At 35.7% G+C, this 72089-nt stretch overlaps 3 protein-coding genes and 3 long non-coding RNA genes across 6 annotated transcripts; 2 read left to right on the forward strand and 4 right to left on the reverse strand.

The window, feature by feature from the left end:
• Window positions 1-6643: 6643 nt before the first annotated feature.
• Window positions 6644-14205, reverse strand: LOC128371162 (uncharacterized). Its single transcript, XR_008322794.1, has 3 exons — window positions 14181-14205; window positions 13362-13670; window positions 6644-6662 (listed from the first exon to the last, which is right to left on the reverse strand). It is a non-coding gene; the product is annotated as an uncharacterized LOC128371162 (long non-coding RNA).
• A 17308-nt stretch (window positions 14206-31513) lies between these two features.
• LOC128371161 (uncharacterized) lies at window positions 31514-32167 on the reverse strand. The gene is made up of 3 exons (XR_008322793.1): window positions 32156-32167; window positions 31864-31916; window positions 31514-31696 (listed from the first exon to the last, which is right to left on the reverse strand). It is a non-coding gene; the product is annotated as an uncharacterized LOC128371161 (long non-coding RNA).
• Window positions 32168-36729: 4562 nt separating this feature from the next.
• Window positions 36730-38234, reverse strand: LOC128371163 (uncharacterized). Its single transcript, XR_008322795.1, has 4 exons — window positions 38208-38234; window positions 37917-37982; window positions 37357-37653; window positions 36730-36741 (listed from the first exon to the last, which is right to left on the reverse strand). It is a non-coding gene; the product is annotated as an uncharacterized LOC128371163 (long non-coding RNA).
• A 5323-nt stretch (window positions 38235-43557) lies between these two features.
• On the reverse strand, window positions 43558-50964 carry LOC128371812 (sodium-dependent phosphate transport protein 2A-like). Its single transcript, XM_053332189.1, has 13 exons — window positions 50829-50964; window positions 50483-50626; window positions 50257-50368; window positions 49977-50172; window positions 49232-49342; window positions 48867-48918; window positions 48409-48576; window positions 48163-48279; window positions 47735-47859; window positions 47210-47322; window positions 46744-47027; window positions 46096-46295; window positions 43558-43629 (listed from the first exon to the last, which is right to left on the reverse strand). Exons 1-13 carry the CDS (start codon window positions 50962-50964, stop codon window positions 43558-43560), a joined length of 1830 nt encoding a protein of 609 aa, XP_053188164.1.
• Window positions 50965-52541: 1577 nt separating this feature from the next.
• On the forward strand, window positions 52542-58506 carry LOC128371155 (organic cation/carnitine transporter 2-like). The gene is made up of 11 exons (XM_053331396.1): window positions 52542-52748; window positions 53724-53906; window positions 54079-54182; window positions 54492-54646; window positions 54789-54960; window positions 55532-55662; window positions 56134-56209; window positions 57262-57476; window positions 57711-57893; window positions 58043-58178; window positions 58437-58506. Exons 1-11 carry the CDS (start codon window positions 52542-52544, stop codon window positions 58504-58506), a joined length of 1632 nt encoding a protein of 543 aa, XP_053187371.1.
• A 2203-nt stretch (window positions 58507-60709) lies between these two features.
• LOC128371813 (organic cation/carnitine transporter 2-like) lies at window positions 60710-69576 on the forward strand. Its single transcript, XM_053332190.1, has 11 exons — window positions 60710-60916; window positions 61919-62101; window positions 64344-64447; window positions 65143-65297; window positions 65450-65621; window positions 66205-66331; window positions 67318-67412; window positions 68031-68245; window positions 68694-68876; window positions 68990-69125; window positions 69513-69576. Exons 1-11 carry the CDS (start codon window positions 60710-60712, stop codon window positions 69574-69576), a joined length of 1641 nt encoding a protein of 546 aa, XP_053188165.1.
• Window positions 69577-72089: the final 2513 nt, after the last annotated feature.

A 72089-nucleotide genomic window follows, 5' to 3' on the forward strand; every position in this document is an offset into this window, starting at 1 on the left:
TACATTTTGTCTTCATTTTCTGTCAAGTTTTTGTTTTTGTAGTTTATACTAAAAAGACATTATGTTAAAACAATAAAGATACTATGTTTGCAATATTTCATCATTTTAGACCTTTTTTCTGCAACTTTTAATTCAAGTAACTGATTCAAAAGATAAAAATCACTCACCACTTTTACAATGTGTTGTCTTCTTTGAAGCCCGTTTACTGATCTGTGAACTTTCCGCTATCACGGGTGGGTTTGTTTCTGGTTTTGTCGTGAGAAGAATATTGAGGAAGTAGTTTCTTGCTCTACGTGAAGTACTTTTGAATCACACTGCTTCTTATCTGTTTTGAGTTTTAAAGTTACTGAGCTTGTTTCAGTATTAAGACCAAGACTGCTGAAGGGGAAACAATTGGACCATTGCAGTTTTTGGTATAGGAAGTGGGTATTTTCTGCTATCCTTAGTTCACATGTCTGACTGACTGAGTTTTACATTATTTAAATGTTGTCGTAATTAATAAATGACAGAACTTGGAAACGCTATGCTCAGATGATATTTGAGATGTTACACTCTGCTGAGGAAATCATCATTTAAGTCAGCTGCAACCATATTTTGAAGCTGTGCAAGGTTGAGACATTTTGCATTTCTATAAAGGACACTACAAAGTGATGAACACTTCCTGCCTCTCAACATAGTGTTTATTGGTGTTTATTTTTAGAATGTGTCTTGGTCATGCTCTGCCTTTAGTAAACCATAAAAGGAAATAACATAATATTTGACGTGATAATCGAATGTGTGAAGGGTTCGTTAGAAACCACAGCTGTTTTTCCCATGCTTTAGCTTCAGCCACAGCATCAGACGAGTGTCAAGATTGCAGAGAAAGAGAAACATGTGGTCATGTTGTGGAAGCGTAGTTGCTTATAAGAATAGAGGTAGGACATATGAGTGTGCCAGGAGGCACGTAGACTGAGACAACTAAGAAGGAAACTAATCTGCATAGCAAATACCAATATGCTGTAAACAAATGCACCTCAGCGACATAATTGTTTATTGTAATTAATTGACAACCCTAGTGTAAACACATTTTTATCTTGTCTCATGTCCATGTGTGTAATGTCTATTTTATGTTTTTCTCTATGATTTTAATGTTTACAATGTTTACTGATGTACAATTCTGCAGTTTTTCACTTCACCTTTGCTGTGAGCACATATACACAAGCTTGATAAGAGTAAAAGAGTTAGAGTTAAAAAATGCACAGGTACCCTCTGATACTGTACACAGCCCAGATGAACTGAAACAGTATGAGACTCCATCACTAGGGGGTGTAACAGCTGGGAGTTGGAGACATCTGTACATTGCTTTGAGTCTGTACTTTTGTCTCCTTATATGTGTGTACATTTTTTGTATTGATTGTTATTATCCTCTTTTATATTATTAATGACTGCAACACTGGGACATTATGCAGTACTCTTCTCAACTCTATTCTACTCTACTGAAAGAACAGTATACTGTATGTCCTCTAGATGTCACAAGCAAAACTCTACTTGCTTTTGTTAGAAACATTAACAGATCAAAAATACTAAAATGTTATGTTTATTTGAAAGAAACACATGTAAAATACAAAAGACAAAACAATATACACAATGCCACACAATGACAAAGTTGGAGTCAGTAAATAAAATAATATAAAAGCATGGTTTTGTTTGAGAAGCAGATGCATGTGGATAAAACATCTCCACAATCAAACAGAAAATCAAATATCAAAATTATTCTTGTTTCCTTTAGAAACAGTCTATAGTGTAATATACTGAAGATATAGTAACAGGTATCCTAATCACAACAGGTTAAAATGTAATTAACTTTTTCTCCCAAAAGTCAATGATTCCCCATCATTATTTCATGTTAAAGGTTAGACATGATTATGGTTAAGGTTTAGGCCTGGGCCGGCGATTGAGTTATTGTACAGTAGGAAAAAAAGAAATTCCTATTTGGATGTGAGGCAGGGTTATATTTTCCTTGTATTCTTCATCACCCTGACCTCTGAGTAGACAATTTCATTGTCCGGATTATCTGGAGAAAGTAAAAACACATGAAATATAATTGAGAGAGATCATCTTTTGTTTTTGTGAATGGCTTTATTGTGGAATGCATTTCAGTCTTAAATCAGTCCATACTCTATCACATTGTGATGGATTACCCTTTGCAAGAAAAGTCTTTGGAGGTTAATTTTCATAGTGCATTTAAATAATAATACAACAACAGCTACCTCAAATGCAGAAACATTTTTTAAAAATATATACAACTATGGTAACCTACCTGTGAAATAGTACAGTAGCATAATTATGGTCAGGAATAGTTTGTAAGATATGCATGGATAAAGATTAAGGGTTGATTTTCACTTACCCTCATCAACAGTTATGGTTGTTGTTTTCTTCTGTAGATGTTTTAGTCCAACACTCAGAGCCACATGGAGAAGCAGAGTCACAACACTAGCTATCACAGCCACAGTCACAACAGGGACGTAAGAAACACAATCTAGAAAACAAAAATCTAACCAAAATTGATATCATGATGGAACTGGCGTGTCAATTTCAAAGCTACACATATCTTTCCCCAAATATCGTTCTTCGTATCTTACATCAGGTGTTCAGTGGATGTGTATTCATTATTAAATCAAAAATAATTACATAATCAAAAGAGAGTTTGAGATGGTTACTTCCTGCCCACATCATATGTGATTTGCAGTATCAGATAAAAATCTGACACCACGAATTTAAAATAAAAGTAGTATAGTTATATTAGTAAACTAAAACAAATATGATTTAAAAAGAATAATAATTTAGTGATTCATTTATTTAAATTGTTAGTGTAAAAAAGAAAGACAAACACTACCTTTGCAGCTTTTCAGGTGGATGATCTTTTCATCTCTGCTGACATTGTTCCAAACACGACACATCAAGTTTCCTGTCAGCTGACCAAATAAGCTGATGCTCACATTCGAAACGTTGGCTTTGTCTTGTTTGTCCCAGTTTCTCTGGGACTGGTTGTGGGTTCTGGTCTGCATCAGTAAGTGACCGTCCAAACTCAAAATGAACTGGACTTCATCTCCCTCAGAGGAGCAGCTGACCTCCATTTGTTCTGGTGACAAACACGTCTGAGACACAGCTGGCTCTGACACAGAAGCTGGAAGACAAAACACATTCACTGTATACACCATGTATAAAACCTAGTCCAATGTAAAAGTGACGAATATCAAATCTGTGAATTATGGAGCTGTTATCTTTTCCAATTTCTGTTTTGATTGTAGAAAAAAACTTTTGAGGCCTAAAATAATTAATTAGATTTTTTGCAGAGACAACAGGATTAGGGTTATTAGTCTGTTCTCAATGCATGTTTTCAGGCTATTTGTGCAAAATTCCTGACTAAATTGCAACATTGTGTCCTAACAGCAAGTGGGCATCCATCATGTCACCTTGCGTAACACTGGATGCTCTCTGTCCACACCAATCCATTAAATATTCACTTCTGTTAAGTCATGTAAACAAACCACATGTCTATGATCAGACTGGAGATGTAACCACACAAAGATAGGTGATTACTTGCCAATTTTATTTTGCACTTTTTAAATGGAAAATTACATATTTTGTATTGTGATATTTATATGTTTCTTTACTGGAAATAACATACAGTATTGCTATGTGGCAATCTCCAATCCAACCAGCTGCAGCCTTATATTGCTTTTTAGTGTAGTGAAATGAGGAGTTATTGTATTAAATGAATCAGCTGTTCCTCGTCCATGACTTACTTACAACTTAAGCAACAGGAGGTAAATAGAATCAGGAGATCTGACAAAAATTCAGCTAAAGGCGGTATACTGCATCGCACTGTCCAGTGTGATGTTGCTTGTGGCTAGAATGTACATTTAAAGTGATTTTGTCTCTGATTAGACCTCTCACAATAATAACATCATCGACATATCCTCTGATACATGCTCTGCCTTTAGAAAACCATAAAAGGAAATAACATAATATTTGACGTGATAATCGAATGTGTGAAGGGTTCGTTAGAAACCACAGCTGTTTTTCCCATGCTTTAGCTTCAGCCACATCATCAGACGAGTGTCAAGGTTGCAGAGAAAGAGAAACATGTGGTCATGTTGTGGAAGCGTATTTGCTAATAAGAATAGAGGTAGCACATATGAGTGTGCCAGGAGGCACGTAGACTGAGACAACTGAGACAGAGACTAATCTGCATAGCAAATATAAATGTGCTGTAAACAAATGCACCTCAGCAACACAATTGTTTTAGTAAACTTGTAGGCTAAGCAAACATATTCTTAATGACAATCTGAGTCACACTTATTTTTAGTAATGATGTTTGTAAACTAGGCCTGTCAATGGCATAATTTATTTATTTATTTAATCACACGATTAACGCAGGCACATTGTGTTTGACCCTTGTCACAGCCTGTATTTAGAATAAGTAGCGATACAGCAGTAACGTTTGAGAGAGAGAGAGAACATTTAGAAAAAAGAATTTGCAATTAATCCCGAGTTAACTCATGACAATCATGTGATTAATTGCAAATAAATATTTTAATTAATTGACAGCCCTAGCGTAGACACATTTTTATGTTGTCTCATATCCATGTGTGTAGTGTCTATGTTTTAGTCCAACACTCATGGAGAAGCAGGGTGACAACACTAGCTGTCACAGCCACAGTCACAACAGGGACGTAAGAAACACAATCTAGAAAACAAAAATCTAACCAAAATTGATGGAACTGGCGTGTCAATTTCAAAGCTACACATATCTTTCCCCAAATATCGTTCTTCGTATCTTACATCAGGTGTTCAGTGGATGTGTATTCATTATTAAATCAAAAATAATTATATAATCAAAAGAGAGTTTGAGATGGTTACTTCCTGCCTACATGATATGTGATTTGCAGTATCAGATAAAAATCTGACACTGCAAATTAAAATAAAAGTAGTATAGTTATATTAGCAAACTAAAACAAATATGATTTAAAAAGAATAATAATTTCGTGATTCATTTATTTTTACAATAAAAAGATAAACACTACCTTTGCAGCTTTTCAGGTGGATGATCTTTTCATCTCTGCTGACATTGTTCCAAATACAACACGTCAAGTTTCCTGTCAGCTGACCAAATAAGCTGATGCTCACATTTGAAACGTCGGCTTTGTTTTGTTTATTCCCAGTTTCTCTGGGACTGGTTGTGGGTTCTGGTCTGCATCAGTAAGTGATCGTCCAAACTCAAAATGAACTGGACTTCATCTCCCTCAGAGGAGCAGCTGACCTCTGCAGCTTAGACTGTCAATGTTCAGATTTACCTTAAAGTTTTTGTGATCAAGATGTCATGCTTATGGTACAGTTTTCATTGCCAAAGTACTAATCAGTTACTAATTAAGAACCACAGTGATGAAACAAAGATTGTCTTCTGTCTTTAACCACTTGTGTTGAAACCTTAAGATAGCATTGTCTTCCTCTCTTTGTGCTTGACCTTGATTTGGTTTAGATGGTGAAACACAGACAGGAAACAACCGAGTGTGTGACTACATGTTTATTTAAAAGATATATTTTACAAATATCAGACACAATCACAAAGCAAATCACTGAAAGTAAAAACACATGGAAATGAAATGCAGGAAAGCTTTACAAACTGCAAATGCAAATGAAAAATAACAAGAAAAAAGGTATTCAGTTTACGAGGAGAGCTGCTGAACAAAAAAAACATTAAAACACATTACTGCACTCCTTTAACATAATTAATTTAATATGAAGTAAATTAATTAAGATTAAAGATTAAGGCATGTCTTTCACTTACTCTCATTAACAGTCACAGAGTTTTGTGTTTTACGTAGATATTTTAGACAAACACACAGAGCCATAAGGAGGAGGAGAGTGGCAACGCTACTTTTCAAAGCTATGGTCAGAACAGGGCAGCCAGGAGCAAAGTCTAGAAAACAAAAATCAAACCAAATTAGATACTGTGATGGCATTGATGTGTCAATTTCAAAGCTATCAATAATCAAATATTTCTTGTACACTTTTATCTTACATCAAGTTCAATGGATGTGTAATTATCATTCTTATAATCAAAATGGTTATATAATCAAAAGAGCGTTTGAGACTTCCAATCCACAAGACTAGTGATTTGCAGTATCAGTTAGTGAAAAATGGATAGCATAGTTATACTAGTCAAGAAAATGTGATTAAAAAATAAATAAATTGAATTGAATAATGTATTTAATTGTTTGGAGTAAAAAAAGTGAAATAGTGAAGAGCTGATGAGCTGATATTAACAAAAAACACTGTACCTTTGCAGCTTTTCAGGTGAATGCATCTTTTCAGGTGAATAACCTTTTCATCTCTGCTGACATTGTTCCAAACACGACATGTCAAGTTTCCTATCAGCTGACCATATAAGCTGATGCTCACATTCGAAAAGTGGGTAATGTCTTGTTTGTCTGTAGTCAAGGATTGTGTCCCCACTGTCCAGTTTCTCTGGGACTGGATGTGGTTTCTGGTCTGCATCAGTAAGTGATCGTCCAAACTCAAAATGAACTGGACTTCATCTCCCTCAGAGGAGCAGCTGACCTCCATTTGTTCTGGTGACAAACACGTCTGAGACACAGCTGGCTCTGACACAGGAGCTGGAAGACAGCACAGTGTCACACAGTCATACATACAGTAAACACAGTAAAATGCAATAACATTTAGTTATATTACACTTCTTTACTTTTTGCACAGTTATCAATAAACTTACAATTCACCAAGTATAATGCCTAAATATTTGAAACAAAAACTAAATAAGTAAAAAGGGAATGCATAATTACAAGTTGTAAACTTAAAGTTCAGTGCATTAAAAAGCTAATTGTATTCATAATACTGTTACATGGTAGATTACAGAATATGAATTAAGTGGCAACATTTTCTAATGTCTTTGTTTGTTTCATTAAATGTAACATTTATATTATAGCCAAATTACAAGCTATGATTATATATTATACTACTTACTTATAAGAAAGTGCTGTTCTAAAATAATTTTAATATTTTACTATTTCATCTTAATTTTGATAGAAAATATACAGTTTGTAAACCTTAGACTCACAATGCCATGAGCAATGTTTGACACTTAAATGAAATAATAAAAATGTCCCTTCGTAATCATTTGTTTAACTTTTAAATTCATTTTCAAGTATTGTGCATTACTGACCATGGTTTATATTTTATAAAAGTACTTAAATAAATTCTACTTCAAAAAAATCTTACCTTGTATTTCTAGATGCATCAGGATTTTGTGTGTTAATTCACCAGGATCATTAAACAGTTCCCAGTGGTAATCTCCAGAGTGTTTCTTCATTATATTATCTAGCCTGAGTTTTCCATCAATGATGGATGCACTGAGACCTTGGTTTCCCTTTTCTACAGTTACCTTATTACCTACTATGTTTAAAACGTTATTCTTATCTTTTTTCAATGTTATCGTTGTTGCAGTAGTGGGCAGATGAATAATCAACGGCTTCCCAGGTGTTGCAATACACTGCTGAGCTTGAGTTGTTACAGATACATTACATTCCATCAAACCTAATCGAGACAAACAAATATACAGTCAATAAATGTACACTGTAACTATTCAGTTGCAACATATTTTCTCTCTCTCTCTCTCTCTCTATCTCTCTATCTCTCTCTCTCTCTCTCTCTCTCTCTGACATGAGTCTTTGAGCGAGGAAGAGAGACATACACACACACACATTAACAAATACTTGACGGTAGTTTGAGTCATGTTGACATGTTTTAGTGACACAAAACGTGACAATATGTAGACTTTATTTTCAATTACTTACAATATCGCATCAGTAAATCTTCAATGATTTTGTTCAATTAAATACAAAATAACTGTAAAGTGTACCTTTTGCTGTTGGTATCAGGGCTGTGAGGATCATGTAGGTGAAAATCATTTTTCTGTTGTAACACAAACATTTTCATTAAACCATGGTTCTTCTCATGTCGGTGTATCCAACAAATTGGAAATTGCTCAGTTTCGTATGTTACATTTTGTCTTCATTTTCTGTCAAGTTTTTGTTTTCGTAGTTTATACTAAAAAGACGCTTATAGAAACATTATGTTTGAACAATATAGATACTATGTTTGCAATATTTCACCATTTTAGACCTTTTTTCTGCAACTTTAATTCAAGTAACTGATTCAAAAGATAAAAATCACTCACCACTTTTACAATGTGTTGTCTTCTTTGAAGCCCGTTTACTGATCTGTGAACTTTCCGCTGTCAGCAGGTGGGTTTGTTTCTGGTTTTGTTGTGAGGAGAATATTGAGGAAGTAGTTTCTTGCTCTACGTGAAGTACTTTTGAATCACACTGCTTCTTATCTGTTTTGAGTTTTAAAGTTACTGAGCTTGTTTTACTAAGACCAAGACTGCTGAAGGGGAAACAATTGGACCATTGCAGTTTTTGGTATAGGAAGTGGGTATTTTCTGCTATCCTTAGTTCACATGTCTGACTGACTGAGTTTTACAATATTTAAATGCTGTCATAATTAATAAATGACAGAGCTTGGAAACACCATGCTCAGATGATATTTGAGATGTTACAGTCTGCTGAGGAAATCATCATTTAAGTCAGCTGCAACCATATTTTGAAGCTGTGCAAGGTTGAGACATTTTGCATTTCTATAAAGGACACTACAAAGTGATGAACACTTCCTGCCTCTCAACATAGTGTTTATTGGTGTTTATTTTTAGAATGTGTCTTGGTCATGCTCTGCCTTTAGTAAACCATAAAAGGAAATAACATAATATTTGACGTGATAATCGAATGTGTGAAGGGTTCGTTAGAAACCACAGCTGTTTTTCCCATGCTTTAGCTTCAGCCACAGCATCAGACGAGTGTCAAGACTGCAGAGAAAGAGAAACATGTGGTCATGTTGTGGAAGCGTATTTGCTTATAATAATAGAGGTAGGACATATGAGTGTGCCAGGAGGCACGTAGACTGAGACAACTGAGACAGAAACTAATCTGCATAGCAAATACCAATATGCTGTAAACAAATGCACCTCAGCAACATAATTGTTTATTGTAATTCATTGACAACCCTAGTGTAAACACATTTTTATCTTGTCTCATGTCCATGTGTGTAATGTCTATTTTATGTTTTTCTCTATGATTTTAATGTTTACTGATGTACAATTCTGCAGTTTTTCACTTCACCTCTCCTGTGAGTACATATACACAAGCTTGATAAGAGTAAAAGAGTTAGAGTTAAAAATGCACACTGTACACAGCCCAGATGGAATGAAACAGTATGAGAACCCATCACTAGGGGGTGTAACAGCTGGGAGTTGGAGACATCTGTACATTGCTTTGAGTCTGTACCTTTGTCTCCTTATATGTGCGTACATTTTTTGTATTGATTGTTGTTTAAATTGATTGTTATTATCCTTTTATATTATTAATGACTGCAACACTGGGACATTATACAGTACTCTTCTCAACTCTATTCTACTCTACTGCTAGTGTGTGAAAGAACAGTATACATCCTCTAGATGTCAACTATGAGCAACACATTGTTAAATTTCTGACCATTTACGAAATACAAGCAAAACTCCACATGCTTTTGATAGAAACATTAACAGATCAAAAATACTGAAATATTATATGTTTATTTGAAAGAAACACATGTAAAATACAAAAGACAAAACAATATACACAATGCCACACAATAACAAAGTTGGAGTCAGTAAATAAAATAATATAAAAGCATGGTTTTGTTTGAGAAGCAGATGCATGTGGATAAAACATCTCCACAATTAAACAGTAAATCAAAATCAAAATTATTCTTGTTTCCTTTAGAGACAGTCTATAGTGTAATATACTGAAGATATAGTAACAGGTATCCTAATCACAACAGGTTAAAATGTAATTAACTTTTTCTCCCAAAAGTCAATGATTCCCCATCATTATTTCATGTTAAAGGTTAGACATGATTATGGTTAAGGTTTAGGCCTGGGCCGGCGATTGAGTTATTGTAGGGAAAAAAGAAAATTGTGTTTGGATGTGAGGCAGGTTATGTTTTCCTTGTATTCTTCATCACCCTGACCTCTGAGTAGACAATTTCATTGTCAGGATTATCTGGAAAAAGTAAAAACACACAAAATATAATTGAGAGAGATCATCTTTTGTTTTTGTGAATGGCTTTATTGTGGAATGCATTTCAGTCTTAAATCAGTCCATACTCTATCACAGTGTTAGTGGTAGACTGTAACACTGATCAAATAAGATTTAATGATCATTGTGATGGATTACCCCTTTCATAGTGCATTTAAATAATTATATAACAACAGCTACCTCAAATGCAGAAAAATACTTTAAAAATATATACAACTATGGTAACCTACCTGTGAAATAGTACAGTAGCATAATTATGGTCAGGAATAGTTTGTAAGATATGCATGGATAAAGATTAAAGGTTGATTTTCACTTACCCTCATCAACAGTTATGGTTGTTGTTTTCTTCTGTAGATGTTTTAGTCCAACACTCAGAGCCACATGGAGAAGCAGGGTGACAGCACTAGCTATCACAGCCACAGTCACAACAGGGAAGCAAGAAACACAATCTAGAAAACAAAAATCTAACCAAAATTGATATCATGATGGAACTGGCCGTGTCAACTTCAAAGCTACACATATCTTTCCCCAAATATCGTTCTTCGTATCTTACATCAGGTGTTCAGTGGATGTGTATTCATTATTAAATCAAAAATAATTACATAATCAAAAGAGAGTTTGAGATGGTTACTTCCTGCCTACATGATATGTGATTTGCAGTATCAGATAAAAATCTGACAGCACAAATTAAAAATAAAAGTAGTATAGTTATATTAGTAAACTAAAACAAATATGATTTAAAAAGAATAATAATTTCGTGATTAATTTATTTTTACAATAAAAAAGACAAACACTACCTTTGCAGCTTTTCAGGTGGATGATCTTTTCATCTCTGCTGACATTGTTCCAAGCATGACACGTCAATTTTCCTGTCAGCTGACCAAATAAGCTGATGCTCACATTCGAAACGTTGGCTTTGTCTTGTTTGTCCCAGTTTCTCTGGGACTGGTTCTGGGTTCTGGTCTGCATCAGTAAGTGACCGTCCAATCTCAAAATGAAGTGGACTTCATCTCCCTCAGAGGAGCAGCTGACCTCCATCTGTTCTGGTGACAAACACGTCTGAGACACAGCTGGCTCTGACACAGAAGCTGGAAGACAAAACACATTCACTGTATACACCATGTATAAAACCTAGTCCAATGTAAAAGTGACGAATATCAAATCTGTGAATTATGGAGCCATTATCTTTTCCAATATCTATTTTGATTGTAGAAAAAAAACCTTTTGAGGCCTAAAATAATTTATTTGTTTTTTTGTAGAGACAACAGGATTATGATTATTAGACCGTTCTCAATGCATGTTTTCAGGCTATTTGTGCAAAATTCCTGACTAAATTGCAACATTGTGTCCTAACAGCAAGTGGGCATCCATCATGTCACATTGCGTAACACTGGATGCTCTCTGTCCACACCGATCCATTAAATATTCACTTCTGTTAAGTCATGTAAACAAACCACACGTCTATCAGCTGTGCACTCAAGATCAGACTGGAGGTGTAACCACACAAAGATAGGTGATTACTTGCCAATTTTATTTTGTACTTTTTAAATGGAAAATTACATATTTTGTATTGTGATATTTAGATGTTTCTTTACTGGAAATAACATACAGTATTGCCAACAGCAACTTAACCAGAAACATCCAGCTATGTGGCAATCTCCAATTCAACCAGCTGCAGCCTTATATTGCTTTTTAGTGTAGTGAAATGAGGAGTTATTGTATTAAATGAATCAGCTGTTCCTCGTCCGCAACTTTCTTTCAACTTAAGCAACAGGAGGTAAATAGAATCAGGAGACCTGACAAAAATTCAGCTAAAGGCGGTACACTGCATCCCACTGTGCAGTGTGATGTTGCTTGTGGCTAGAATGTACATTTAAAGTGATTTTGTCTCTGATTAGACCTCTCACAATAATTACATCATCGACTTATCCTCTGATAAATGGACATGACCTTGTTCATTTCTTTGACTACAATATTACAACACTTTGCATTAGCAGTTAAGAGGCTATTCATGTCACATTGGTTCAGCAAGTTGTTACCACCATTCCTCAATGTGCACGTGCTGAGTGGAGACTGCAGAAGCAAGTAGTGCCGCTTAAAGAAATTAACCCCAGCCCATAATGGTGGTCTGTATTTTTACAGAAGTGTAGCACCCACTCTCCAATCCCATTCCCCGTCCCCCTTGCATTTTTATGCTATTACAATATCATTATATTAGTGGTATAAAATGGCCTTCAAATGACAATAATATATTCTTTATCATCACCGTTATTTCTGAGACAATATATCGTCCAACAAAAGTAGTTAGGACAGGCCTATCTCTGATGTTTGCTTGTGTCTCATTCAGTGAGGACACTGTGTAAAGGAAAACAGAGAACATGGAATGAAAGTTTGAGAATATGGATCAAACATGTTGACATCTCATTTGATAGCGTCAAGATGTCAAATTAACTTGTCATGCTGGACATAAAGCAAATTCATAAAAAAGTATATTCTGACTGTTTCTTCTTATGACGAATGGTTTTCATTTTAACAAGATCCTTTTCACTTTACATTAGATTAGATAATCTTATTTCATTTCGCAAGAAATATTTCTTGTTATAAGAACATACCACTTTATCTTGTCATCTCAAAACGTTCTGGCTACAACTCAGCACCAGTCTGTGCAGTGTTCTCTACCAGATCACAGATATTATCTAACAAGAACAGACATCTCCTTCCCTTCTGACACCACACAAGCCCAGATAACCTCAGCTGAGCAGCCTCTCTCTCTCAGCAGCACCAAAGCCCAGTATCCCCTCTGTTTATCAGCAGAAGACCAGACTATCCACCACCACCTGTTCACCTGAACTGGAGACCAAACTCTGCTTAAGCTGTTTAACAACTATAGTTTCATATATAGTAATCATACATATTTATTACTCTCAAGATGCAAGTATGATTATCTGATTGTTATGACATAAAGAAAAAGTTTCTTGCTGCTGTACAGTCAAATATATATATATATATTTGTTTTATTGATTAACACAAATATTTAATAAGCACCTTTTATTGACTTAGTTTAAAATGTCTGATTTTTTTCCTTGTAGATATACCAATAGATTTTTTTGTCATGTACAACTGATTAAGAACAAACTTTTAGTTTCATATTAAATTTTGTTCTCCTACCTCGTATTTCTAGACGCACCTTCACTTCTTTCAGTAAAGTACCATTTATTGCAAATTCTTCCATCTCGTAAACCCCAGAGTGCCTTTTTGTTGCATTATTGATTTTGAATGTCTGATTGGTGAAGACTCCAGACTCATTGTAAGTCACTCTCTTATTTGTATCTCTTTTGAAAATGAGATATTTGTCATCCTTAGTGACCTTAATCTCTGTATTTGCTGTATTTGGAATATTAAAAATCAGCGGCTGCCCCACTGCTCCAAAACACTGGCGAGCTCCAGTCGGTTCAGACAAATTGCATTCCATAAACCCTAAAAGAAAAGAAAGACAATAACATTTTCAATGTACGATACTAATAACAAATAACATAATTTGTAGTAATGTGTGTATTGCAATTTATTTCGGTTGTAAAGGAAATAATAGACGGCAGTGTCAAATTCTTTATGTATTAATACATTTTCATGAGCTATTGAGCTATTACTATCCATTCAAAGCCCTAGATTTACTCCAGATAGAACATTAAATCCTGTTTTTATTGAATTGACACATTTTTACACTGAAGTGTACCTTTTGCCAGAGCTGTTGATGCAGCAGATGTGATGATCATGTAGATGTAGATGGAAATCATTGTTTTCAATGCTGTCACACAAAAATTAGATGTCATGTTAAATGTTAAATGTGATTTATATTTAAAACACATTGAAGGTAAAACATGTATAACCTCCCAGATAATATACTTCTACAAACTACAAAATGATGAAAATAGTAATGCTTCACATCATTTCAGCATGTGTACATTCAAAGTCAAATATTTCACTCACCACTTTCACAATAGTGTGATGTCTTCTTCATGGCTCTTAAAGACTGAAGTGAATTTGTCACTGACTGTGGTTTATGCACTTCTTGTCTTTTTGCTGCTATAAAGGTTCAAGGAAGCGGTTTTTGTTTTGTCAACCACAACCTGTCAGTGAACATTATACCAAGGTTTACTGTTTACTGCAGACATACATATGGGTTCTCAATCTTGACACAACGCCCATGCAAGATTTTTTATTTTATTTCAATATATTTATTTTAAGATTACCATGTTTTGCACATGGATGGCTTAATTCATGTGACACAGTTTCTAAATGTAATAACAACTTGTTAGTATTTTGAAGAAAATGTAAGTATGCATTATCAGCTGCAATAAAACATATTCTGCAGCCCAAATAATTATGCATAATAACCTGCATGTCTATTGTATTTATATCTACAGAGGGGTATAATTAAGAATTCATGAACAGACACTTCTTTAAAATTAATCATATAATAACTATTTTACTTTCTGTTCCAGTCCATAATGTTAAAAATATATTTATTTTTTCCTAAATACACAGTATTTGCATGAAGCCTGTTGGTCATAAGGGTTAGGGTTAGGGTACACAATATTATTATTGCTATAGGAGCTGACAACATGTCTATGCAAAAGAAATAGGTTCATAGGTATGTACTTTGTGATTTTAGAGAGAATTTTAATGACCAGGGCTGTCAGTCGATTAAAACATTTAATCTTGATTAATCACGATTGTCATGAGTTAACTTTTGATCAATCGCAAATTAATCACACATTTTTTATTATTTTTCTAAACACACACACACTCTCTCTCTCTCTCTCTCTCTCTCTCTCTCTCTCTCTCTCTCTCTCTCTCTCTCTCTCTCTCTCTCTTTCTCTCACTCTCTCACACACACACACACACACACTCTCTCTCTCTCACACACACTCACACACAAAAAAGAATGTAATAAGAGCAAGATACACACAGTCTGTCTCTCTCCTCCTCACACACACGCACACACACACGCTTGTACATGCTTACACACACACCTTTGGCGAGGGGGAGGACGTCTCTATGTATCAACTGTATGTTTGGTGTTTGAGACTCTGCTTGTTATTCAAAACGTTACTGCTGCATCGCTTTCTTAAAACTACACACACTGGGACAAAGGTCAACGGTCAAAACACTGTTAAAATTAATTTGCATAAATGCGTTATAACTTTGACAGCCCTAGTAGAATCATCCTGTTGATTTCAAATTAAAGGGAATTTCTTCCCAGTAACTATAAGAATAACAGTACAGTGCAGTAATTGTTTAGTTATATGGTGAACAATTACTCTACAGTGTGTAAAGATCTTGTATCTTCTAAATTCAGGAATTAACAAGATTTACTTTTTTTTAATTCAAGTATTGCAGAACGTATTAAATTATTCACAAGATTATTAAAAACAATTTTGTTTTCTTCTGTAATACAGGGCGCCAAGTGAAGCTTTAGAATATATCCAGTCAGTTTTCAAAGCATTTAGAAAAACAGCTGTTAATACCAGTGTATCCTCTTATGAAACTGCAGAAGTCTTTACACTGAGGTGTAAGTTCTGAGTTTAGTTGCAGGCACAGCTGTACAAAAAGCCTCATTTTGTGACATCCTGTATCTTTGTCAAACAGGCACCATTAAACTTATTTTGCTCATTAAAGGACACAGCATATCAACATATTTCTTTACAGTTATTTCAATGCAGAATATTTACTCACAAAAGATGGGCACAGGAGCTATCTGAAGATGAGAGGTGTTAACACATCAGCAAAATCAAGAAATAAATACTTCCTGTCTCCTGTTCCCAAGCTTAGAAACCCATACACTACACATTACTAACAGATATCTGCGTCACTACGCTTTCTCACATGCAGCACAGAATATGCAGAATCAAACCATGATTGACAGTAAAAAAGCCTCAGGGTTTTTTTCTTTCTTTCTCATTATCTCAGCCACGGTGCTTCATCTCACAGACTAAAGAGAAACTCACCTCTTCTCTGCTATAACTTCTGGTTTCAAATAGTTTGTGTTCAGTCTTTCAAATAATTTGTGATTACCTGTTTTTGTGTGGACTGAACTTACAATAAAGTAGACTGATTGTCAAGATTAAATAAAAGGTATAGGTTTATAGGTATATACTTTTTTTTTGTGACCAAAAATATGGCTATGACATGCGTAACAAAATAAATAATTATCTTACTGACTTAAATACCAAAGTCATTCATGTTATAGGGAAAAATGCTACCCAATTCTAATGAAAATAATTATTGTACAATAATAGTTTAGTTAAAACTGAAGAACATTGAGGTTTGAGGTGTGAATTTCACTTTCAGCTGCATGCACAACTGCAAAAAAAGCCTCCAGGTGTGACATCCTGTACCTTTTTTCAAACAGGCACTTATTTACTAAATATATTGCATACATTACTAACTTTTAGTTATTCTTGAGCTCATAGTATCTGTTTCTTTGAAAAAGCATTAAAGGAAATAGTGTATCATCACATTTCTGATGTCTTTTACATTTTTTTAAATGCAGAATATTTAATGATAAAGGCAAGAGCACAGGAGCGGCCTGAAGATGAGAGGCGCCAACACATCAGCAAAATGAAGAAATAAACTCCTCCTGCCTCTCAATGTTCTGTAGCCCAACATAGAAAACCAGTTTCAAAGTTTACACTTCACGTTACTAGCAAATATCTGCATCACTAAATGTTCTCATGCACAGCACAGATAATACAGAATTAAACCATGTGTGAGAATCACAATTTAAAAAGTCACTTTGTCATTATCTCAGCCATGGTGCTTCACCTCACAGACTAAAGAGAAACTCACCTGTTCTCTGCTTTAAGTTCTGGTTTCAAATAGTTTGTTTAGTCTTTCTAAGAAGCTGTGAAAGATAGTTCTACTGAACTTACAATGAAGCAGACTCATTTATTGTCAAGTTTAGAATATTACTGGCTCATCTAAATTGGTAAAGATCATCATCTGCTAAAACAGATAAATATTGCACCAGATATTTCTACTCATGAACTACATCCAAAAGTACTGTATTTCCTCAAATTTAAGTCAGTCATCAATTAAAAGCCAGGTCACTGATAATGGCCAGGGGGGAACAAATAAAGGCCAATGAAGAAACAAAGGTGGATAAACTCATGTTGCCTATATTATATTCTTTTTTTTTTTTTTGTACAATATAATCACACTATTTTCAACATGGTGTTGTGCTGGATTACTCATCTGAAGTATTATTGTCCTTTTTAGTCACTGTGTGTGAGTGTGTGTTGATATCTCAGCCATCTGTGTTTTGTAGTAACATACAAGTGCCACAAGATGGCAGCAGATAATTTGTAGTGGCATATGATACTTGTGTAAGTGACTGAATTTTTGACAACATAGTAGAGATTTGACTTGAGTGCCATGGCACTCAGACAGAAACTTGATCTTGTGTACTAAACGAGAAATGAGAAAATATAGTTATCAGTTAGAAATAAAGGCCTTTCTGTAATATAAGTCTGTTTCCAATAAAGGCCTAGTAGGCTCTACATTGGAGGATATTTTACATTTTGAGGAGCTGTGATACATTTTTTTAATTTTATTAGTTAAAGAGAAGCCACATTAACAGTCGGTCTACTGTTAAATAAAGGAGTCCATGCCAACAAAATCTTTAAAAAAATAAAAATAAAAAAAATAAAAATATAGTAGTTCTTTGTAATTCAGGTAAAATTTCATTTTTACCTTAAAGTATGTGTAATCAAGAGGTCATGCATATGATACACTTTTCATTAAGAACCAAAGTGATGAAACCAAGGAAGCCAAGTGTGTGACTACATATTTATTTAAAAGATGTATTTTACAAATATCAGACACAATCACAAAGCAAATCACTGAAAGTAAAAACACATGGAAATGAAATGCAAGAAAGCTTTACAAACTGCAAATTCAAATGAAAAATAACAAGAATAAAGGTATTCAGTTTATGGGGAGAGCTGCCGAACAAAAAAAACATTAACACACATTACTGCACTTCTTCAACATAATTTAATTTAATATGAAGTTTTTGAATTGTAAATTATTATAAGATAATTATACATTATTAAAGATTAAGGCATGTCTTTCACTTACCCTCATTAACAGTCACAGGGTTTGTGTTTTACGTAGATATTTTAGACAAACACACAGAGCCATAAGGAGGAGGAGAGTGGCAACGCTACTTTTCAAAGCTACGGTCAGAACAGGGCAGCCAGGAGCAAAGTCTAGAAAACAAAAATCAAACCAAATTAGATACTGTGATGGTACTGATGTGTCAATTTCAAAGCTATCAATAATCAAATATTTCTTGTACACTTTTATCTTACATCAAGTTCAATGGATGTGTAATTATCATTTTTATAATCAAAATAGTTATATGATCAAAAGAGAGTTTGAGACTTCCAATCCACAAGACAAGGAATAAAAAAGTGAAATAGTAGTGAAGAGCTGATATTCAGAAAACACAGTACCTTTGCAGCTTTTTAGCTGAATGCAGCTTTTCAGGAGAATGATCTTTTCATCTCTGCTAACACTGTTCCAAACACGACACGTCAAGTTTCCTGTCAGCTGACCAAATAAGCTGATGCTCACATTCAAAAAGTGGGTAATGTCTTGTTTGTCTGTAATCAAGGATTGTGTCCCCACTGTCCAGTTTCTCTGGGACTGGTTGTGGCTTCTGGTCTTGATCAGTAAGTAACCATCCAAACTCAAAATGAACTGGACTTCATCTCCCTCAGAGGAGCAGTTGACCTCCATTTGTTCTGGTGATAAACACGTCTGAGACACAGCTGGCTCTGACACAGGAGCTGGAAGACAGCACAGTATCACACAGTCAAACATACAGCATGTACAGTACCAAAAGCAAAGTACAATCCAACTCTGAACACTATCACATATTGTGTCTTCGAAGGTGCACAGAGAAGGGAATGTAGTCTAAATAGGTGAAGGCTCCAGCAACACAGTTTTCCTGTCTATATAGTGTTCAGTATATATATACTGAACACTCAGCACGGGCTCCCCTCAGGGCTATGTGCTGAGCCCCTTCCTGTATGGTTTATACACACACGACTGTGTCCCCTCTCACCACTAAAACATCATTGTTAAGTTTGACACTACAGTGGTGGGTCTCATCTCCGACAGCAACAAGACAGCGTACAGGGACAGAGAAGAGGTCCAGAGGCCACCAGCAAAACCAAGGAGATGGTGATGGACTGGAGGAGGAAGAGAGTAGACCCCACCCCACTACAGATAGACAGCGTCTGTGTGGAGAGAGTCTCCTCATTCAGGTTTCTTGGTGTGCATGTGGCTGACGACCTAACATGGTACACCAACACTTCAGCGGTGGTTGACAAGGCTCAGCAGAGCACTTTTTAAGACTACTGAAAAAATGCCTGGTCTGGTGCAGACTTTCTATCGCTCCACAATAGAAAGCGTGCTGACTTACTGCATCATGGTGTGGTATGCCACCTGCACAGCCAAAGACAGAAAAGCCCTGCAGAGGGTCATAAAGTCGGCACAAAAAAATCATTGGCTGCCCCCTGCTCTCCCTGGAGGATATTGCAGACTCTTGCTCCTGATCCTGTCTGACCCATCTCACCCCCTTGTAAACCATCGCACAACCAATGCAACTAACAGTATCCATCTACCTCAATGTAACATATGCAATTAGTGCAACATGTGCAATAGACTTTGTGTGTGTGTTAATATTGTGTAGTTTTTACTAACAATATTTTTTGAACTTTTTATTGCACAACAGGAAGAGAATCCTGAACCAATTTCGTTGTGACACTTGTGGTACAATGACAATAAATTCTATTCTATTCTATATTGTCAGCTATAGACAATATATAGACACCTTATGTATAGACATATGCATACTGTATATAGAGCAAGTTCTAAAATTAAGTTAAACTTTTAAAACCTATTAAATACATATACAGGTATGAGTAAAAAAAATCTAAATATATGATTATATAAAAGAACACATACACCATTATATTATGGGGAGTAGACCAAAAATTGGAAACTTCCCGAATTATAATGAAATATAATTTAACTACAAAACCTGAAATATTTTCAACCAAAACTGAATATTATAATCTTAAATAGTAGAGAAACATTATGTCTCTCTGCCAAGATGATAGTGTCTACTTTCCTGTGACCTCAAGGCCCATGCTTGACCCTAAATATGGAAAATTCACTAACAATAAGTCCCATATAATTGACAAGTATAAAAATGTATCTCTTTGCAATCATTTGTTTAGCTTTACAATTAAGTAGTACTGTACATTGGTACTGACCATGGTTAATATTTTATAAAAGTGTTTTTAAAAATTCTACTTAAACAAATCTTACCTTGTATTTCTAGATGCATCAGGATTTTCTCTGATAATTCACCAGCAGTATTAAACAGTTCCCAGTGGTAATCTCCAGAGTGTTTCTTCATTATATTATCCAGCCTGAGTTTTCCATCAATGATGGATGCACTGAGACCTTGGTTTCCCTTATCTAAAGTTACCTTATTACCTACTATGTTTAAAACGTTATTCTTATCTTTTTTCAATGTTATCGTTGTTGCAGTAGTGGGCAGATGAAAAGTCAACGGCTCCCCAAGTGCTGCAATACACTGCTGAGCTTGAGTTGTTTCAGATACATTACATTGCATCAAACCTAATAGGAACAAACAAAACAAAAAGGTCAAACAAAGTCATGTACTGACTGGTATAATATGTTACAATAGTTTTAAATGTTTGAATATTTTATTAAATTTTTAATTATGAAAGCCATAAAGTGTACCTTTTGCTGTTGGCACCAGAGCTGTGAGGATCATGTAGATTAAAATCATTTTTCTGTTGAAACACATATCAAACTTTCTTAGTTTCAATTAAAAAGGTGCTTACATTAACATTGTTCTTTGACAGATACCATGTTTGGAATAATTGCATACTTAAAAGATTGTTTTGGTCATAAGTATTCAATGTATTTTAGAGATTGTAAAAGTCAGGTAAGATGTAATAAAACTTTTCTCCACACTGTAACTCAAGTAACTGGCTCAAAAGTTAAACATTACTCACCACTTTTAAAATGGGCTGTCTTCCTTGTGGCTTGTTTACTGATCTGTGAGCTTTCCACTGTTGACAGGCGGGTTTGTTTCTGGTTTTGCTGTGAGGCTGTTTTTTGCTCTTAGCGGAGTATGTCTGTACCACATTGCCTTTTATACTATTTGCATTCATTGGAGATACTAAGGTTTTTGTAACATTAAGACCAAGTTTCTCAAGTTAAAACCACTGGACCATAGAAGTGTTTGGTAGAGAAAGTGTGTTTGTCTGAATGAGCTCATATTTCTGAACTATCATGCACTGCCTGACCTGTTCCTGTAATTATGTAAATGGCTACACTGGATGACTCTCTGAATGTACTTAACAACATATTATTTGGGATATTATGGCACAGATACTGTTCAATATCTGTTCACAAAGACACAGGTGCAGCAACTTAAATGGAAGACAGGCATTTTCATTGCATTTTTCAATTAAAATTCTGAATTGCATCTTACACCCTTGTGCTGTATGTAACATATTGTGTTAATATCACTCAACTCAACTGCAATCACATCTTAAAAACTATCTATTAAGGAAGCAAAGAGATGAACACTTCTGGCCTCTCAACACACCATCTTGGTCTTTGTTGAAACCGTGTTATTTAACATGCTCAACCTTTAGAGAAATGTGAAGGGAAATAACATCTTTGGTGTGATAATCGTATGTGTGAAGGTCAGCTAGAAACCACAGTTATTTTCCTATCTCTCAGCTTCAGCCACGGCATGAGACCTGTGTCAAGAGCTGCAAAAAAAGACACGTAGTCATGTTGTGGTCAAGTACCTGCTTGTGACACACTGAAGACTAATCTACAAATGACTTGATGCTGAATGCTTTTCTCAAATAATCAAAGTATGCATGTGATATATTCAGCAATAACAATATGTAATATAAAAATGGACAGGTTTAAAACTCTCACAGGAGAGACTCATTTCACCTCTACTGTGAGCACAGAGTGCATATAAATAATAAAAACAGCATCGATATTTGTAACTTAACTAAAAAAATATCTTAGTGTGGAAATGAATTGCTGTTGCATGAAATGTACATGGCAACAAAAATTGGAAATGTCTATTTTTGATCATTTAAGCAGCACAGGAGCATGTGGACTGTAACTGTAGGATGAGACTGTAATATGACGTAGCATCTGGAAGTAGACAGTTTGTCCACCAGTCCAGTATCTGAATAGCCACACTGAAATTCACAAAAAAGTTATTACAGATTCAAAGTATTGTTGTGATTGTGTGCCATTACTTTTATGTTGTCACATGTTTGGATCTTTGGCTCCATCTTGTGGTAAAAATGATCCGTACATTGCTTGGATCCTGCACTATACTATGTGTGTGTGCACTTTTTGCATTGATTGTTGTTTCAATTGATTGTTATAGTTATTATTTTTATTATTATTATGATTGACTGCAACACTGAGATATTATACAGTACTCTATTCTACTCTTTTTATTCTACTGGTATTCTACTCTGCTAGTGTCTGCAACAACAGTATACGTCCTACAGATGTCACTGATGAGCAACATGTTTTGTCATTAAAATACTATTTATTAATCACATTCAAATCTCCACTTACTTTTATTACTGGCACAGAAACTGTTAGTAATAGTTTAGTGTGTTTGATGATTAGTTTGAAATCATTACAGACATCAAATTAAAAGTGTTAAATTGTTATCAAATCAACCACTTTAAAAATGTACACAATACAACACAATTATGAATCAAAAACAGTCAGGTGTGTCTTACAAAAGCAAGGTTATGTCTGAAAATCAAATACATGGATACTAAAAAAGTAAAAATAGTCTATAATGCAATATAGATATGGTAACAATTATCCTAATCTCAACAGGTTAAAATTTATTTCACTTTTTCCCCCAAAAATTAAATGGTTCTTGATCATTATTTCATGTTAAGATCAGGCATGAGGTTTCCAACAAGGTCATGGTTCAGGTTTAGGCCTGAACCATGTTCTGACGTGAGGTGAGTCCAGTTGTCCTTGTATTCTGCATCACCCTAACATCCGAGTAGATAATTTCACTGTCAGAATTACCTGGAAAAAAGTAAAAAAACATATTAAAAAGTATTAGAGAGAGAGAGATAGTCTTCTTTAGTTTTTATTAATTATATTATTGTTGTTTGAAAATGCATTTGATTATTTTCAAATCAGTCCATACTCTTTATCCTAATGCTTGTGGTAGATTATAACATTAATCAAATTAGATTTAATGATCATCATGATGGATTCGTTTTTGCAAGTCAATTTTCATGGTGCATTTATATGGACATACCACAACAGCTAACTCAAATGCAGAAAAAAACTTTCAAAAATATGTAAAACTAACTAGGTAACCTACATGTAAAATACTACAGTGGCAATGTGATATTCAGGAATGTCAAGTAGACTTTGGAAAATATAATTTGATAAACATTAAAGCATGTCTTTCACTTACCCTCATCAACAGTCATGGGTGTTGTTTTCTTGTGTAGATATTTTAGTCCAACACAAAGAGCCACATGGAGAAGCAGAGTCACAACACTGGTTATCACAAGCACAGTCACGACAGGAAAGCAAGAACCACAATCTAGAAAACAAATATAAACCAAATTAGATATCATGATGGCCCTGATGTGTCAATTTCAAAGCTACCAATATGCTTCACAAATACATATTGTCCATTTTTATCTTACATCAGGTGTTCAGTGGATATGTCATTATTATTAAACAATTAAAAAAATCCATACTGGTTACTTCCAACCTACATGATTGATTTTCAATACCAGATAGTGAAACATCTTAAAAAGCATAGTTGTACTTGTAAAGAAAACTTGATTTTAAGATTAATTTAATTGATAAATGTATTTGATATTTTTGGAATAAAAAGTAAAATTGTAGTGAAGAGCTGATATTTAGAAATCACTGTACCTTTGCATCTTTTCAGGTGAATGATCTTTTCATCTCTGCTAACATTGTTCCAAACATGACACGTCAAGTTTCCTGTCAGCTGACCAAATAAGCTGATGCTCACAATTGAAATGTTGGCTTTGTCTTGTTTGTCTCTACTCAAGGATTGTGTGCCCACTGTCCAGTTTTTCTGGGACTGGTTGTAGGTTCTGGTCTGCATCAGTAAGCGATTGTCCAAACTCAAAATGAACTCAACTTCATCTCCCTCAGATGAGCAGCTGACCTCCATTTGTTCTGGTGACAAACACGTCTGAGACACAGCTGGCTCTGACACAGGAGCTGGAAGACACACACATTTTCTGTATACGCCATGTATAAAACCTAGTCCAATGTCAAACTGACACATCACATCTGTTAATTATGGAGCTGATATATTTTCCCATTTCTATTTTGATTGTTGGCAAAAAGGTTTGAGGACTAGAACAATTTAGTTGCTTTTTTGCAGAGACAACAGGATTAGAGTAATTAGACTGTTCTTAGTGCATGTTTCAGGACTAGTTGTGCACAGTATAACAATTCCTGACTAAAATATAAGGAAAACTGAGAACACTGATGAAATTTTGAGAGTACTGAATTAAACATATTGACTCAAACCCAGTGGAGCACATCAAGTGGGAAACTTGGATGCATGTCATTATATTTTTGTGGTTTCCCTCTCTCACCTCTCTCCTGCACCCACCTGAACTGGAGACCGAACACTGCTTGAGCTGTTTCATTTCCTACAATTATAGTTTTGCATATAGTGATCAAAGACATGTTTGATAGTAATCACTCTAAAGATGTGAGTATAATAACCTGTGAGTATCTCAGACAAACATGGATAATATCTTGTTATGATATGATATGGATCGTGTTAAGATCTTTGCTTTTTTTCCTTTTAAATATACAATAGATATTTTGTCACGTACAATTGGTAAAGAACACACATTTTTTTCTCCTACCGTTTATTTCTAGATCCACCTTCACTACTTTCAGTAATGTACCATTCAATCCAAGTTCTTCCATCTGGTAAACTCCAGAGTGCCATTTTGTTGCATTACTGATTTTGAATGTTTGATTGGTGAAGTCTCCAGACTCATAAGTCACGGTCTTATTTTTATCTCTTTTGAAAATGTGATATTTGTCATCCTTCGTGACATTAATCTCTGTATTTGCTGGAATATTAAAAATCAGCGGCTGTCCCACTGCTCCAAAACACTGGTGAGCTCCAGTCGGTTCAGACAAATTGCATTCCATAAACCCTAAAAGAAAAGAAAGACAATACAATTCTCAATGTAAGGTAATGATAACAAATAACATCATTTGTAGTAATTTGTCTGTAGCAATTTATTTTGGGTGTAAAGGAAATAATAGATGACTGCGTCAACATTTTAATACATTTCCATGTGCGATTGAGCTATTACTATCCATTCAAAGCCCTAGATTTACTCCACATAGAACATTAAATCATGTTTTATTAAATTAACATATTTTTTCACTGAAGTGTACCTTTTGCCAGAGCTGTTGATGCAGCAGATGTGATGATCATGTAGATGGAAATCATTGTTTTCAATGCTGTCACACAAAAATCAGATGTCATGTTAAATGTTAAATGTGATTTATATTTAAATTGTATTTATATACATTATTTACTAAATTCAAGGTCAGTTGTTGGTTTGAAGGTAAGAAGTCCATTCTAATAAAGATTCAGCCTGAACAATATGATTAGCATGTCTGGATTATCCCTTTTCATAATCAGCAGTTTTAATATAAGTCATACCCTCCCAGATAATTTACTTCTACAAACGAAATTAAATAAACTAAATTATGAAAATATTAATGAAATTATGTTTGAAGTAATTTCAGGATGTGTAAATTCAAAGTCAAATCACTCACCACATTCACAATGGTGCAATGTCTTCTTCCTGACTCTTAAAAACTGAACTGAATGTTCTGACAGCAGGCTGGTTCATGCTCTTCTTGTCTTGTTGCTGCCTCTTTGTATAAGGTTCAAGGAATTGGTTATTGTTTTGTCACCCACAACCTGCAAGTGAACACAATATACAATAATACATACCCAGCCTCTTATTTAAGTAAAGACTGCTGACATAAATATGTTTCTCATGCTTGAAACAATGTTCCGTGCAAGCTTTCAGGTTTGTTTGTTTTTTTTTTACATTTAGTTAAGTATATTTAGTTTAACATTACCATGTCCTGCATGATGTGTTCCACACATTACGTGGATGGCTCCATTCACCTGAGACATTTTCTAAATATAGTTGCAACATGAAAATTTAAGTATGTATAATCAGCTACACTGAAGCAAATTCTGCAGCCCAGGTAATTATAAACCATAACCTGCACATCTAGTGTATATGTGTCTATAGAGGAGCATAAAAAGGGATTCACTAGCACACACATAATGACAAATTATATACTTTTTGTAGTTTTTTCAAGTGAAACTTTAAAATATACTAAGTAAAACAGAGTTTCAAGTCAGTTTTCTGACCATTTAGAAATACAGCTGTCAACACTAGTGTACTGTATCCTCTTATGCCACTGCGGAAGACGTACAGTAGGTCTTTACACTGAGGTGTGAGTTCTGATTTTAGCTGCAGACACAGCTGTACAAAAACCATCCTTTTGTGACATCCTGTACCGTTAAACATATTTTCCACAGCATATCACCACATTTCTAATGTCTTTACAGTTATTTAAATGCAGAATATTTATTCATAAGGGCATGGGCACAGGAGCTGCCAGTGTATGAGAGGTATTTATATATCGGCAGCATGAAGAAATAAACACTTCCTGTCTCTCAATGTTCTGCAGCCAAACTTAGAAACCCAGTTTTTAAGTTTACACTTCACATAACAGATATTTGCATCACTAAACTTTCTCACGTGCAGCACAGACAGTACAGAATTAAACCATGCATGAGACTGACTTTGTGGGGAGTTATCTGCTGTAACTATTGGTCAAAAATAGTTTGTGTTCAGTCTTTATAAGAATTTGTGATAAACTGTTTTTCTGTGAACTGAACTTAAAATAAAGCAGACTCATTGATTGTCAAGTTTAAAGAAAAGGTATAGGTTGATATACTCTGTGATCTTAGAGAATTTGAATGACCAAACAATATGGCTATGACATACGTAACAAAATAAAGAATTATCTTACTGACTTAAATACCAAAGTCATTCATGTTATCGGGAACTTCTTCCCAATTCTAATGAGTGGTGTAAATTTCACGCAGGTATAGCTGCACAAAAAGCTTCCAGGTGTGACATCTTGTACCTTTTTTCAAACAGACACTGTAAAACTTATTTAATAAATATATTGCATAAATTACTTTTACTCAGTTCTACTTATTCTTGAGCACATAATATCAGTTTGTTTATTCTTTTAAATCATTAAAGGGTGCACCGTATCATCACATTTCTGATGTCTTTACAATTATTTAAATGCTTTAAATTTACTGATAGAGGCATGGGCACAGAAACTGCCTGAAGATGAGAGGTGCCAATACATCAGCAGCATGAAGAAATAAACACTTCCTGGCTGCTATGATTATATTAGTGCAATTATAAACTGTTAAGATAGGGTTTTTGTGTCTACTAAACGTAAAATAAAGCAGACTCATTGATTGTCAAGTATACTGACTCATCTAAATCAGTAAATATCATCATCTTCTGAAATAAATAATGCAAAAGATATTTCTCCACATTCTAAACTGCACCTAAAAGTATTGTATTTCCTCAAATTATAGCCAGTGGCCAATTAAAAGTCAGGTCACTGATAATGGCTGATGCCAAATCAAAAAAAGACCAGGAAAAAAAAAGTGGATAAAATCCAGTTGCCTTTTATATTCAATTTAATACATTTTACAATATAATCACGCTATTTTTTAACACTTTCTTGTGCTTGATTACTCATCTCAAGAATTATTGTCCTTTTTATTCACTGTGAGTGTATGCATGTTTATGTCTCAGCCAGCTGTGATTTGTAGTAACGTACAAGTGCCACAAGATGGCAGTAGCTACATACGAAGTAGCACAGGAGACTTGTGTAAGTGATTGAGTTTTTGACAACATATTCTACACTTAACTGTTAACTGAGAATTAACTTCAGTCTGCATTTAAACAGAAATTAGATCTTTGTACCAATTTAGAAATTAGCAAATATACTTATCAATTAGAAATAAAGGCCTCTCGATAAAATAAACAATATGGGTCAAGCTTTTAAAACCCCTGTATATTACAATTCCAATAATGCAATTCAATATCCTCTTTTGAAACACTAGTAAATTCTTACACTACTAATCAAAAGTATTCGAATGAATGGGAAGGTGGGTTTAAACCTTTGACTAGTACTGCACATCATGATGTTGATGATGATGACTAATGATGAAGGTTATGACAGCTAGTTGGAAGACAGAGCTTAGACTGTCAATGTTCAGATCCTATAAGGCAGTAATTATGAATATTTGCATTGTGATTACATTATTAATTGTAATAATGGCTGTTATTGATGCAGCAATAGCAGCTATACTAGTAATGTTTGCTCTAATAGTGGTAGGGTTAATTAATTGCTAATTATATGTGTTGGTTATGTGTGCGTTTATAGACATTTGCGGTTTCTAGTTACCACTCACTTTGCCACTAAAGTATTATTTTATTATTATATTAGTATTATTTACTGTTTTCACATGTAAAGTAATCATCCACACATACTTAAAATATTCAATGCCAATGTTATTATATAATGTCCTTAAAAGTAGAAAGTATTGTGGTTCTTTAAGGTTCTGGTCAAGATGTCATGCATATGGTACATTTTTCATTACCAAAGTACTAATCAGTTACTAATTAAAAACCAAAGTGAGGAAGCAAAGGCTGTCTACTGTAACTATAACCAGCTGTGTGGAAACTTCCTCTCTTTGTGCTTGACCTTGATTTGGTTTAGATGGTGAAACATAGACAGGAAACAACAGAGTGTGTTACTACATATTTATTTGAAAGATATATTTTCCAGTATCAAACACAATTACAAAGCAAATCACTGACAGTAAAAACACTTGGAAATTAAATGCATGAAGGCTTAACAACTCTACAAATTCAAATGAAAAATCACAATATAAAAGTTTACTGGGAGAGCCAGACAGACAGATACTGTACAATTCAGGCTGTTAAATGATGAATGACATTATTATTTTACATTTTGTATGTAACATCTTCGTAGAGAATGTCATCTTTGAAAAGACCTGGAAAAGCAACACAAAAAAAGCATTAACACACCTTACTGCATGTCTGTAAATTCAATAAATTAATTAGTAAATTAGTTGAATGTCAAGTATGGTTTGTAAAATATTCATTAATAAAGATGAAGGCAAGTCTTTCACTTACCCTCATTAACAGTCATGAGTTTTGTGTTTTACGTAGATGTCTTAGACAAACACACAGAGCCATAAGGAGAAGGAGAGTGGCAACGCTAGTTTTCAAAGCTATGGTCACAACAGGGCAGCCAGGAAGATAGTCTAGAAAAAAAATATCAAACCAAATTAGATACTGTGATGGCATTGATGTGTCAAAGCTATCAATAATCAAATATTTCTTGTACACTTTTATCTTACATCAAGTGTTCAATTGATGTGTAATTATCATTCTTATAATCAAAATAAATATATAGTCCGAAGAGTGTGAGATTGTGACTTCCAACCCACAAGACCTAGTGATCTGCAGTGTTAGTTAGTGGAAAGTCATTAGTATAGTTATACTAGTCAAGAAAATGTGATTTAAAAAAAGAATTGAATTGAATAATGTATTTACATTTATTGGAACATGGTACCTTTGCAGCTTTTCAGCTGAATGCAGCTTTTCAGGAGAATGATCTTTTCATCTCTGCTAACACTGTTCCAAACACGACACGTCAAGTTTCCTGTCAGCTGACCAAATAAGCTGATGCTCACATTCAAAAAGTGGGTAATGTCTTGTTTGTCTGTAATCAAGGATTGTGTCCCCACTGTCCAGTTTCTCTGGGACTGGTTGTGGCTTCTGGTCTTGATCAGTAAGTGACCGTCCAAACTCAAAATGAACTCAACTTCATCTCCCTCAGAGGAGCAGCTGACCTCCATTTGTTCTGGTGACAAACACGTCTGAGACACCGCTGGCTCTGACACAGGAGCTGGAAGACAGTATAATGTAACACAGTCACATATATAGTAAACACAGTACCGAATGCAAAGTAAAATCCAACTCTGAAAACTGTCATGTATTGTTTATTTTCAGATTAGGGGTTTCAGGCACAACATCCAAGGTGCACAGAGAAAGGAAATTAGTCCAAAAAGCATAAAGCTCCAGGACCATTTGTTGTATATACTGTAGAACTAACAGCAGTTATTCTATCTATACTGTATATTGTCAGCTATAGACAATAGACACCTTATGTAGACATATTCATACAGTATATACAATAAATTACAAAATGATGTGAAACTTTTAAAACTATTTAACAGATATACAGGAATTACATGGATATGATATTATACAATAGAGATACATTATTTAGTATACAGGGCACTACTACACTATCATAAATTATGGAGGGTAGATCAAATATTATCTCTATAAATAGATCTTTCAGTATAATGAAATAAAATCTAACTGCAACCTCCAAAAACTTAAAAAAAAACTCAAATATTTTAAGTAGGATCTTAAGTAGGGCAGAATGTATTGCAGGTTTATTCTATTACACATCTTTAGTTTTTGCTCAGTTTATCTAATACACTGACCACTACCAAGTATAACACCTAAATATTTGTACCTCTATTAGTACCTCTATGTCTTACAACTTTAATAAAGATATTACATGCATCAATTCAAGTTATATGCTCAAAGTAGAATGTGCTTAAGAGCAAATGGTATTTATAATACTGTTAGATGATACAGTAGTATGAGTCACAGTATGTGAAGTCAGTTACACCTTTTTGTAAATTCTACCTCTTGCTACGAAATGCAACATTTGTATTATAGCAACACACACCCCATGGTTTATATTTTATAAAAATATTGAAATAAATTCTACTTTAAAAAAGATCTTACCTTGTATTTCTAGATGCATCTGGATTTTCTCTGATAATTCACCAAGAGTATTAAACAGTTCCCACTGGTAATCTCCAGAGTGTTTCTTCATTATATTATCCAGCCGGAGTTTTCCATCAATGATGAATGCACTGAGACCTTGGTTTCCCTTATCTAAAGCTACTTTATTATTTACTATGTTTAAAATGTTATTCTTATCTTTTTTCAATGTTATCGTTGTTGCAGTAGTGGGCAGATGAAAAGCCAACGGCTTCCCAAGTGCTGCAATACACTGATGAGTTTGAGTTGTTACAGATACATTACATTCCATCAAACCTACAGGAACAAACAAAACAAAAAAAATAAATCTAACAGTGGTTTCAGTCATGTACTCACTCATATAATATGATACAGTAGTTATTTTTAATTACATAGAATATTGCATCAATAAATGTTTGAATATGTTGTTCAATTCTTAAGTGCAAAATAGCCATAAAGTGTACCTTTTGCTGTTGGCACCAGAGCTGTGAGGATCATGTAGATTAAAATCATTTTTCTGTTGAAACACATATCAAACTTTCTTAGTTTCAATTAAAAAGGTGCTTACATAAACATTGTTCTTGGACAATATAGATACCATGTTTGGAATAATTGCATACTTAAAAGTTTGTTTTGGTCATAAGAATTCAATGTATTTTAGAGATTGTAAAAGTCATGTAAGAAGTAATTAAATTTTACACTTTTTCCTGCACACTGTAACTCAAGTAACTGTCTTAAAAGTTGAAAATCACTCACCACTTTTACAATGGGGTATCTTCTTTGTGGCTTGTTTACTGATCTGTCAGCTTTCTACTGTCAGCAGTCAGGTTTGTTTCTGGTTTTGCTGTGAGGCGAAACAACAGGAAGCAGTTCTTTGCTCTTAGCGGAGTATGTCTGTACCACATTGTCTTTTATCTTATACAGATAATTACAACATATAGCCAAAAAACTTAACTACTTCAAAAGGTCATACCTGATGATGGTAACACTTTTTTCCTGACAATGGAAAATATTAGTGTGTAGTGGTATGAATATAAAGTACACCACTATTATTTATTTTAGTTGCCAGGATGTCCCAATGCATGTCTATACAATAGATGTAAGTCCAGTAATCAAGACACATATCACACTGATTAGTAAATCAGTCAGCTGCCTACAATAAAAGATGCCTTACAGATTTAAAAATGTGTGTAATGTTATACATCTGTTATTTACACATGATAAAACCACTTTTTATTTTTTGTACTGACTGAGTTTTGCATGCGACTATGTTTAAACATTGTCATAATCAATACATGACAGAACACTGTTCTCAGATGACCTTTGAGATGTTACAGTCTGCTGTGGAAAGTGATGCCTTAATAAAATACTTGAAATACATTACTCATTTTGATAGGATCAGCCAGAACATACATATATATTTTTTAAATCTAATTTCTTCAAAGGCAATGTTGCACAGTTGGTGAGAGGGCTCGTGTCAGTCCTGTCACTAACTGTGTGAAATGGAGGCCTTAACCACAGGTTTCCTGTGTGAGATACATGCAGCCCCCAGAAAGCATCCAGAAATTGATCAATCATTTTTAACTTTTGGGTTCCCGAACATTGTACAAAATGCATTATAATGAAGGATGCATTATATTATTTTAATGTTAACACAACAGTTTCATGCTAAATATTTGGTCACAAAGACACAAGTGCAGCAACTTAAATGGAAGACTGCTGTATAAAAACCTACTGCGTTTATATCACTCAACTCAACTGCAAGCACATCTTAAAGCTATTTATGAAGGACACAGCAAAGAGATGAACACTTCCTGCCTCTCAACACGCCCTTTTGGTCTTTGTTTGAAACCATGTTATTTAACATGCTCAACCTTTAGAGAAATGTGAAAGGAAATAACATCTTTGGTGTGATAATGTAATGTGTGAGTGGTCCGACAGAAACCACAGTTATTTTCCTATCTCTCAGCTTCAGCCACGGCATGAGACATGTGTCAAGAGCTGCAGAGAAAGACACGCAGTCATGTTGTGGTCAAGTACCTGCTTGTGAAAATCGACACAGTAAAGACTAAATAATCTATAAATGACTTGATGCTGAATGCTTTTCTCAAATAATCAAAGTATGCCATGTGATATATTCAGCAATAACAATATGTAATATAAAAATGGACAGGCTTAAAACTCTCACAGGAGAGACTCACTTGACCTCTGCTGTGAGCACAGAGTGCATATAAATAATCAAAATTAGTGTTAAGTCACAGCATCATTATTTGCTATGTTTAAACTACACAGGAGCCTGTATGCAGCCCATGTGTACTGTAACTGTAGGATGAGACTATGAGTCCATCAGTCCAAGATCTGAATAGCCACACTGAAATTTCAGTGAAAATTCACTGTATTGTTATGATTTTGTGCCATTACTTTTATGTTGTCACACGTTTGGATCTTTGGCTCCATCTTGTGGTAAAAACGATCCATACATTGCTTGGATTAATTTAATTTGAATTGATTTAAGAATACAAACCATGCATACCATATCATGAAGACATTACAAACAAACAAACACACACACACACACACACACACAAAGAAAACAGCAACATACAACTGACAATTGTGCAAAGTGGCAGGAAAACAGCAGCAGCCATTATACTATATGTGTGCACATTTTTTGCATTGATTGTTGTTTCAAATGATTGTTATATTCTTCTTTTATAAATTATTATGATTGACTGCAACACTGGGACTTAATACAGTACTCTATTCTACTCTATTCTTCTTCTACTGGTATTCTAGTGCTGCAATATCAGTATATGTCCTCCAGATGTCACTCATGAGCTCCATGTTTTGGCATTGACTCCACTTTCACAGAAACGTGATTGGTTTGATAGTTAGTTTGAAACAATTAAATTAGATTAAAGATCTAAAATTGTTATCAATGTGTTTTTTATTTAAAAAATACATGTAAAATATACAAGACAAAGCACTTAAAAATATACACAATGCAACAAAATTATGAATCAAAAACAGTGAATTAATTCATATATAAGCAGGTTATGTTTGATAATCAAATGCATGAATACTAAAAAAAACTCCACATTTAAAATTGGAACTCAAAAAATAATAGAAAATAAACCTCTTTCATGTTAAGATCAGGCATGAGGTTTCCAACAAGGTCATGGTTTGGGTTTAGGCCTGGGCTGGTGACTGAATTCTTGTTTTAAAAGAAAATTGTATTTTATTCTGATATGCAGTGGGTCACGTGGTCCTTGTATTCTCCATCACCCTAACATCTGAGTAGATAATTTCATTGTCAGAATTATCTGGAAAAAAGTTTTTAAAAAACAGATTTTAAATGTATTAGGGAGAGGAAGTCTTATTTTATTTTTGTAAAAGACATTATTGCTGTATGAAAATGCATTGGATTATTTTCAAATCAGTCCATGCTCTCAATCACAATGCTAGTGGTAGCCTGTAACATTAAACTAAGGAGATTTAATGATCAACATGATGGACTATTTTTTGCAAGTCAATGTTCATGGTGCATTTATGTGGACATATCACAACAGCTACCTTCAATGCAGATTTTTTTTTTTTTTTTTTTTTTTCAGAAAATATATGAAACTGTGGTAACCTACATGTAAAATACCACAGTGGCAATGTGATGTCCAGGAATGCTACGCTTTGGAAAATATTATTTGATAAAGATTAAGGCATGTCTTTCACTTACCCTCATTAACAGGCATGGTTGTTGTTGTTTTCTTCTTATGTAGATGTTTTAGTCCAACACACACAACCACATGGAGAAACAGAGTTGCAGCACTAGTTAACACAGCCACAGTCACAACAGGGAAGCAAGAAGTACAACCTAGAAAACAAATGTCAAACCAAATTAGATGTCATGATGGTACTGATGTGTCAATTTCATAGCTACCAAATATAACTTTTCATCCATTTTCATCTTACATCAGGTGTTCGTGGATGTGTAAATTAGGGATGCACAATCCGATATTTATATTGACTTTTATAGCTAGACCGAGGATAATGGGGCCGATCTATTCACTTCAATTTGCAATGCATGCTGTGTCTTGCTTCAGCGGCACGCGCAGAATTTTCAAATATCAATTAATTGTTAAAATGGTGTTGGAAGCAAGCAGACCATTGTTGCATCTAAATTACTGAGTTAAGTTGTGACAACTCTCCACTGCTGTCTGTGTCTCTAGGCTGCACACAGTGAGGGCTCAGCTCCGCCTGCTGAGACAGAGAGGAGAGATGAGAGGAGCAGCTAATGTTAGCTTTAGCATCTGCTGCAGTTATCTGTCATTAATGGTTAGCTGATGCTCTCCTCTGCTCTCATAGAGTCTGTTCACGACAGGAATACTGCTACATTATTCCGCCTCGTTGTTCTGTATAAAAGGCCCGGACACAGAATGGAGGTTACAAAGATGCTCCACCATTAAGCGGCTACAGAGCTAAAGGATGCAGGACGCTGTTGTGTTGGCTGTGGTCGAGCGAGCTAGAAAATGAATGAAGTGAGGGAGCACTGACCAGCTGAAAGCCAGTGAATCAGATCATTAAACATTATTTTCTGATTGTTTCACAGCGGTTACGTTCAGCAGCACAAATAAACTTGTGCTGCTGCAAAGGCACAATGAGATCTTTTTTATGGCTATGATGATTATCTCTATATTAAAGAGCCATATGTACAGAGACAGTGAGCCAGGTGAAAACTAGAGGTGACTAACTCTTTATGTTACTGTAGACTAAGTGCAATAAAGTCTACCAGAGGCTAGAAGAAAGACATGTTGCATTTCTTTTACAAAGTTACAAAATAATGCCATAAGTCTTTTCCACATGGCGAGGTAAACTGTTTATTAATTCAACAATGATATCAGATCGGTATTGGGTATTGGCCAATACGGTTAGGTAACCCTAACCCTATTTTAAAATAAATTTAATTGATAAATGTAATACATTTTTTGGAATAAAAAAGTGAAATAGTAGTGAAGAGCTGATATTTAGAAATGTACCTTTGCAGCTTTTCAGGTGAATAACCTTTTTATCTCTGCTAACATTGTTCCAAACATGACACGTCAAGTTTCCTGTCAGCTGACCAAATAAGCTGATGCTGACATTGGAAACATTGTCTTGTTTGTCTGTAGTCAAGGATTGTGTGCCCACTGTCCAGTTTCTCTGGGAGTGGATGCGGGTTCTGGTCTGCATCAGTAAGTGATCGTCCAAACTCAAAAGTAACTGGACTTCATCTCCCTCAGAGGAGCAGCTGACCTCCATTTGTTCTGGTGACAAACACGTCTGAGACACAGCTGGCTCTGACACAGGAGCTGAAACACAAACACATTCACTGTATACACCATCTATAAAACCTAGTCCAATGTCAAATTGACACATGATCACATCTGTGAATTGTAGAGCAGATATCTTTTCCTATTTCTATTTTGAGACTAGAACAATTTAGTTGCTTTTTTGCAGAGACAACATGATTAGGGTTATTAGACTGTCCTTAGTGCATGTTTGAGGTCTATTTGTGCATAGTTTAACAATTCCTGACAAAAATATAAAAGAAAACTGAGACCTCAGCTGAGCAGCCTCTCTCTCTCCCATCAGCACCAAAGCCCAGTATCCCCTCTGTTTATCAGCAGAATACCAGACTATCCACCACCACCCCTGCATCCACCTGAACTAGAGACAGAACCCTGCATGATAAAAAACATATTTGACAGTAATTACTATAATAAAGATCTCATCAAAATGAGAAATCTTTCTTGCTGCTCTAATAGTCACATATGTATTTGTTTTTTAATAAGAACAAATATTTAATCAGTCCATTAGCCTAGTTTAAAATGTCTTTCCTGTTTTAAATGTACAATAGATTTATTTTTGTTATGTACAGTTGGTAATGAACAAACTTTGTGTTTCACGAAAAACAAATTACATACCTTGTATTTCTAAATGCACCTTCACTTCTTTCAGTTGTATACCATTCAATCCAAATTCTACCATTGTGTAATCCCCAGAGTGCCATTTTGTTGCTTTATTGAGTTTGAATGTTTGTTTGGTGAAGACTACAGACTCATGATGACTAATTATCTGATTATTTCTAATTTTGAACATCTTGTCTTTATCCTTTGTGAAATGAACCTCCCTATTTGTTGTGTTTGGAAGATTAAAAGTCAACGGCTGCCCCACTGCTCCAAAACACTGGTGAGCTCCAGTCGGTTCGGACAAATTGCATTCTATAAACCCTAAAAGAAAAGAAAGACAATACAATTCTCAATGTGAGACACTGATAACAAATAACATTTGTAGTAATTTGTGTGTAGCAATTAATTTTAGAAGGATAAAGGAAATAATAGATAACTGTGCCAACTTTATACAAATCGATATGTCCTGACTGTTCAAAGACCTAGATTTACTCCAGATAGAACATGAAATCATGATTTTATTGCATTATTATCATCATCATCATACTGTTTTCTACAGTAAAAGTGAAGTGTACCTTTTGCCAGAATGGTTGTTGCTGTAGATGTGATGAGCATGCAGATGAAAATCATTGCTTTTAATGCTGTAACACATAAAATCAGTTTTAATTTTAAATGTTAAATTAATTTAAATGATTTATATTTAATCTGTAGTTATATATTGTAAAATTGCTAAATTAAGTGAGTCATTCATTTTGATGCTAAAAAGTTTGTTCCTCTACAAACTATAAGATAAGGAAAAACAGTGATGAAATTCTGCTTGAACTAATCTCAGCATGCTTAGATTAAAAGTCAAATCTTTCACTCACCACATTCACAATGGTGCAATGTCTTCTTCGTGGCTGTTAATGACTGAACTGAATTTTCTACTGACAGTAGGCTGGTTTATGCTCTTCTTGTCTTTTTGATGTCTTGTTGTAGAAGGTTCAAGGAAGTGGTTATTGTTTTGTCACAAACTGCAAGTGAACACAGTCCCATGATTTACTGCTTTTGTTTTCACTTCCTGAACATTGTACATACTCAGCATCTTACTCAAATGAAGACTGCTGACATAAATATGTTTCTCAAACTTCAAATAATGCCCATGCAAGTTTTTGGCTTTTGATATTTATTTAAGTACATTCATGCAATGAACAAATTATGCAGCCAAAATCACATACATCATGACCAATTACATCCTTTTTGTCTCAGTTCATAACTGAGACAAAATTGGAGTTATGCAATCTCATATAAATACTGTGCTATGATTATATTAGTGCAATTATAAACTGTTGAGTTGCACATGCATATTTCAGTCATGTACAGTTGGTGATGCCTAGCAAAAAACAAGTTTTAAAATATATGTCAAAAGTAAACATCATAGAATCATGCAAATGTATAATTTTCATTGTCCCAGTTGTTGCCTTTCACTCTCACTCTTCTTACTCTTATTTAAAATAATTCTGCTTTGTTCTGAAATACACAGAAAGCCAAATGAAACTTTAAAAAATATTCAGTAAATCAGGGTTCCAAGTCACAAGATGGTTTACTTTACTATGAGGCGTGAGTTACCATTTCAGCTGCAGACACAGCTGCACAAAAAGTCTCCAGGTGTGACATCCTGTACCTTTGTCAAACAGGCACTGTAAAAACCAAATTCACTGAATTTTCTCATTTCTAATATCTTTACAATTTTTTTTAAATGCAGAATATTTACTCATAGAGACATAGGCACAGGAGTGACCTGTAGATGAGAGGTGTTAACACATCAGCAAAATGCAGAAATAAACACTTCCTGCCTCTCAATGTTCTGTAGCCCAACATAGAAACCCAGTTTCTAAGTTTACATTTCACGTTACTAACAAATATCTGCGTCACTAAACCTTCTCACGCACAGCACAGATAATACAGAATTAAACTATGTGTGAAACTGACAATTAAGAAAGCCACAGGGTTTTTTCTGTCTTTGTCATTATCTGATATTAAATGTAATACATTTAATATAAAACTCATATTTGATAGAATTTTTCAGTCACTGTGAATGTACAGTATGTGTGTTATGTCAGCCAGCTGTGGTTTGTAGTAGCGTACATGTGCCAGAAGATGGGAGTAGTTACTTTGAAATACCATATGAGACCTCTGTAAGTGACTGAATTTTTCACTCAGACAAAAATTTGATCTTTATACTAAAAGAAAAAAACAAATATACATTATCAATTAGAAATAAAGGCCTCTCTCTATGTTTCCAATGAAAGCCTTGTAGCCTCTTCATTGAAGGACATTCAACATTTTGAGGAGCTGTGACATTTGCGGATACGTTTTTTGATCTTTATTAGTTAAAGAGAAGCAGCAATAACAGTGTATCAAACATTGATTAACAGCAAGACTAATGAGGAAATGTTTTAGCTTACTTTATTCAACATGTATTTCTTTAATTTTCTCATTAAGATGATCATTTTCATAAGACAAACAACAAGAAAAACATCACATCAATGTTAAGGACATTCATCATACACTGAGCCCTATTGTTCTAACTCACCTCTCTCCCCAGTCTGCATCCGAGTAACATTAATGGTGACTGATGTTCCAGTGATGGAGCCTGTGGTGATATGATGAACTAACATCCAGCACTGTATACAAAGATACAACCGCAAATGTGTATACTCTATGCAGTATGAGTCAAGCTTTTACAAACCCTGCATACTACAATTCCCATAATGCAATTCAATATCCTCTTTTGTAATACTTGTAACACTAACTACATACTGTACACTACTTAACGTTTGGACACACTTTCTCATTCAAATTAATGGGAAGGTAGATTCAAATCTTTGACAGGTACATCATGATGTTGATGATGATGACTAATGATGAAGGTTATGATGGTGCCAATCTCCAGCTAGTTGGAAGGCAGAGCTTAGACTGACAATATTCAGATCTTGTAGGGTAGTAATTATAGATATTTGCATTGTGACATTATTATAGTATTATAGTGATGTTTGCTCTAGTAGCAGTAGAGTTTGTAACTGTCTTAATTATATGTGTTGGGTATGTGTGCATTTATAGACATTTGTGGTTTCTAGTTACCACTCACTTTGCCACTAAAGTATGACTTACTGGTTTCACATGTAAAGTAATCATCAACAAAGATTTAACATGTTCAATGCAAATGTTATTTTTTGGCATCTTTAAAAGTAAAAAGTATAGTGGTTCTTTGAGGTTCTGATCAAGATGTCATGCATATGGTACATTTTTCATTACCAAAGTACTAATCAGTTACTAATTAAAAACCAAAGTGAGGAAGCAAAGGCTGTCTACTGTCTATAACCAGTTGTGTGCAAACCTCCCCTCTTTGTGCTTGACCTTGATTTGGTTTAGATGGTGAAACACAGACAGGAAATAACAGAGCGTGTCACGATATGTTTATTTAAAAGATATATTTTCTCGTATCAAACACAATTACAAAGCAAATCACTGAAAGTAAAAAACACTTGGAAATCAAATGCATGAAGGCTTAACAAACAAACTGCAAATGAAAAATCACAATAAAAAAGTACGCAGCTTACTGGGAGAGCTGCCTATTTGTTGCACGTTTTTAAGACAGATGCTGTACAATTCAGGCTGTTAAAGGATGAATGTTTTATACGAAAATTATTTTACATTTTGTATGTACAGTAACAACTTAGTAGAAAATGTCATCTTTGGAAATACCTGGAAAAGTAACAAAAAAAACATTAACACACTTTACAGCACATCTGTAAATGAATTAAAATCAATATAAAGTAAATGAATTGAATTGTAAAATATGCATTAATAAAGATTAAGGCATGTCTTTCACTTACCCTCATTAACAGTCATGGTTTTCGTGTGTTACGTAGATGTCTTAGACAAACACACAGAGCCATAAGGAGGAGCAGGGTGGCAACGCTACTTTTCAAAGCTATGGTCACAACAGGGCAGCCAGGAGCAAAATCTAAAGAAACAAATATCAAACAATCAGCAATATGTTTATCAAATATTTGTTGTCCATTTTTATCTTACATCAGGTGTTCATTGAATGTGGATTATTAAAGAAAATAATTTCATGGTCAGAAGAGAGTTTGAGATTATTATTATTTCCCCACCCACATGACAAATGATTTGCATAAATTAAACAAACAAATAAATCTTAAAAAGAAAAAAGTAGTATAGTTGTAATTGTGAAGAAAATGTGATTTCAAAATGAATTTAACTGTGTTTAATTTTTTAAACAAAAAAATGAAATTATAGTGAAGAGCTGATATTTGAAAGAGACCATGCATCTTTCAAACACTGTACCTTTGCAGCTTTTCAGGTGAATAACCTTTTCATCTCTGCTAACATTGTTCCAAACACGACACGTCAAGTTTCCTGTCAGCTGACCAAATAAGCTGATGATCAAAATGTGGGCTTTGTCTTGTTTGTCTGTAGTCAAGGACTGTGTGCCCACTGTCCAGTTTCTCTGGGACTGGTTGTGGGTTCTGGTCTGCATCAGTAAGTGATCGTCCAAACTCAAAATGAACTGGACTTCATCTCCCTCAGAGGAGCAGCTGACCTCCATTTGTTCTGGTGACAAACACGTCTGAGACACAGCTGGCTCTGACACAGAAGCTGGAAGACAAACACATTCACTGTATACACCATGTATAAAACCTAGTCCAATTTAAAACTGAATCTATGAATTATGGAACTGATTTCTGTTTTGATCGTAGAAATAACAGTTTGAAGTCTAGAACAATTTAGTTGCTTTTATGATAAGAGTTATTAGACAGTTCTCAATCCATGTTTGAGGGCTATTTGTGCAAATCCTGACTAAAGTATAATGGAAATCAGAGACTATGGAATGAAACATATTGACTCAAACCCAATGGTAACCTCTCATTTGATGCCATCCAGATGTTTATTTACTTCAAGTGGAGCACATATGTAGGAAACTGTGATGCATGTCTATATGCTTGTCTCTTGCCTTATGTTTCTTGTCTGTCTCTACTATTCTGTCTAACAAAATAAAAATTAACAAGCTGGATAAAAGAAGAGCATTAAGGCTAATTGATTAAACGTTAAAGAATGTATGACAGTTCACCACAATATGTTTTTTCTCCATGAAGGCAGCATCAATGTGGCACATTGCTGCCACCATGGAGAAAAAACATATTCCACAAGTAACATTTTTTGTTATAAATGTACTGCACTTCTATCGGGCCTTCCTAGTCTTCCAACCACTCAAAGCACTTTTTACAATACAAGCCACATTCACCCATTCACACACACCAATGTGTAAGTAAGATGCTATGTAAGGTGCTGGCACAACCATTGGGAGCAATTTGGAGTTCAATATTTTGCTCCAAGACACTTCGACATATATACTGGAGGAGCCAGGAATCAAAGTGCTGATCTGTGCTCTACCTCATGAGCCACAGCCGCTCCTATACCACTCATCTTGTCATCTCAAAACGTTCTGGCTACAACTCAGCACCAGTCTGTGCAGTGTTTGCTACTAGATCACAGATATTATCTAACGAGAACAGACATCTCCTTCCCTTCTGACACCACACAAGCTCAGATGACCTCAGCTGAGCAGCATCTCTCCCATCAGCATCAAAGCCCAGTATCCCCTCTGTTTATCAGCAGAAGATCTGACTATCCACCACCACCCCTGCACCCATTTGAACTGGAGAACTATCTCAGACTAACATGAATAATATCTTGTTATGACGTGATAAGGATATCGGTAAAATGTGAAAACTTTCTAATTGCTGTACAGTCAAATATATACGGCTTTGTTTTTTATTAAGAGAAAATTAAATAGCAACCTCTACTGTTTATCAGCCTAATTTAAAATGTCTGTTTTTTTCCTGTTTTGGATACACAATGGATTTTTTGTCACATACAAAATGGTAATTGTTTTACATTTTTTTAAACTTACCTTGTATTTCTAGATGCACTTTGACTGTTTTTAGTAATGTACCATTCAATCCAAATTCTTCCATCTGGTAAACCCCAGAGTGCCTTTTTGTTACACTGTTGAGTTTGAATGTTTGATTGGTGAAGTCTCCAGACTCATTGTAAGTCACTCTCTTATTTTTATCTCTTTTGAAAATTTGATATTTGTCATCCTTTGTGACCTTAATCTCTGTATTTGCTGTATTTGGCAGATTAGAATCAGCGGCTGCCCCACTGCTCCAAAACACTGGCGAGCTCCAGTCGGTTCAGACAAATTGCATTCCATAAACCCTAAAAGAAAAGAAAGACAATAGAATTTTCAATGTAAGGTAATGATAACAAATAACATCATTTGTAGTAATGTTGTAAAGGAAATAAATAATAGATGACTATGTCAACATTTTGCTTATCAATACATTGCCCTGTGCTACTGAGCAATCACTAACTATTCAAAGTCCTACACTTACTCTAAATACAACATGAAATCATGATTTTATTGAATTATCATCAGCAGCATCATAATGTTATCTACAGTAAGTGTACACTGAGTGTACCTTTTGCCAGAGCTGTCAATGCTGCAGATGTGATGATCACGTAGATGAAAATCATTGTTTTCAATGCTGTAACACATACAGTAAATCAGATATCATTTCAAATATTTTAAGGGTGAGTTATTAAGTTTGACAGTAAGAATTCCATTTTTATAAACATTCAGCCTGAACAATATCGTCAGCATGTCTGGATTACCGTTTTTCAGACAGTTTCAGAAAAAGCCTATACCCTCCCAGATAATGTACTTCTACAAACTATAATATCTTGAAAAAAGTAATGAAATCCTGCTTCAACTAATTTCAGCTTTCATATAGGTTCAAATTCAAAACTTGAACTCACCGCAGTCAAAATGTTGCAATATCATCCTTGTGGCTGTTTAAGACTGAACTGTAAATTTTCCACTGACAGTGGGCTGCTTTATGCTGTTGTACGATAAGGTCTCAGGAAGTGGCTATTGTTTTGTCATGCACAGCTTCCAAGTGCATACCAAGATTTACTGCTTTTGTTTATACAAACTTAATGAACATCGTATGTAGTCAGCATCTTACTCAAGACTGCTGACAGAGATATGGTTTCTTAAACTTGAAATAATGAAAAATGAAAAATTAACATTATTATGATCTGCATGATATGTTCCAGTCATTATGTGGATACCTGCATTCACCATAGACATTTTCTAAATATAGTTGCAACATGTTACCATTTGGAAGAAGGTATTATTTTATTTTTTTTATTAAGGGGAGTAATTGTTAATTTTATAGTTCGGGTTATTCCCTATAACAAATATACACTCATATAACAATTAATGAAGTAAATAAAGTTACAACAAGCTAATGGGTACAGTCAAATAATAGGTTTTCTGTATATTGTAACTTTGTGGAGAGTGTGTGGTTGTCAGGAGAGAGTTTAAACAGCTGGGCAATGTGGCTGTGACTTTTCCTAAGATTATCAGTCAGTTGTTCTGTGCTGAACGGACTACTGTAAGGTTTTTTTCTTTATGATTTGTGATTGATCGCTAGTTCATTTAGTTAGTTCATGTTGTTGTTGAGGTGAAATTGTGCTAGTTTGATAGTTTATGTAGAACAGAGTGCAAAGTCACAATACCCATTTAGAGATGGCTATTTTATTATTTACTTCATGTTGTTAACACGTTAGGACACAATGTAACAAACATAGCTTATAAATGTGCACCACTAAACCTTTTCACAGATGACACAGGTCATGTGTAAAATTAAACAATGTGTCTACACTGTCTGAGACTAATACTTAAAAACCACAGTGTCTTTCTTTTTTTGTTGCTCCATCCACTGCAGTGCCTGGTTTCGAAACTCTCATATCCCCAAGAGGGACTCAGCTCAGCTCATCTCTGCTGTAAATACAGGCAGTCATAACTATTAAGGTTGTTGCTATTTAGTTTGCATGCACTGGTGAATATTCAAGTTTTAATTTTAGAGTTTTATTCGTTCACATCGGAAATTGTTGCTCATTTTAAGCAACACCCGAAAGAATGTGTTAAAGGCTGCTTAAATTACATTTTCAGATAATCATAATAAGGGCTCGACACAGCAATAAACACATACCCACAAAACAGGCAAACAAATAAAACCGAAGCAAAAAAGACAAGCAGTTTGACACACAATGGTTTATGGTTTCTCCATTTATTTTTTAAAATGCCGTTAGATGAATATAAGATTAAATCTAATTCACAACAAGAACCAGGAGGAAAACTTTTGCATACTACTTCACATCTCACAAGGAAAAAATATATATGCTGTGTCATTGAAAAACATATTACATCAGACCAGAGGGTGTCACCTGTTCCCTTAGTGAGACACAGTTGTAAAAGAAGGAAGTCTCATCTAAGAATCACATGAGAGATATCCCTAGTTACAACACTGACCTTTCACCTTTCACACTATAACATGCTATTTATTACTCAAACTATTCATAACATATTCATGTGCCGATCTTTCTAAATTACACACTAGAAGAGACTTTTATGCTGTTTTGTTTTTTTTGGGGGAGGTTTTCAATGCTTCATATACACTTAGAACCAGCCTGTTACAAATCTCCTTCCTCACCAAATGAGTTTTACAATTCATACAAGACACTTTGTTTTTTCCACTTTGTTTTTAGGTGTGACTACAAGTATGTGCTCTTCTGTTGAGTGCTGTGACTGTTTGCATTTATTTCAATGGACCACACTGCAGACACGTTATTCTCTGTGTTGTCTCTGTTGTTTTGCTTGTTATATTGTAGATCACAACATCCAGGTTTATCCAGTCTTCTGTGTTCCTCCCAGTTCTTATCAATCTCTTGTTCCTTTCCTCCTACTTTTTTCTCAGGGATGACCGCAATGCCTTCCAGTGATGCTACAGGACCATCATTTCCCTTACAACTCCAACCTATGAGCAAAAAACAGAGCAACTCAGCCTCTCAGAAACCAGGAGGAGGTTATTCAGAGCCATTAGCATTAACAGGATGTAAGGTTTTTAAATCTGCCCTGCTTGGACTGTATAATAAGAATAAAATATGGGCCATGACTCTGAGAGGTAACAGGTGGAGATTTGATAGAATAACTAGACAGACAATTATTTATAAAACTTTCCACTGCTGACTGATGTGCCCAGTAGTCTATTAATATATAATCTACACTTCAGAGTATGCATTTGCACTTGTAGTTGACGCTATGTAACATTTTAATATGCACTCTATACCTTTTTCCTTTTTTTATTCCATTCTATCCTGTGGGTTTTACTGAGATATGTGGTGTGCATATACTTTTAAACTGCACCACCAGAGATGAAAAATGTTTAACTTATTTGATTCAAAAGTCTCTCTTAAAATATTTACCTCTCCCTTGTCTGCACCACAGAGTCACCCTGGTGATGAGGTTATCCAGGGGTTGCAGTGAGGTCATCCAAGCAGGCAAGAAGTCCCAATCCTGCAGTCTGATGGGCAAACAATCGGGTCTGCGCACCTGGAGAATGTTTACTGTTGCGACAAATATAATCACCATAATGGCTGGTATGCCAATCCCAGCCATCACCCTCCAGCCAGCCATGGAGAGGGCAAACACCAGGGATGGGAGTAGCAGAAAGCAGACGAGTAGGTAGAGCACAGCAAACCAGCGGTATCTGAGTATATGTAAGTTATGTTAGATTATCATTTCTGTATTTCAATAGGATCATACAGTAACTTTAACAGAACTGTGATATGATGTTAATTATGGTAGAATATTTGGATTTCCTTTGTAGATTCAGCCACTATCTTTGGTTATTCTGTTTCAGTAAAAAATAGGAACTTTTGCTATTCGTACCTGGAAGTGAAGTTACCAAGGGCACAGGCCATACGTATGGGAAGGCGTGTGGCTGGTATTGGAAACCACAACAGGATACCAAGGAGGTTAAAGAAAAAATGACATAGAGCAACCTGAAAGAAAATAGTAGGAGAGGATGAAATATGCCAGCACAGGAGCCAGACAGAGAGAAAACTAGAGAATCATTTTTTGTTATGATGTTTTGGGTGGTTTGTAGGGGGTGACTATGTGGGTGCTATGGTGTTCTGACCTCTTCGTCGTTACTAAATGTAGACGGTTGATTAAGAGTTTATATTCTATTTGGGTTCTGTGTAGTTGTTGTGGTGTTGATAGGTGATTATTGCTATGGTGTGGTTGCTAAGAAGGTAAATGAGACTGTTAACATGGTAAGGTTAGGAGGTTGCTGGAGAGTAGTAAATATTTGCCTTGATGTTTTATTAATTTGCTTACGTGCATATACTGTGTGTGTGTGTGTGTGTGTGTGTGTGTGTGTGTGTGTGTGTGTGTGTGTGTGTGTGTTCATACTTGTGTGGCAGCTGCAAGCTTATCCCCCGGACTAGCCAGTGCTGCCAGTGTGGCTGTTGTTGTGGTTCCAAGATTGGACCCAAGGGTTAAAGGGTAGGCTCTTTCAATACTGATCACACCAATCCCTGAGAATTAATAGCGTGAGACACAACAGATACAATACAGGTACAACAGATAAAAACACATCAGTAATCGATAGATCTGGTGAACAGTTAATATGTTAATGGTTAAATTATTATGCAATTTCAGAAACATTTAGGTAACCAAAATGATATGTCAATGCCAAGTTCACACCAGAGTAACATGTACATGGTAAATTGAAAAATACAGCAAACCTGAAAGTAAACAAATGTATCTCTTCTTCTTAATTATACCCTCAACTCCAAATGTGTGTTGACTAAAATAGTGCGTGTGAGTGTGTTTATTACCTATTAGCGGTGTGATGGCAGAGGTGAAGACAGAACTACTCTGAACCAGAAAGGTCATGCCTGCTCCTACTAATATAGCCAGATAACCTGCCAGCCACGTAAAGGGGAAGGGGAAATCTATAGGAAATGATGAGACAAGCTGTAATCATATACAGTGCATATATACCTGGTTGCCTCAAATACAGATTGATAGAAAGACTATGCATGTCTGATCATAGGAAAAGGGCATTCATATTCCTGTATTACCTGTATTAACAACTGTATTAATAGCACTGGCCACCTGACCCCTCAGCAGGGAGTTGAGCACTTTCACTAGCAGTATCAGACAACTACACAGTACCAACAAGGAGCAAGCCAGAAGGATCAGACCTATGGCCAAGTCTGACAAAGAGCAGTCCACAAAGAGATGCCTACCTGGGCAGAGAGGCAAACACATAAGGGTTTGATACAGAATAAGACGTATAACCTGGTAGTTAAACAAAATGTAACTCCTAGGATGTAAAGGAAAGAAATAATTCTCTACTCTCTGAAAACAATTGACAAACTTTGTAATCAGTGTTTTTTATTTGTAGATTATGTTGATTATTGATGATCGGTGCAGATGGAAATCTAGTGGTTAAAACACTCAAGTAGAGGAGAAAATGTTATTCAGTCAAAGACAATTTAAAACTTTAAATTACAAGAATACTTAAAAACTGGCATACATCTCTGTGTATGTTCTGAAAGGTTGTATGTTGTCCGTGTTGTTTCATTGTCCTGTCAGCAATGATAAACAGAATGCAGACTGAGGCAAAGGGATGGTGGTACAATTTTAAAATTGAACACATTTAGTATGCATCTAATGTACATTCAACGTGTGTGTGTGTGTGTGTGTGTGTGTGTGTGTGTGTGTGTGTGTGTGTGTGTGTGTGTGTGTGTGTGTGTGTGTGTGTGTGTGTGTGTGTGTGTGTGTGTGTGTGTGTGTGTGTGTGTGTGTGTGTGCGCCCGTGTTAATTAACCTAAAAGTCAGACACTATTACTCGAGGGAATAGAACACCAAAAAGAGAAAGAGTGTAACTTGATATCATACCAGTACCATCATGTTAGGGTTAGACAGGGTTTGACACCATTGCTTCACCAGACTCTTGTTCCTCACACTTTCGTCTCCAGTAGCGATGGCTGCAATAACTGACCGATCCAACTACAAAGAGAAATTATCTTATCAGGTGATTATTACAGTGTGAAAATGAGTTAATAGCTCTATCCATTGTTGGCAGAATGCCAGTTCAGTAGCAGAGTATGATCTGACTATAGCATCGTACACCAGTAAAGTGTACACAGTCTGTGTAAAAGGCCCACTTTGCCTGTTTTCAACGCAATTCCTTTAGCTTCTTTCTGCTGTCAAACAGGTTACTTTTTTATCTCATGCCCCTAAGAACCTTTGCATCCTTTTCCCTTGTAGCTGTCTGCTATTAAACTGACGGAAGATAAGTATTCAAAATCTGTTAAATATGTAAGCTTTTAGTGGGTGACCTCTTCTCTCTGTTTTCACTTCGTGGTTGGGAAGTGCAAATTCCATTCTACACCTGTTTTTAATGTAAAACAGAAGATGTAATGTTTGATCAAGTTAACGCTTTTCATAATTGTAAGTTCTTTTAATATATATTTGTAGTATTTATTCTAAAGAGATTCCTCCTCTGTCGATTACTTCTCATGTTCTAGTCTCATCTATTCTGTTCTGATTTCTAGGTCTTTGTCCTTTTTGAATTTACTTTTTCATCTGTGTTTGTTTGTGTCTGAGTCCTTAAAAGACTATTTGCCATACAGTACAGTACCTGGATAATCATGTTTGTGAGTGGATCAGTGAGGACTTTAAGAAGCTCGGGTGCTTCCTCTGCAGTACTGAACTGTAGTGAGTTGACCACGGCCTGTGACAGAAACCTCAACAGACCACTCATAGCTTCCAGGGGAAGAAGCACCAAGACAGACAACCAGTTAAAACAGTCATGGACAGTAGCTCCAGAAAATGCCCTGAAAGAACACAATTTCAGTGTTTTTCTTTTTGTTTAAATGAAAAAGATGCACAGTACAAATATTTCATACATACAGCCTTACCGTTCAAACTCTTCTCTCTCTCCAGCTTGCATCAACGCAACAATAGTATTAGTAACTGATGTCCCAATGTTGGAGCCCATGATGATCGGAATAGCTGATTTAACATCCAGCACTGTACCAGAAGACATAATTTTAAAAATGTGTACATATAAATATGGATTGATTAGTTGAACAGGAGACATGGAGTAATGAATTTGTTGTAGATTTCTTAAAAACATTTACTCACAGCCAGAAGAGACAAGGCTGACTATGATGGAGGTTGAGGTGGAGGAGCTTTGGACCAACACTGTTACTAGTATCCCCACAACCAGCCCTGCCACTGGGTTAGACAAGATGGCATTTTCCTGAAAGATATCTCCTGCTACCCTTCCTGGAAGTGAAGGTCAGACAAAGAGCAACAGGCAAGCAGAAAGCACTGATATCAAAATCAAGTACGAGTAGCTAAAACAGACAATTACGTGTCTATGTATGTGGCCACAGTTTATACTGTATTTAAATGTTAGTATGATTTACTGAGTACTGTCAAAATGAAAGACTGATGAAGATATTGATGATGAATGCTGACTGCTTACCTCCAGCTAGTTGGAAGGCAGAGCTTAAAATGTCAAGGGAACACACAAAGATGTACAGGAACAGAAAGAGGAGTGGGATTTTGCAGAGAGCAGATACCACAGCTTTCACTCGCTGTGCTCTCAGCTGAGTTTCCATGGTCTAATCAGAATAGATAATGATTAGTGCCTTTGGTAGTGATAATGGTAGTGATAGTAATAGAAGTGATAATGTAAGCAGCAATAGTTTGAATAGTAGTACTAGTTATGATAATCATAGTGTTATGTTATTAAATGATTTACACTACCATGATATAACATTTAAAAAAATAACCTTACAGAACATTCACTGTAACCAAAACTGTAACCAAAAACACAAATTAATTGCAAAACAATATTTTCTCACTTCAAGCATGTAGTTGTGCAAATAATACTATTTCAACATACCTTGGTTTTTGGAGAAATGGTGCCTCTGCTTCAGAAAGTGAACGCTAACTTAGACTACATCTGGGATAGTTTTTGTTTTTTTCTTTTCGAGTGAAAAAACAAGAACCAAAAGACCTAATGCGCTATTTTTTTATAAGGTACAGGAAAAAGGAAAAGAGAGACAGGATAAGAGAAGGGAAGATGAGAAAGAGGGGGAAGATAGAAAAGGCATGCAAAGAAAGGGAGGTGCTACTGTGTAGATTAACTATTTGTAGAGCATGGATTACTGAAAGTACTGTATAATATAAAGCCAAGACTCACTCTCTCGTTCTGTCTTTCTTTGTATTTCTCTATGTCTATCTATAAAAATTACCTGTATATTATATGGTCTCATGGTTTCTAATATTTACTTTACTAAAGGCTATATGTTTTTATATTAATCAAGTGCTTATCATCTACACAGAAACCATGTGAAAGCAAAAGGTCGTGTGTGCCTTTTGTCATGGCTGGGGTGCTTCACATATTGGTTCAAATGCAGAAGCAACTAAAGATGAAGAATGGGGAAAAATATAGATCTATTAAAATCACCAAGAAAAAGAATTTGTCATATTTTATTATGATGACAAAAATTGAATGATAAAAGATCTGAAAATTCCTAAATAAAACAAGAAGTTACACTGAAACCCACAACATGGGCAATTTATTCTTTAAATTAATTCATTCTTTAAAGACTCTCTAGCTTGGAGAATCATCCAGGCAAGACTCTCAGCCTGTTTTTCTTATTTACTCTGAAGGAGATGACTCATTGAGAGAAACTTAATCAGGACTCTGTGATAGATAGATAGATATAGGGCTATGAAACATAAGCCCTGTTCCTGAAGCTGAACAGGATCTTGCTGGGGAAAATCATCAAGTGTAGCTAAAGAAAGTTAATCAAGTTAAAAAGAAAAAGAAAATAAATCTTCTTTCTTTCCTGTTAGGATGCAACTCATCTTATTTAAAAATACACTGAACAGAAGACATTGTTTTGATGCAAAAAATCTGGATTTCCTATTTTCTCTTTTAAGGTTACACAATTTTCTTTTTACATATTTCTTTCCTCTTGCTTTTATCTTCACATTTGGATTAGGCTACTGACTACATCTTTTAACAGTTAACTATTTATATAGCAATCAGTAGGTAATAAAACCCTCCTAAGCCTGCTGACAGTGCATAGGGCATAGTCAGCTGCACATGACTGTAGATAAGATACATAACATGAAGACCTTATCGTAGACAGCAGCTATACAGTAGTACAGTAGTTCTCGGAGTATGAAGGATTATGATGAAACCACAGCCTTCCTGGGTCATTGGGGACATTTCCAGCAGGCTGTCTTCTTTCTGCTCTGTGCCAGCACTATCCCCAATGGACTCGGAGTGTTATCCATCGTCTTTGTGGCTGCCATTCCCAGTCACCACTGCACGGTTCCTGAAGTCAACCTGACTCAAGCTTGGCATAATGCCACCATACCAATACAGGTATATAATTGCACAATTGGCAATTTGGAATTTACAAAAACATTGCTTTCTTACATTTGGTTTATTTTGGTCGATCAGAACTAGTTCACACTCATGGGTCAGTCAAAAGAGTTGTTGTTCTAAGGGCATTCATAGTGTTTCAGTTTTTGTTTACATGAAATGGAAATAAGAGAAAGAGAATTTAAAGGGGGCTTGCAGTATAGTCAACTTATAAGTCAGCGGGTATGGTCACATATCAGGATAATTGTTAAGTAGATAAGATTTGATAGATAAAATGTGTGTAATTATGTACGTGTGCCTGAGCAAGTCCACAGTTCTTACTTCTTAATGATAGTTTAACAGCTTTTGACATGTTAATTGTTATTTAAAGATAACATTTTAAGCTCACTTATGACTTAAAAGCTTTGTGAGTTAAGGCTTCTACAGTATATGTTACAATTAGTTAAATTGTCCCCAGTAGGCAGAACAATGACTAGGAACTTTTCAACATGCTTATAACAAGAGTCGAAAGTGAAACAGAGGGTATGGGAGAGCTGACTTGAATCCAACACAGGAGGCTGGTGGTGGCAGAGCTCACCGTCTGGAACAGTAGAGTTGGCAGTCAGGAGGAATATACTAACATAAGAAATATACTATGATGATGAGGTTTTGGCCATAGCACAGTAACCGCAGAGGGAAACAGACGATCTGGCAGTGAGTCAAAATCTGAGCTGGGTAGATATACTGCTGGGAGTTAATTAGTGGGATGGACTTCAGATGTGCAGGTGATTATGATATTTTGGCTGGTGGCCAGACGTTTTCACTATTGTTAATAGTTAATGATTTTATTGTGATTATCATGAAATATTAGCCTAGAGTATAATTCACACTGTAGATCTGCAAAACAGCATTGATAAAGAAGAATGGCCCCATAGAGGGGTAGGTTCACTGAAAAAGAAATGTTAATTATAGTGTTTGTGCCATTGTGACTGTGAGGTGGTGAATGGGAAACAGGAGCGGAGCAAATGCAGCAGATACAGGCTGGATGTGGTCCGAAATCTTTCTGCTCAGGGATTCATTCCTGGTAAGGACATCAACCTCACTGACCTGGAGCAGGAGAGCTGTCTGGATGGATGGAGCTACAGCACTGCCATCTACCAATCCACCATAGTTTCTGAGGTGTGTGTGTGTTTGTGTGTTTGTGCTTTCAGTAGTTGTATTAAAAATCATAACATTAATACATATTCTGTTTTGTCATTGTATTTCACTTTTTTCCAAGATTTTTGAGAATTGTGACTGTTTTGTGCTTTTGTTTTTTCCTAAATATCCCCTTAATGTATGGATATTCCAGTTTGACCTGGTGTGCAGTGAACAGTGGAAGCAGCCGTTCACCTCCACACTTTACTTCATTGGAGTTCTTGTTGGATCCTTCTTCTCAGGACAGCTCTCAGATCGGTACTGAGAACACAAACTTAATGTGCATACCATGAAAAGTGACTTTTACTTATTTAGTTAGTCTTGGGCTGTCCTATCCTCGTGAAGCACGTTGAGCTAAATCATTCTTTGATATTCCACCTTTTTTTTAGTTTTAAATTTTAAATCTGATATACACACAGGACGATAGACATATGTTCTATAGACATACAAAAATAATAGTCATTTTTTAAAGCCAAAATTCCAAAAGCTCTGTTGTTCCAGCTTCTCGCATATAAGGAGTGTTATTTCTCTCTGGATCCAATTTGATTGTTGGTCTTATCAATACAGATTTGGAAGGAAGCCTGTATTTTTCGCAACCATGGCAGTACAGACCATTTTCTCCTTTGTTCAAGTTTTCTCTCCTTCATGGACGGTATTCTCCATCTTCCTCTTCTTCAGTGGTTTGGGACAGATTGCCAACTATATTGCTGCTTTTGTCCTAGGTACATTGAAACACCCCCTGCTGTGATATTTCCTTTACATTTAATTAAGTTGCTCTGAATCATACAGCATAAGAATTATGTTGCATTATCTAACAGATAAACTGTTGTCCTTTCATGTCCCTCACTTTGCATTTCTCTGCAGGTACAGAGATCTTGACGGGCAATGTGCGGGTCCTGTACTCATCCCTGGGTGTGTGCCTGTGTTTTGCCATTGGCTACATGATGCTGCCACTCTTTGCTTACTTTTTAAGGGACTGGAGATCTCTCCTGATGGCTGTCGCTCTGCCTGGACTGCTCTACATCCCCCTCTGGTGGTGGGTTGTACTGATTACATTACATCACAAATAAAGATTGTTCACAATACTCATGGTAGAGTTTCATCTACAGTTTTTTTGAACATGAAAAATAAACCAAAGCAATATTATACATATAAAAGTGTACATACTTCTATACTATACTACCATACTATCGTACTCTACATTTAGGATCTGGCTTTGTCAAATGTTAAACTCACTTGTATATCCCATGAATAATTTACTGGGTTTAACATACAAGAAGTGTTTTTCTGAGTCTGTTCATGGCCTACAAAGGTTTCCTCACAGACTGTATAAAAGCTTAAGCATGTCTGTCTTTAGTAATAACACTAGGATGCAGCAAAATCAGACGTTGTGTCACATAGGAAATGATCAGATTTTGATTATAAAAATATCATATACTTTGTGATCATTATTAATTTCAATATTTGATCATTTACAAACAAGTTATTTTTGGATATGTCTTTACTTATACTATTTGTAGTCATATTGTTTATTGTTTCTTTTTTAAGGCCACTTCTGATATTGCCGCACTGTAACCTGTCTATCTCTGTGTTGATTACTGAGGCAGGCTCATCCCAGAGTCTCCTCGGTGGCTGCTCTCTCAGGGGAAGGTGGAGGAGGCTGAGGCCATATTGAGAAATGCTGCAAAGAAGAACAAAGTTGAGGCTCCACAGGTCATCTTTGAGGAATACCATGTAAGTTAGCTTAAATTTCTTTGCAACATTAGGCTTCAAATCAAGGCTTCAAAGATTTTTTTTAATTATTTATTTCATATTCATGATTAAATAAGCATCAACTGTTCATTTTAATTTTAACACACCTTTTTCAAGACTGCATGGGTGTATCCTAACCCCCAGCCTAACATTTGCCATTGGCCTCAAATGTTGCTAAAATCCTGATTGGCTCAGAGAAAGAATTCGTTGTATTTTCCAACTGAGCCCTGCACACTTTAAACCAGTAGAAGAGCAGAGAAAAATAAAGTTGGACAGAAATCTGTCATGTAAATTAACACTTTTCTAAAATTTGCAGAAAATAGTGTCTTCAATGTACCTATCAATCATATAAGCTAACTGAGAAAGTAAGTTGTCAAGCCATTTAAACAAAACATGGCAAGTTGAGTTAGGTTTTGTGTCTTGCAGGATGATGACAAAAACACACTGTGTAAAAAAGAGAGACACCACAGTGTCTTGGACCTAATAAGGACCAGCAACGTCAGGGCCACAACACTGATTCTCTGCCTGGTGTGGTGAGTAACCAACCTGAGAGCTTATTGCACTTTTACACAAACTATATAATATATTATACAGGATTAAGTACACCATATTCACAAAAGTATGTGGCCATCCAAACTAAGCATATATAACTCTTCACAAGAAGGTTATCCACAACATTTTGAAAGCAGGATGCAGGTTTTCCTCCCATTTAGCTCCACCCTCTAACCCTAACCCTAACCCTAACCCATACGTCAGTGGAGAGAGTAGAGGGGTCCAGGATGTGTTGCGTTTATGTTTAAGGTTTATTTACTGGATCAAGGAGAAGTGAATTAATTATCAGTACATGTTATGTTCTGATGCTCCCTTCAATCCTGAAGCTTCTGTCCTCTGGGGATAGACTTTAAACCACAAAGATAATGCCACAGGTTGAGCCATTCCCAAATATGAGCAGACCCAACACATTTACAGCATACAGAATTTAGTCTACTGGTCTACAGATAAGAACAGTACCTAGACGCAACTCAGGGCCTTTGTCCTCCATCCCACAGGGTTCACCATATCCAACCTCTGACTACAGTTACCTCTACTCTGTTCAGAGAGACAGGAAAACAAATATCTGACCTTGGCTGCTGTAGCAACACTACCAGAATGCCTCCTGTTTTCCTCGAAAGGAGCAGACTCACTGCCTACTACTATCTCAAAGGGGAGACAGTGTCTCACAGTCAAGTTTGATGTGGTCTCGTTATGACTGCAAAGCCTAGTTTGACCCAGTACATGCCACTGATTGATGTAAATGTTGGAAAATTCCCTAACAGTACCCACCAAGTCTCTTTTCAAGTATCTTACTAAGAAGCATGAAGTTAAATAAAACCTATAAATATGTTACATTGTTCATTTATGTATTTGTCCTCCATCAATTTGTCCATCTTTTAACTATAGTTGTCTCCAATTATCATGTATCATATATGCATTTAACTTACATAGTCATGACTCTCAACACCACATGATGGTCAACTACTCTTATACTATTTCTGATTTATGTCCCATCCTCAATATCTCTGCTATCTGTATCTGTCTTGCCTAGGTTCACTCTGAGTACTGGCTATTTTGGCCTGTCTCTGAACACATCACAACTCAGTGCTGACCCCTATATCAGCTGTTTCCTCTCTGCAGCTGTGGAGGTGCCTGCATACCTTTCCAGCTGGCTGGCACTGCGATATTTTTCACGACGACTGTCTGCTAGTTGTACAGTTTTCCTGGGAGGAGTAGCTCTGTACTTCATTCAGCTGGTGCCTGAAAGTAAGTAGTGAGACTGAGATGACAACAGCAAAAGGCAAAGAATAAATATAATAAATACAATTGGAATAAATACCTGTATATAGCTTTGCACGCTTATTATTTAGTTAACTAGTTATTAGTTATTGCACTATTGTAATCATAGCAACCTAAGCAACCACCAGCATCTTTCTTGATACTTTGATACTACCTGAGTTTTCAGGACTTGAGTACATGAGTATTGTCCATCTCCTTCAGCTTTACCAGCGTTGTCTGTTGCACTGGAAATGGTAGGTAAATTTGGCTTTACTTGTGGGACAGCCATGATGTTTGCCTACACAGCAGAGCTTTACCCAACAGTGCTGAGAAACACTGCAACAGGGACATGCACTACATTTTCCAGAGTGGGCAGCTGCACTGCACCTTTTTTGCTACAGCTGAGTGAGTAAACTGGTCTTATGTCTTAACATCTTTTGTTTTAACTTGTCTGTAATATCAGTCCCCCTACATATGCACAGTTAAGATACTCTCACACATGAGAAAGAACTCAAGCTTCTATCCCATCCTAATTTTTTCTCATCCTCCTAAAGGTACATACTTTAAGTATCTGCCTTATATTATTTTGGGGACTCTGGCTATTGCATCTTCCTCTGCCACTCTCTTCCTACCAGAGAGCTATGGACGACCTCTTCCTGAAACTATTGAACAGATGCATAAGAGAGAAAGGTGAGATACTTTTAGGGAATGCAGCTACTACGTCTTTTAGACTAATAATCTTTAAAAAATTAAAATATATACTTGATATGTTTTTTTTATTATTGTTACTAGACCCTTCTGTTACTTAAAGTGTGCACATTTTGTTATTATAGTATACTCATCATCCTTTTTGAGTAGGATAGTTTTTTCCCAATAAATGATTCCCAACTTTTAACAAAATTGCTCCAAACCAAATCTTGTTTTGTTTGTCTTTTTCCCCTATACCAGGATGAAGTGTCCCTGCTTCACTCAAAAAGAAACACCAAAAGCTGTGGTGCTTTACGAAAGTCAACTGTAGCTTTAATACTAAATTAACAAGATTAAATTAAAATGTGTTCTATTAAGACAGAACAGCAAGAAGAATTAGGAACAAAAGTAACAAAAGAAGACACCTGTTCCTTATATTTGAGAATGTGAATGTAATAGAGGATTAAACTCCGAGTGCTGGAGTTGCTGTGGTGAAATTAAGGCAATCTGGTCATATATATATATTTTATTCATGTTAAATTAAATGTTGGTTGGAGCTGTCTATAATAGCACTTTTAAAACAAGTTACATAAAAATAAAATAAAAATCAAACAGTTAACATATTACATATTTAAAAAGATAATAAAACAAATAGTAAAGGTGTAGTAATAAAAAAACAGTAAAAGTAAATAAAAAGCAAGCCCAAAATACAGAATTTTTAAAATGACAATGAATGTGTTGCAGAGAGCCCAGTATTTGTATTTGTATTTGTTGATGCAGCAAAATTATTTGTACATGTATTTGAATAAAAGTGGAAATAGGAATAACTATACCCTTTTTTAATGTATTGAACTTTTCATATTTGGTTATTAAACTGTTGTGTTCTTCAATAAGCTGTTGTTGCAAAGGAGGGTTCCCACACTGAGTCTCAAATCCTGCTCTCCCAGACCTAACAACTGTAACAGCTAAAGGGCTCAGCTCCTCCAGACACACAGACCTGCAGCTATTTATATATGACACAGAAGCACAGCAGAGGAGAGAGACTGATACAGCAATTTAACATCATTAGGTGATGAGTCCTGACTTGCCTGCTTTTTTTTCTTCTTAAAAACAAACATTTTTTAGAATATTTGTGCAAAAAAGTATTCACAAAAACCCATTAATTGTGCTTTCTGAATACTGTGTTTGGATTTGGCTCCAACCCTTTTAGCTTCACTGATCGCCTCTGGCAGGTCATGTCACAACTGAACAGAAAAGGCCCTGTCACCTTTACTTTTAAGGTTTGATGGAGGAATAACCAAGAATAACCTATCAGAGGATGTCACATTGCATTCAGGAGATTAGCTATATATTCTGGAGCTAAACCCCTGCAAGCCTTAAAAGTGATGATTAAAATTTAACTCTAAAACATAATGAGCTGAAGTACATTTAGGTTTTGTTGGATGAGGGATGAGACGATCCAATACAAAATGAATGCATGAATTACTGTTTCTAGGTTCCTGACAGATAAAAATATGTTTTGATAGATTTTTACATGTTTTAATTTTGATAAAAACCTGATTGGACAACATAATTAATATGCTGTTTGAGGTTGGGGTGGTTATCAAACATAATACCAAGGTTTCTGCAAGATCAAGTTGGGAGGAAAATTAATTCTGGGATTCTGAGTCTGGACCTATGATGATAATCTGACTTTAACTGTAGGAAGTTGGACACCATCCAGTTATTGATATCTGCCATGCAAGCATTTAGGTTGTTTAAATGATAGTGTCCTTAGTGTCAAAGGAGAGTAGAATGAGTGTCTCAGTATAGAAATGGTAAGACTATTCAGTATTGATCTGGAGTCAGTGGATCACATAACATGAAAGCTATTGAAAAAAAGATGAGTTATAAAATATTCATGTGTCATCCAGTGCAGTGATACAATTCGATCACATGACATGGGAGCTATTGAAAATAATATATGTAAAATAAATTAATTACTCATTAGCAATCAAAATATGTGTGCTTCATGAGACCAATTCAGTAAAACTTTTAAATCATAATGTTCACTTCTATGGGCAAGTCAGCAGGAAGGTATTAAAAAAGAAAAATGGTTTTGTGTTAAACTGTAATTTATTGATGGCACTTTAGAGGATGAAACTGAGTAAGAAAAAAGCTGAACAAGAGATGCAGCAGCAGCAGCAGCAGCCAATAGGCCTGTTATATATTTGGATGCGTGCCAAATGGATAAATAAAACGAAGAAAAAACTAACTCCTACAATGGGCAATCGACTTTTTTAGCCTGCGCGCAATCCATCCCAAAGTGGTCAAACAGCCTTTTGGCTTGTTTAACTTGCGGAAAAAGACAATACCTGATACGCCTGTAGGGCTGTGGCAGGTAGACCAGCGAGGAGGGAGGCAAGTAGGAGCTTGCAGTCTTTTTTAACTGCGTATGCTGTAGAACAAAAACATGTAAGAGCTTAAAGGGTAGTTTTCTTATGTAACCGCAGACAGGACACAGACGCACAGGTGAGGAAGAGGATTCTTTGACTATGAAAAATTATGCTGACGCCGTTGCCTTTCTGGGACAGTGGGGACGTTTCCAGCAAATGGTCTTCTTCCTGCTCTGTGCTAGTATTATGCCAAATGGATTCGGTGCGTTCACCCTTGTCTTTGTGAATGATATACCAACCCATCACTGCCTGATTCCTGATGTCAACCTTTCCCGAGATTGGCGTAGTGCTATAATCCCCGTACAGGTGAGTGCAGGCTGTTCCATATTTGCATTCAAACCAAATCCGGTTTTGGTCCTTATGCAAAGCCAAAATCCAAATGCATCAGTTGATGTGCCCTGCGCTCCTTGGCAGAGGCTGGGAGGGTCAGACCGACCACATCTTCAACTCTCTTATAAAATGTAAAATTTGGATTAAAAAGCGTCACTTTAATATTCAGATCGTTTCCTTTGAATAACAAAATGTTTTAATGAACCCTTTTTAATTTGCATACATTTCTAATCCGCAATTATAAAAGGCCTCCTAAACGATACTATGCTAGGTGGAAGCCAAATAGTTTAGAACCAATATGAAGCTTATTATTTACACATGACTTCAACTGCTTGTCTATGAGTCAAACACATGCAGTCAAACAAAATATGATCTAAGTATGTAGTATAATTTAAGAAAGTATGTCATCAAGTATGTCTCTCCTTGTTTTAGGTGTGTTGGATCTTGATTGAGTGGCTTTAAGCTGAATGGCCACATTCCAGGACAATAGTTGTATGCATGGCTACTGTCTAAAAACCAGCCTTGCATTTCAGTTTTAACAAACTTTCTCACACAGTGTTGTGCCATTTTAAAATGCAGGGTTAAGTTCACTCACAACAACAACATAACATTTGTGATTGCCATGAAATATGAGCCTATGCCCAACACAACACAGTCACAGACAGTACACCTGAAACTTTGCAAAAGAGTCTTTGTGATATTACTACTGTACAGTTTTGCCTGAATATTTTTTAATACTATATTTCATATTTTGTATGACCTTGCTGTAAGTGATCTCCTCATAGAGGCTCTTCATAGAGTGATATAGCTCATTACAGGAGATAAATGGAAAGGTGCAGGTACTGTAATCAGCACCATATAGTCCAAAGCCCACTGAGGCTTCACAGTTTTAACACATGCACAGAATGGCCCCATAGAGAGATAGGTTCACTGAAAAAGAAATGTTAATTATAGTGTTTGTGCCATTGTGACTGTGAGGTGGTGAATGGGAAACAGGAGCGGAGCAAATGCAGCAGATACAGGCTGGATGTGGTCCGAAATCTTTCTGCTCAGGGATTCATTCCTGGTAAGGACGTCAACCTCACTGACCTGGAGCAGGAGAAATGCGTGGACGGGTGGAACTACAGCACTGCCATCTACCAATCTACCATAGTCTCTGAGGTGAGTGAGAGTTTGTCTGCCTTGCCTTCCTCATCACCGTGGTCTGTGTATCTGTTTTGGAGACTTTGTTTCTTCTTCATCTATAGGTGTCTTAATGAAAGCTTACTGACTTGACATGTGCCTCTCTTCCTATGTGTGTGTAGCATGTTTTTTTTAATGTTCTGCAGGCTGTTTTTGTTAAGGCAGGGTTTCCAAACTGTTACACCTTCTTACAAATAAATATGGCCGTAGAGTGAGGTCTGTGGTTGGTAGGTTTGAATAAAAAAAAGACTGTAGTTTGTATTTTTTTAACACCTGCAGCACCATTTAGGGTGGTTTCTTTCTAGGATAACTTTGGGTTGCGTCCAATACAGATAAGACCCACAGTGAGGTTAAACCTGTTCTGTGGAAACCTGGAAGAGGGCAGTTTGGGTTAATCAAGACTGGTGGTGAATCTGTGTCAGTTAGGAAAAGCAAAGTTCTGTGTGCCTGTGGCCTCAGCGACCTAGGCACTGATTGACATAGTGTGTACTTTTTATTCGTGAGTTTTTAGAAGAATAGAATAGAATAGAATAGAATGCCTTTATTGTCATTATACAAAGTACAATGAGATTTGAAGCTTCGCCATGAAGTGCACACATTAAATAGACATAAAATAGTCATTAAATAGACATAAAATGGACATTAAAATAGACATAAAATAGACATTAAGAAAATTATGTACAGTAAAGGTGAAATGAGGTAGGGAAAATAAGTGACTGTAGTGGTTAGCAGCACGTGGTCGAGGTAGCCATGACATTTTTAGTGCAAGTATGCTGTAATAATAGTGCAAAGGTATATGTCTGAGAGCATATTGATATGCAAATGGCAGTGTTAAGACATATTGTAGTGCAGTAGTTTTAGCTTATTAAGTCTCAAATTTCCACCACAGAAGTACACATTCCATGTATTGTATTTTCATTTTACTATCTCTTATTTTTATTCATGTTATCAGGTAGGTTTTATTTTCCATCTTATGTTACGTCAATGTTCTTTTCATGATTTTATGTTCTTTTTCATGTGAAGCATTTGATGCATGTAATTTCTGTTGTTGTATAGCATTTGATGAGTTGCATTTCTTCTATGAAAGATGCTATACAAATAAAGTTATTATGAATATTATTATATGATGATCTTACAGAGATGTTATGGTTATATATATACCTCTAGATAGCCCATCAGACTAGCAAACAACCCTCGGATGGAAACAAGTTCAAGAGTTCTAGGAATACAATGTATTCTACAACAGGGTCACAGTGACATTACTATCAAATTGAATTGAGAACAAACATTGACCCATTAGTTTGAAAAAAACATTTGTAACATATATAATATCAATATACAAGAAATACATCAAATGATCACTATACTGTATAAATCTCTCTCACAGTTGTAGACTGCCAAACATAAGGGAGAAGGAGATACTCAGTGTTGTCAATGTGATATTATTATCAAACACTGCCCTCAAATTGTGAAGCTGGTCATAGATTTCCAGTTTTCATTAACTACATCAGTAACTATCATTAAATGTACAGTCTCTAAAATACAGTGTGCTGTGCAGTGGTTCACTAGTTGCACAACAAAATAGAGTTTGACTGCATGTTTAAAGTGCTTGCCTTAGTTATCCAACCTGTATTTTTTTCCACACCGCTGACATTTCTGACATGTGATTTGCATAGCCTTGATTATCTATCAGTTGTGGTACTTGCACTGTGGTACTTGAAACACACAAAATAAGCTCCACAGATTTAACAAAATATGTCATTACATGGTCAGGACACTGATTGGAAAATGATGCTGAAGGTGCTATTCCCTATCGAGGCATACTTCCCTTGTAAACAAAATATTTTTAGCAATTTTGTTTAAAGGATACTTGTAGCCTACCTTTTTTTCCTTTTTAACATCTGATCTGATGGAGAATTCAGTCAATGCCACTTTGAGACCTGTTTAAATACAGTACAGTGCTCTGTCATTGAGCAGAGACGTTGGAAGGTCAGAAAGTATTGAGAAGTGAAGTAACACATTGTTAATTTAATATTTAGTATATTAACAAAACAAACATGTATAATAACACCAGCCTCATCCTTTAAGCTAATCAGACCAGACCCTAGAATAGGTGCCATTTAGCAGCAGTGGAGCACATAGCAAATGCATTGCATCAATATGGACATCCTCAGGTCCACGTATTTCATTGTTCAGCTGTTAATGCATGGATTTGTTCCAGTTTGACCTGGTGTGCAGTGAGCAGTGGAAGCAGCCATTTACCTCCACTGTTTTCTTCCTGGGTGTTCTTTGTGGATGCTTCTTCTCAGGACAGCTTGCTGACAGGTACTGATAAAAAGAGCTCAATGTGGTTTATATACAACATATGCAGTGCTTGAAAAGATACTTTTAAACCTGTGGTTCTTTTTATACACTATATACTGTGTGCAACTTTTTTTTCCCCAGGATGGCGAAGTCATGCCCCGCCCTACTCTGCCTCTGATTGGCTTACCCCAATATTCTTACCCTAGTCTTACCAATCTCCTTCCTAAACCTGGAAAAACAAATTTGGCTTACTTTACAATAGTTACTGATTAGTTTCTGACTTACTATTGATACTGAACACTACACCACTTATTAAAGGTCTTGTTGTCTCCAACTTTAAACAGTAAATTCATTTGATTCTTATACTTATATATCTTGTCTGTATATCTTTATACAGACTGTGAAAGATAATCATTCTTTTGTGGAGATGTTAACATTGCATTGAACATCTGGGCCTTCTGTGTTATAGTCGAATAGTATATACAATGCCATTGAATATGGTCCTATATTTAAGCCCACTATAAATAATACTTAGCTATTTTAGTATAATAATTTTAAAGTTCAATTAGTTCTTATGGGATGAGCACATCTGTGGGTCAGACCTCCAACCATGGCCCTTTATTTTCAGTGTACTGTATCTATTTCAGTAGCACAAAAAGTTTTTTTTCCTACAATTTTTTTCTTGATTCATTTAATGGTTCAACTTCTTTCAACAGATTTGGGAGGAAACCTGTTCTCTTCGCAACTATCACAGTCCAGACAGTATTTACCTTCATTCAAGTCTTCTCCTCTTCATGGATTATGTACACCATCCTCCTCTACATCAATGGTTTGGGACAGATGTCCAACTTTGTAGCTGCTTTAGTGCTAGGTACATCTGAACGTCTCATTCTCCTATTAATGACAGTTTTTGAATACATGCAGATAGTGTAGATACAGTTGGTCAAAAATACTGTACATGTCTACCTGCCTTTCACTTTTTCACATGTCCCTCCATTTTTATGTCTTTCTCTGTCTCTGCAGGCGCTGAGACCTTCACTGGCAATGTGCGGGTCCTGTACTCATCTATGGGTACAATGTTAGGCTTTTCTGCTGGCTACATGATCCTGCCTTTGTTAGCTTACTTTTTAAGGGACTGGAAATCACTGCAGTTGGCTTTGTCTGTGCCTTGCCTGGTCTACATCCCCTTCTGGTGGTGGGTTGTACTCATTTAAAGAACACTCACATTGTTAAAATTACTCAAACTGTTTAGCTTGCTCTGAATTATTATACATTTCATGTTGTTTGTCTCTTACCAGGAGAGTTTAGTGGTTTGTCAAAATGAAAAATGATCAAGTTGAAACCAAGGAGTAAATACTTGAGTGTTTGAGTAATGGTAGACTGACTTGCAGACTTACAAATTTAAGGCTGCACCTTTTTTTGTTTTCAAGAGTTTTTCAAAAAATGTCATCATGCTTTTACATACAAATGTCAAACTCGTGAATTAATGAATCTATAGCCATGTTATCTGTATCCATCAATATTATGACTTAATTCTATTATTCTGGACATTTAAGCCCCTTTCATCATATCTAAACCTCTCTGTCTCTCTCTCTCTCTCTCTCTCTCTCTCTCTCTCTCTCTCTCTCTCTCTCTCTCTCTCTCTGTCTGTCTGTCTGTCTGTCTGTCTGTCTGTCTGTCTGTCTGTCTGTCTGTCTGTCTGTCTGTCTGTCTGTCTGTCTCTCTCTCTCTCTCTCTCTCTCTCTTTCTCTTTCTCTCTCTGTTGGTTACTGAGGCAGGTTCATCCCAGAGTCTCCTCGGTGGCTTCTCTCTCAGGGTAGAGTGGAGGAGGCTGAGGCCATAGTGAAAAAGGCTGCTAAGCTTAATAAAGTTCAGGCTCCACCAGTCATCTTTGAAGATTACAGCGTAAGTTGACTTTGACTTAAATAGTGCTGGACTTTAGTTGACTTTGAGTTGAGTGAAAACATATGCTAACAGAAATAATAAACAACATACTCCTGTGTGACACTCATGTTTGAAGGAAGTTTCCAGAGAGACAGTATGCAATTAAGTCCCATCCACCCCAGAGGGGAAAACAATTAATTGCTCTCCTTTGACATTGTATTGCGTGCCTCCTTGTCACTTTAGTCTGCTAGCAAACAACAGAAGAACACCCTAAAAGCTGTTGTGCAGTGGGATACATTACCATCAAGGCAAATAACTCAGAACTAAGTTTTATAAGCTGCTAAACCAGAAATCTTAACCTTCAAGAAGACAAAAGTGGATAACATTACAGGGGTGTGTGTTGTGCAGTAAAAGAGACAGACCCAACCAAACCTGCACAGACAGCCTGCAGCTCAAAAATCTCATAAAAATAACACATAGCTATACCTGGATAGGCTGCTGGTCACAGAGAGCACACATGAAAGTAAGAACAGAGCAGCTGTTTAATTGAAAGGTGTGATCAGCTGAAATGCTAACTGTAAACAGAGTTAGCTATTACTTGTAGCTAGCTACAGACAATAGCTCTTGGTTTCATATTACAGTATGGCACTGATTGTTTGTCCCTCCGGTGGACGTGTTGTTGAGAATAATACATTGCACTCTGTCCCTAATGTTTTAATACAGATGCCTGTTGCTGGCATGCACTAATCTTCTATCACTATCAGGTTTCTTGTATTTGGTGTAAAGTACCCAGCACAGACTGGATTATATTTTATTCTAGATAATAGACAAAAGTTCATACCTGTTTTTTGGTGGATGTTAATTTTGACACATATAAATTAAAAGTAAGTACAGAATATTCTCAGGCTAGTTTTTAGAATATATAGGGCATGATGAGAATTGAAGATTTAAAAGACACACAAAAACAGAGTAACAGAATAAGAATGATGTTTTGTATTGTATTGCAGGTCAATAAGACAAAGACTAAGGAAAACTACAATGTCCTCGACCTGATGAGGATCAGCAGCATCAGAATCACAACACTAATTCTCTGCTTTGTGTCGTGAGTACAGAGCCCTTCAATCTTCATAAGCTCACAATGAACATTTCTGCATTATTAACAGTTACTACGGTGACCAGGCTACCACATCACACTGCAACTTACAAAAATGCGAGCACAAAAAAAAACAAAACGCTGCATCCAGCAACAACAGAAACACTGCGAACAATGAAAAAAGAAAATACAAATGCTGCTGTCCAAATTTTGTAGTACATTGAATTAATTTAAAATCAAAACCAAAACTAAAGCTAAGGTATGTTTCTTCCTCCATGTTTTTAGTTGAAATGTACTCTAAAACATATCTTTATGTGGAGAGGTGTTATCAATACTTGCACACACTTCTAGCCTACTACCCCTCTGGTACTGAGGCTCCAAGCCAGCCTTTAAGCAAGCCTACTCACAGGCTAGCAAGGTCACAATACCAGTATTACTTGAATCCAAGAGCACTATTACTTCCTGTTGACTGGGAGGGATCAATATCTTGGGATCAAGAAGACTCATTGCAATTAGTTTATTAGATCTTATTGATCTTTTTTGACAGGCATGAAGTAAGGAAAGTGCTGGTAATAATAGTGTCAATAAGTGGTATCCCTATGCACTCTGTATCTTTGTCCTGCCCAGGTTCACAATGATTACTGGATACTATTGCCTGTCCTTCAACACATCCCAACTCCATACCGATCCTTATATCAGCTGTTTCATCTCAGCTGCTGTGGAGGTGCCAGCATACATTTCCAGCTGGCTGGCACTGCGTTACGTTCCACGACGACTATCTGTCATCGCTACCTGCCTCCTTGGAGCAGTGTCATTGTTCTTCATTCAGATGGTACCTCAAAGTAAGCAGAAGAAATATGCTCAGAATTACAAGAGATAGATACTACTCTGACGTAATAAGCAAAGATTAAATTGTGAGTGAATTCTGCTAATTCAAACAGTTTTTTGGTGTAAAGCTGCAAAATTCTAATAAATAGATTTTTACTTTCTATGATCTATAAGTAGTCACATTAACTTATTGTGACTTGATCATTTTTAATGCTGAGCAACATAAAGTCATGATACATCCTGCATCAGTTCTAATTATAATTAAATTATTAAATTATTATGAGTCATTCATTAGTTATGGGTTACTTAAACATGAGTTTTGTAATGTAGATGCATGTGTAAAGATCTCCAAACATTGAATTACATGCAGCCATGATTCATCAAGTGCTGAAAACCTTATCAGGGTTTTTATGTACTTCCGTTCTGTTCAGTTCAAAAACAAACAATTTCATTTTCCATTAGGCTTATCAAATCTTTCTCTTGCACTGGAGATGGCGGGTAAATATTTTATCACCACTGGTGCGTCAATGATGTTTACCTACACAGCAGAGCTTTACCCGACAGTGCTCAGGAACACAGCGACAGGTTTATGCACCACTGTGTCCAGAATGGGAAGCTGCATTACACCTTTTTTGTTGGACATGGGTGAGTAAACTAGGTTTAGATAATAATTCTCCTGAATGTATGCATTCTTTAAATGCACATTTAAAGAAGGCTGAGAGCTTTCCCCATTTTAATTCTCACCTCTCCTTGTACAGGTACATACTTTAAGCCTCTGCCATATATTACAATGGGGACTCTGTCTGTCGCATCTGCCTTTGCTACTCTCTTCCTTCCAGAGAGTTTTGGACGACCTTTACCTGAAACTATTGAACATATGTCTCAAAGAAGAAGGTGGGTTTCTAAAAAATAAGTTTTTTTTGTCTTTATCTCCTGTGTCAAATTCATGATTATATATATGAAAGCACAATATAATGTAAGTCCAACATTCAATGTAGAAAAAATGGCTATCTTCATGGAGACAGATTTTATTTAATAATTAGTGTTTCCCACTAGGCATTTATGTTTAAACTAATAATATTAAGCTGATAAATGAAGATGGGATATTATAAGAGGACATATTAGTAAATGAACATTTAAAAAAGAAAGCCTGTAAACAAATGATTGTACAATTTTACTTAAAAATGTTGTTATTTACTAGTTGTCCTACATGCTCAACACTAAAAGAAATAATGTTTTGTTTATTTGTTTGTTTCTGTTTGTCTTTTCTCAACACGACAGGATAAAGTGTCCATGCGTCACTAGAAAAGAAGTCCCAGTACCTGTGGCATTCTTGGACAGTTGACTATGATTATCTAGTGACTACATATAGGTGAGACGTAAGTGTAGAGATGTAGAGTAGTGTTACTATTATTTACATACATTGTTAGAAGTTCAATACATTTTTCATTAAAGGTTTAGTGGTTGTTGTTTTTTAAAAATACATTAATGTTACGTTATTTTTCTCATTGAGGTGTAAATTGAGAAATATTATATGTGAGCATTTCCAACAACAACAAAAAAGTTTGATTAGGATAAGGATTTATTCTCTTAGTCAGTTGTTCTGTGTCCGAATATACAGATATGAATCATATTAAATGACAAAAGTTAATACAAAATATTAATTACAAGGTGCTATTTTAAAAATGTGCTATTTAAAAAATAAAATGCAAGCTCAGGACTGTGGCGGACTGAAACTGTCAAAATCAAAATAAATGAATGACTCAATAAATACATGAATATGCCATTAATTCAGCAAAAATAATATTTAAAAAACGTAGTTATGAATTAATTGATCAAATGTGACTGTGATATAATCCCTTTGCTTTCTCTAAACTGACCTCAGAGCGAAGAACAGATCCGACTTCATATCATTGTTTTCTGTCTCTGTTTTAATTATTGTTTTTTAAAGATGTCAATGTATTGAGAGTATGGAACTATTTATTGAGTTCATGTTTTCCATGGGTCCTCATTTTAAGAATAACGCACAGGAGGGTACGATGGAGAATTGGGATCAGGCAAAAAAAAGAAAAGAAAAAAAAAGTCTGGCACAAGAAAAAAAAGCCAGGCAAAAAACCCAAAAAAAAACACCACTTCAGAAAATCGCCTTCACACTCCAGCTGCTGGCAGTCAGTCGCTCGCTCTACTAACTTGGGTTGATTTTGTGGTACTGTGGTGAGGTTCCGCAGTAAGTTGATTTCATTCTCTTTTTTTTTTCCTGGCTTTTTTTTTTTTTTTTTTTTTGCCTGGCCTTTTTTTTGCCTGTTCAGTATCTTTTTTTAATTTGCTGCTATATATATATATTTTTTATTTAACTTTATTTTGCTGTTGCTGTTTTTTTTTCTTTCAAGCACTTTTTAGAAAAGTGCTTTACAAATTAATTCTAATATTTACAAACATGACTAGATGTCTAGAATCACAAAAGTTATTACAGTTCTTCATAAGGGGGACATGAGTGTCTTTAACAATTATCATGTCAACCTTTTGGTATCACAAGAGGAAAAATCTTGGGACCACCAAAGTACTAAGACAGATGTAAGAAGACAGTAAATAGACCAGTGGTAACAGAAGAAAAGGATTCTGGGACACCGAGTATAGTGGGGACATTTCCAGGACCGCTGTGGTGTCTGGACAGAGACGCTTATCTAACAATTAGAAAGAGGGTAACCAATGATTTCCAGCTTCGAGACACTTAACTAAGGTCAGACCTGATGTCACAAGACATAGTTGCAAGCTGTAAACGGACAAATGATAACAGGGAAACAAAAGGATTATGGGACTGTGGAGGATTTTAATGACACCACAGTGTCCCTGTGGCAATAGGGACGTTTCCAGCAATCTACTTCATGCTATGTGTCAGCATCTTGCCCAACACATTCAGTGCTTTCCCTCGTTTTCCTGACTGACATTCCTAGTCACCACTCTCTGCTTCCTGAGATTAACTTGTCCCAAGATTGGGCAATGCTGTCATGTCAGAAGAAATACTTCAGATGCTTTACACAGCTGCCTGAAAAAAAGGTAGAGTTTCAGCTTTCCCACCTTGTTTTCAAACAATAAATTCCTATTTTTCTCTATTATTCTGACTTAATCATCACTTTTTACATGTTCATAATTAAGACATTGTACAGTTTTACCGTGATGTGGGCTCAGAATTTTAAAGCTTTGTGAGTTCAGCCTTCTACAGTATAAATACAATACTATGACTGAATGCCAAACATTTTCATTGTAACTTCTAGCATAATTATTTCAGTGTGATTGCCATGAAATATGAGCCTAGACTATAATTCCCACTGTAGATCTGAACAATTAACAGCACTGATAAGATGTTACAGCACAGTCGTAAACAGTGCAACTCAAACTTTGAAATGATATTACTGCAGTTTTGCCCAATTACTTATTTTATATTTTCTATAATCTATATATTTTGCTTCATTTGCTGTACATTAACCCTGCTGTAAGGGATCTCCTCATAGAGGCTGATAAAGCAATATAGCACATTCCAGGGTTATACATGAAAGTAAAAGAAAATGTACTGTAATTGGCACCATATAGTCCAAAGCCCAAAAATGTTGATTATAGTGTTTTGTGCAATTGTGACTGTGAGGTGGTGAAAGGGAAAATGGAGTGGAGCAGATGCAAATACAGGTTGGATGTAGTCCGAAATCTCGGCTTAGGGATACTAGATGTGTGTACTCATCGACGTATAGCACTGACATCTACGAATCTACGATAGTCTCTGAGGTGTGTGTTTGCATGTACAAGAGTGTTTGTTGGTCTAGTTTAAGCTGTAGTAGTGGTCGTAGTATCAGGAAAGGTACA

This window comes from Scomber japonicus, chromosome 13, assembly GCF_027409825.1.
Source record: "Scomber japonicus isolate fScoJap1 chromosome 13, fScoJap1.pri, whole genome shotgun sequence".
Taxonomy (NCBI): Eukaryota; Metazoa; Chordata; class Actinopteri; order Scombriformes; family Scombridae; genus Scomber; species Scomber japonicus.

What these genes read in the sequence shown, in the direction of transcription:
- LOC128371812 (XM_053332189.1), bottom strand. Translation starts at nt 50,964, where the DNA reads ATGGAAACTCAGCTGAGAGCACAGCGAGTGAAAGCTGTGGTATCTGCT. An exon ending in TTCAGAACATACACAGAGAT is followed by an intron (nt 48,577 to 48,866) that starts GTATGCCAGTTT and finishes CTCTCTGCCCAG; the next exon opens with GTAGGCATCTCTTTGTGGAC. An exon ending in TAATACAGTTGTTAATACAG is followed by an intron (nt 48,280 to 48,408) that starts GTAATACAGGAA and finishes CATTTCCTATAG; the next exon opens with ATTTCCCCTTCCCCTTTACG.
- LOC128371155 (XM_053331396.1), top strand. Translation starts at nt 52,542, where the DNA reads ATGAAGGATTATGATGAAACCACAGCCTTCCTGGGTCATTGGGGACAT. An exon ending in TATTGCTGCTTTTGTCCTAG is followed by an intron (nt 54,647 to 54,788) that starts GTACATTGAAAC and finishes ATTTCTCTGCAG; the next exon opens with GTACAGAGATCTTGACGGGC. An exon ending in CATTCAGCTGGTGCCTGAAA is followed by an intron (nt 57,477 to 57,710) that starts GTAAGTAGTGAG and finishes CATCTCCTTCAG; the next exon opens with CTTTACCAGCGTTGTCTGTT.
- LOC128371813 (XM_053332190.1), top strand. Translation starts at nt 60,710, where the DNA reads ATGAAAAATTATGCTGACGCCGTTGCCTTTCTGGGACAGTGGGGACGT. An exon ending in GTGCTATAATCCCCGTACAG is followed by an intron (nt 60,917 to 61,918) that starts GTGAGTGCAGGC and finishes TGTGACTGTGAG; the next exon opens with GTGGTGAATGGGAAACAGGA. An exon ending in CATATGTCTCAAAGAAGAAG is followed by an intron (nt 69,126 to 69,512) that starts GTGGGTTTCTAA and finishes TCAACACGACAG; the next exon opens with GATAAAGTGTCCATGCGTCA.